Here is a 72,089-nt window from a genome sequence, read left to right as displayed (position 1 = left end):
GAAGGACATGCATCCTGTAAAATAAGTCCACGCTGACTAATAATTGCTTACATATTTCTTTTTTTTTTCTTTTTTTTTTCAGTAGAAAGAAATCATGGAGACATTTGTGATAATACTCATTAGGGTATAAGCAAAGTCCCAGAATTGTCTATACCTACTTTGAAGTTATGCGTTTAGATGCAAGAGAAGGTAGCTCACAGTCTTACCTGAGCATTGTTTAGAACTGCAAACCTGCACTGATTTGTCTTCATTAATCTGCCTAGCAAAGAACAGAGAATTATATTTTGTACTTTGGTTTGAAATTTTTCATGATGACTATGCAATACATTCCAACTCTGTAAGCTATGTTCAAATGCAGTTTGAACAGAATAAGCAGGGTATATGTATCCTATTAAGAATCCACCTTGTTAGAAAAGCAGCGTTTTGGAGTTCATACTACTTACTGTAACTATGGTGGTACGAGCTGCAGCTTCAGCCTTGGCCTGAGGTAACTGCACCTTAATACTTAACAAGATGATTGCACCTGCAGGGCTATGACTTAACTTTCCGTTTCTAAATGTAATACCTTGTTCTGCTACATCTCCATTTGCCATTGTACATTAAATAAGATACTCAATATAAGGAGTGTTAGAACGTCAGGATTTAGAAATTTATGAGTATATCCCTTAAGTAACTGCAAGTTGTGAAGTGCATACATTGGTAAGAAGACTTTGCAGGACTGGAGATAATACTGGTGACAAGGAAAAACCGCTAATCTGTAGGAACAACGGTTTTAAAACCAAGTTTTCACTTTTCAGTAGCATCATACAGTTCTTTTTTTTCAAGTTCAGTTCAGGAATGAAATAACTTCTGCAGTTTGCACCTATTCTTTCTGCTCAGTGTAGGAATTCATGTTGTTGCCTGTGCTGATCATACTGCAAACACAGGTTTACAGTCAACCTTCAGCAATTCCCAAGCGTCCCATTGATCTTCTCATGTCTTCTCAAGCATTTCTGGTGGTTATTCAAAGAAGCAAGAGGCAGGGGCTGGAAACTGTAGTGCTGAAGATGTGCTTGAGAATTTGTCTGATGTGGAAAGAGGAAACGTGCTGAGATCACCTTTTGCTGGCAGTGCTCCTTCTCCATTTCCTTTCACTGCACTTAGGGAGTACTAGCTGAGCAAATGTTTCAGGTTGACCATGTTGATGAGGAGGGGGATACTGAGGGTGGAGTGAGGTCTCTGACATCCATCTTCTCCCTGCCGTTATCTATGGTGTTGGTGAGGATCCCCAGCAAAAATCGCAAGAAGTTTTCTATTGGGTCAGCAGGTTCAGGCAGTTCAGACAGTGGTTTAAACATCATATTAAGGATGAGGGAATGAGGAATGACAACGTAAAGCATGCAGGAGTGTATGCTTTGGATCAGTCCTTTGCAAATGTAAGCAGCAAACCAATGAAATTCTACATAGTAGTTATTCATGCAAACATACTGATTTCCTAAAGTGCAAATTTTACTTGAAAGAAGAAGAAATAGTGCAGCTAGCAGGAGCAGGAAGGTTACTGTCCCTCTGTACTCAGCACTGGTGAGGCTGCATCCCAAATACTGTGTTCAGTTTTGGGACCCTCAGTACAAGAAAGATATCGAGGCTCTGGAGCATGTCCAGAGAAGGGCAACAAAGCTGTGAGGGGTCTGCAGCACAAATCTTATGGGGAACAGCTGACAGAACTGGGGTTGTTCCGTTTGGAGAAGAGGAGGCTCAGGGCAGACCTTACTGCTCTTGCAAGTCCCTGATAGGAGGTTGATTTGTTTTCCCTTACACTGATTGAGTCGCCTTTTGATGTTCTTAGCACTGTATTGGCTCAGGGCATCCAGAAGATTGTTGCCAGCATCTGAAGCTGAAAAACAGTAGATGTTTGCAGTACAAAGCATAGTTCAGGATGCTGTGTCACCTTGTGTACTCATCATATTTTTAATGAGACTCAGCATCTGAAGAAAACCTGACACCGTTATGAGATGCAGGTGTTAGTGTGAGTTTTCATTGTCAGTTTAGATACTCCAGCAGGTACTAGACTGAAAGGGCTCTTGCTGTTTACCAAAGTAATGTAATGTTTGATGCTTCCTTACTGTTTCTGTTACTTTTCATGTAACTGATAGCTGATTACTGTAAGGACATCCACATTAAAGAGATTACAGCTACAGAGAAGAAATACTAGTAATTAAAAATTTGTGCAACTTTTGTGTTCATCTCATCATTCTGGGCTTCACTATTGTAACTTGGATAATGTAAACTTTGACAGTAATTATCTTTTTGTTCCTGTGGACGTCTTTCACAAAACCCTACTCTGTTGACTCGTAAGGATGCTTTTTTATTCTTTTTGATATCTTTTCCCTAGCCCAGGACCCATCTTTCAGGATAACTTGACAAGCTCCCACACATATAGGTGGATTATGCAGAGTGAGTGATTTCCTTTTTCCCATATATTGCCTGTTTTGCATACAATATTTTTTTTTTTTTAAGTAAAACTTCATATTTGTATACTGTCTGGCAAAGGGGAAGAAGATGGTTCTTGTATGCTATTGTTTTTCGTATAACTTTCAGCGTGAAGCTTCACAGTAAATTTAATTTCTCACACAGTTTCAGTTATTATCATGTAGAAGCCTGGCTTCTTGTCCTACAGGTATCTCAACGTAACGAAGCAAATCCAATGAATAAATCACAAAGTTCTCCTCTGTGGTAGAGAGGAAAGCACACAGATCTAGAGCTGGATACAGAAAGAGATTTGCTAAGAAAATTGATGATGGGATATCTTTTTTATTTTCGTTGTCTTTTTTTTTAATTTTCTTCCAATGAATGATGGGTAGAACACATTTAATGTCCAGAATAGAATTGTTTTTGAGAACATTTATAACAGTAACATACAGAAAGTCAATAGTGTTGTTTCATTTGGCTGTTTCTATTGTACTGTTCCTGGAAATTTGTATCTAATGTCCATGAGTGTTGTCTGAAATACATGACCTGAAGTAAAGTAGTTTAGATATGGTTTAGAATCCCATGAACAAAACAATAATGTGTAAGAATGGGTGAGACAGAGAAATTTTGGGGTCAGGACTAAGGAATGTGATCCAGAAAATCAGTTCCCTGCATATAAACACAGTTTCATAGCTGTGTTGTATTTGCAGTAATGTCTCTTTCCTCCTCAGATACAGGTGACTCCTTAAACTCTGTCACACACAGAATCATACAATCATCTAGGTCAGAAATTATCTCCAAGATCATAGAATTGTAGAATGGCTTAGTGCCACGTCAGCATGCCTCTTAAATATCTCCAGGTGTGGAGACTCCATCACTTTCCTGGAAAGCCCATTTCAATGCTTAACCAACCTCTCAGTGGAAAAATTCTTGAACCTAGGGAGGAATAACCACATGCACCAGTGTAGGCTGGGGGGATGACCTGCTGGACAGGAGATCTGTGGAGAAGGATCTGGGGGTCCTGGTTGATAACAGGTTGGCCATGAGCCACTTCTTGGCCTTGGAGGCCAAGAAGTACAATGGCAGCCTGGGGTACATTATAAAGAGCATGGCCAGCAGGACAAGAGGGATGATCCTCCTCCTCTACTCTGCCCTGGTCAGGCCTCACCTGGAGTACTGTGTCCAGTTCTGAGTTCCCCAGTACAAAACAGACAGGGATCTCCTGGAGAGAGATTCCAGCGGAGGCTCCAAAGATGATAAAGGGCCTGGAGCATCTCTCTTATGAGAAAGGGCTGGGTGACCTGGGTCTGTTCAGCCTTGAGATAAGAAGACTGATAACATCTGTAAATATCTAAGGTGTGGGGTGAGGTCAGACTGTTTTCAGTGATGCATGGTGATAGGACAAGGGGAAATGGCCAGAAACTGAAGTACAGGAAGTTCCACGCAAATGTGTTTGAACTTCTTCATAGTGAAGGTGATGGAGCACAGAAACAGGTTGCTGAGAGAGGTTATGGAGTCTCCTCTGGAAATACTGAAGACCCTCCTGGATGCCTACCTCTGCAGCCTGCTGTAGGAGACTGCTTTGCAGGGAGGTTGGACTCGATGATCTCTGGAGGTCCCTTCTAACCCCTACAGTTCTCTGATTCTGCAATTCTGTGATTATTTCTAATAGCCAGTTGAAACTTTTCCTGGCTTGAGATCATCTCTTCATGCTCTATCAGTTGTCACTAAAGAAAAGAGAAACAAGATGAATTGTCATCTTATCCATAACGGGACCTTTATGACAAAATGCTGCATCTCTTAGGTATTTAATTTTTGAGGCAGCCACTTTTGCATCCACTGTATTATTCTAGGAAAGGAAAAAAACAACCCTCCCCAAAAAATGTTTGCATTTCTCACAATTCTTTCATATTTTAGAACTTTCATGCATTACAAGTATTTTATTAGTGAAGATTTGGGCACAAGGTTGTTAATCTGGCTGTTAAGCTTTTACATTTATGTTCTACAGTAACAATTCCACATTTTTCAAATGTTTCCTGGCAATTCCTTAGGAATAGTGTTATCCACTTATTATAACAGAAACAGAAACTGACATCTTAAATATTTCTTAATCGTGTTCTAGATGAGTAAGTATTTCCCTAAAAAAACAAAGTGTAAGTAATGAATATGAGACAAAATAATATGAAATGAAGTTTTGGCATTCACTCATGCAGCGTCCCCCAGTCTCCTCATTACAAAATGGAAACAAAAAACAAAAAAACAAATAAAAAGTTCTCTCAAGTAGAACAAAATAATTTTTATTTTTATTTATTTTTATTATTTTATTTTATTTTATTTTTGAGTTGGATACAGACAAAACCAGAACTGTTTTAAATCCCTTTCCTGAGATTTTAGATAAGGAAAACAACACAGAGTTGCTGTCCTTTCTAAAGGGCAGCAGTTTATGACCTTTCGCTGTAATGATTAGCTTTTCCATTACTTAAGCAGTGACATTTTTAGCTACTTCTTACATGTACAAAGTTGGCTGCAAGAAATCTGCTGGATGTGTCCTGCACCTGGCTGTTTGGAGTTCACCCCAGAGCTCAGTAGTCAGCACCCAGCAGGAACAGCATGTGCCTTCATGGGCTCATCACTGACTACCAGTGAAATCCATAAATCAACAAGAAGTTTGCAGACAGATGATTCCTGCCGAGTGTTGGTGGAGGGAACTGCTAACACTGGAAAACAAAGGTGGAAATTTGTATTTATATTTTGTGGCTATTCCTTACGGCATATTTTACAACACCTGTGCGGCAAGACTGCAGTACTGTGTAATAGTGCTGCTTCTGGACCTGCTTGTGATTTGTCACCAGGTAGATTATCAAGGAGTATAAAATTCTCACTGGTACCTCTGATTTTCATCATCACAATGCTGCATATGGGAAGACTGAGAGTGAGAATCTTAGCCTGCTTTTTTTGTCAGGTTTTTCCAAGTGAAGTAAAGACTACATCTTCAGTCTGTTACCCTTGACCAATACTTACTGTTTCATGTAAAACACCATCTTCTCTTTACCTCAGGAATGACATAATTGTTAGAAAAGCATGAACACCACTAAGTCACTATCAAGGGCTTTCACACACCATCCATCTCGAAGTTTCCTTTCAGACAAGAATATGAAACAATAGAGGGCAATGTGCCAGACAACCAACAAAATTAAGGTGGTTTATTTCAAAGAGGAGGATCTGAGTTTCCCAAACAAGCAGTATTCACCCTTTGCAAGATCTTTTTAAAACCAATGGTATTTTGGAATACACACTTCCCAACTTCAACTGCAGATGCATCCCCTTTGAAGTGTGTCATGTTTCTTACTCAGCTGAGATGAAGTCTTTGCAGAACCCTTGCTGGTACCTGGCACACTCCATGGTCAGAGGAGATGGGTTTCTTTTTATCAGGTTATGAGGAGCGAAGGTACCCGTTTCTTCATATATATGCCTATTATAAACACTTTTTCTGTAAATAGAGCTTTAGCTGGTGTGCTCTAACCCATGTTAAAGGGTAAATAAATATTTGAAGATCATCTCTTCTTTCAGATACTCATCCTTCTAAGAGTTTGAGAATCTGGGTTCAGATACATAAATCTAACCCTTAAAATTTAAGAGTGATATAGCAACCTAAAAGAAGGCATTTTTTATGAGATCATGACTTCTTAATATTTTTTTTATACAGTGCTTTCACTTGGCTGTGAAGAACAATCACAACTGTGATAGTATTCCACTATATTCACACACACAGTTCATTTTCTCCTAGCAGAGTGGAGCAGAGTGTCTCATAACAACTTTTTATCACATGTGAAATCATGGTAGTCTTGAAGTTAGGGGCCAAACTTCTGGAGTGACAAAAGAACTAACATTTTTACAGAGTCCTTATAGTAAATTTAAGAATATGTACAGCTCCCTAGTTAGTGCTCACTGATTCAAAGGTGAGTTTATTAGGTAAATGAGAACTCTGGCACATACGCTATTCTACAGGATTTAAGGCCCAATGTTTCATTTTTTTATTCTTGTGTGTTAAATATTCTCTGACAGTTGTGCTTTATTTTACCTTAACTGCACTGTGTATGTCTCAAACTGTAATAGAGTAATATCCAAGTTTGAACTTAAAAGATTGTCACAATTTTCTAACAAGATTAAATGACAATGGTCAGCATTATACCTTGAAAATGAGGCAAAAATTAACATAAACAGTGTACGTTAACTTTTTTTTTTAATTTCCCATACAGGAACCTGTTTTTTTTTTTTAATGCATAAGAACAGGAAGCTCTTCTATGTGAATCGACACCTTTCTTCAGATAATCACTTTGTATGAAGATAAATCATTACACATTAAGTCAAGAAAATGAGAAATGTGACGTTAGCTATTGTCCATTAAAATTGGTTTGAACTGACTTGTCTAATTTTTTTTAAGAATGCTAGCAAGGATGGAAGTCTTTGAAAGTAATGAGAAACTGTTCACATCTGTAATAGACTTAACACATTCAAGATCTAAGTAACACTTTACTATAAACATTGTAAACAAAAATCTTTTTAATTCTTAGGTCATGGCTTTTTTTGGTGGAGAGACTACCTACTCTGAATGCCAGAACTATTGTCATTGGGCTGAAAACCTGACAGACCTTAATCAAGATGTCTGATAAACAAATAACATGTAGTTACAGATGATAAAATGCACAGCGTCTAAAGAACTTAGAATCAGTCAGCAAAATGTCTTTACTGTGCTCAAGTAACTGCATTTCTAATTGTAAAAACATTGAAAAGGAACACACAAATGTTCATTAGATGTTTATACTAGAACAGAGTAAGGGAGCTAGAAAAGAGAAGGCATAAAGGACAGTTGGAAATGAATAAATTAGAAATAAAAGCACAAACTCCATTTAAAACACAGTATTTTAACATCATTCCACTGGTTTCTCTTGCTTATAATTAACTTCTTCGTTTTCATTTCCCAGTAATAATGTTCATTATTTTAATGCTCATTTTGCCATTATATTTAATAATCAGAAAATTAAAAGTAAAGATTTGCTTTACTTTTTTTTTACTGTCATTGATGTTATCACATAATATGTATTCTCCCTAAAACACCAAACGTATCATTTAAGGTATCTTTGAGCCATCTAAAAAATTTCCATACTTCTAACTAACTGCATTCCATTGTAACTGGGCACTTCATATGGTTTCTGATACTACTGGCCAATCCCATCTAGATCAGCTGTAGGATTTCATAATGTCTTACTATTTGAAATATTATGCTTTATTTTCCATTATGAAAAAATAGGTTAGGCACATGTTCACTTCTGGATGCTGCACGATGTTTCAATGCAAAGAAATGGCAACCAAATCCATTACCTAAGAAATGAAGAATGCAGAACCTGTTTGGAGGTATTGAAATTTGAATTTCATCAATTACAATGAAGAGTCATTCAGGGATTTTTAAACTAGTTAAAAGTGAATGCTGAAACTTGAAATTTTTTTACTCTCTAGTATTTCCTTGCAGTACACAACATTTATAAAATACCTTAATAATTTTGGACATCCTCATTACCTGTAACAGGACAAACCGATGTTTGTAATCTTACATCTTTTAATTGAAGGAGCAGGACTTTTCCACTGACATCAGCAGGATTGGATGTTCTTGTTCAGTTTCAGAATTTTGTTGTTCATGTAGGTGCATAATTTAGATACCCAGTTCTGAGAGTCAAGGCTGTGTATGGGAACATACATTTCTGTAGTACCCTCCCTTGGCATTTTCCTAACATGAAATTCTTTTCTTCCTCTTCATATGAAGTTTACAAATTAAAACTATTTTCCAAGCCAAGTGTTTGAAAATATAAGTATCTTCTATTTTTCTTCCATGTAGTCTTTGGGCTAGGAGATCCAAATAAGACACTATGCACTATATTTCTCTAGAGCTGACTTAGTATCACTTTGCAAAAGAGCAGATTTTTTCAAAGTAGATCTCTATTTTAGTATTACTTTATTTTAGAACAGCATTTATCAGTAAGGCTGCTAAAGAACTGTGGTTGTTTAATAGCCTGTGAATATCTACTTCAGTTAATTTCACATTATGGGTAGTTTATTGCAGAAAGGAGGACAAGAAATGAAACTTCTGCCAGTCGCAGTTAAAAAAAGAACTGTGGTAATCTGCTTATTTATTTTGACACTTACAGCTAGCATTTTAAAGTTATAAAAGTAAACATTAGTTAGTGTGCTCCTGTACCACCCCACCATTAATATCCTAATGTCTTTATGAACTTTATTTAAATTCTTTCTCAATACCTCATGCCAGTTCTTTTAAAATTTTAAGTGGACAGTTTTAAAGTTACCATGCTATCCTTTATTGTACTTCATTTTAGTTGTTGGCTTTTTTTTCTCCTACATTGCTCTTTCTTCTCTGTGACAGCACTTTCTCACATTGTACTTTTATGTATTATTACTTGCAGAAGTAATATTAAAACTGATTCTCATGTAGCATTGTAAAAAGAGACTGTTAAGGGATATCCATACAATACCTGATATATTTGTAGGTTATGTATCTCAAATTGTTGGAAATGAGTCCTGATTCTGCAGGCTTGTGGGAAGAATTTCTATTACTGATAATTAAAATTAAATCTTGCCAACAGACTGCATGTGAAAACAGAAATGAATCAGAAGGCAAAGAATCAAAAACTTGGCAATTAAGAGCAGGAGCAATTCTGCATTAGCCTTTAAAGTCCTCATTGCCTGATAACAATTAAGAATCAATATAGATGGGAAGTCTTTGGATTTATGATTGCTAGTTTCTAATGTTAATGTATACGTTCTATACACACATACCCATAGCAATAATATTTGCTAGGGAATAAGAGTGCTAATTCCCATGCTATTTTTGCAAAATCCTTATTTCAGAAAACACTGCTTCAAAACTTCCCCACAGGTCATAAGGCAGCCAACAGGGAAACTCCAAACTTGGAGTTTTAAACCACCTACAATAATCAGATTAACAGATTATGAGTGAAAGAGTGAAACTTGTTTTGATGAAGCTAGTAACAGATATCATTCTTGCCCTTGCAAAAAGTATTATCTACTGGAAGACAAAAAACAAACAAACAAATGAAAAAAAAAACACTACAATTTTTTCCAAAGTTATCTAGATTATGTGCTTCAAAAAGATTTCTCATGTCTACAGTGGCCAAGTCGGACAGTGCAAATTCAGGTAAAGGATCTGTTTTCTGTACAGCGCAAACTGTACATCACAATTTGAGATGGATCGTAGAATCATAGAGCCATAAAATGGATTGGGTTGGAATGGGCCTTAAAAAACATCCAGTTCCAACCCCATTACTATGGGCAGGGCAGCCACCCACTAGTTGCAGAATTCTATCAACAGAATTCAAAATCCATTCTATGGTTAGAACCATAGAATGAATTCTCCTCATTATGGTGAAGAGAGATGGTCATAAAACCATTTCTCATCATTAGCAAATGTCTTAAGTAGTCATGTGTAAACAGTTCATCTTTGTTTACATTAGAAATTCTGCAGTTTATGAAGAGAAGTTTAAACTGTTAAATATTTATTCAATAGTTAATCATGGTTTGTGCTCCATACTACAACACTGAGGTTGGAGAAAGGTGGATATAAACCTCTTCTCACTCTGTGTAAAGTCTGTAAAGTCTGTAATAGGCTTTAACTACTTTATTTTTTTTTTTTTTTGAGAGTTCATGAATTATGTTGATATTATTACAGGTTTGTTGAGATTATTATAGACTTGTTTCTCTCACTGACTGAATGTTGCAGACCTCTTCAGGGATTAAATTCATTTAAGGACTGCATTTTGAAGCAGCAGGTTTTGTAGCGGAAATATGTATTAAACCATGAATGTAAAAATACAAGATTAAAACTAAATCAATTAATTCACGTCTAGAAATCTCTAGAAATATGTTATATAATATTCTCTAACTCGTTGCATCAGTTCCATTTAAATTACTACAAAGTTCTCACTAATAAGGAGAGGAGGAAACAAAAAACATTAAAGGGTGAAGAACTTTTTAGAAGTTCTACTCATATGTTTTCTTTTAATTTTTCATGTTTTTACTTCTGGACTTCAGTGAGAGTTCTGTCTTGTTGCGACATGATGTTGTATATCATTTTGAATTCATTAAAACTTTTTATGTAGCAGCTGCATACGTCATTGCAAGCAGTTTTTACAGAGCACTGCCTTTCAAAGAGGGAAATTATGAGTAAGACCAGAATATTCCATCCCAGCAGAATGCACTTCTTACAACAGTAAACAAAAGGGAAAGAACAAAACTATTTTGTAAAACAATTGTTGAAAAAACTGATGACTTTAGGATACAAAGAAAAGACTATAAACATAGAATCTTACAGAAACCTACTATTACTATTAAGAAGAAAACGATTGACTTTGTTCCTTATTACTTGTTTTACACTTTCACCTTCCTCCCAAACACTGTGCTCTACTCAGTCTTTTTCAATCATCATGTCATTTATTTTCCTATTTTTGTTATATGGAAAAGCATTGTTAGGCAACCCTGGCAAGATTTCTGTAGATAATAATCTACAGTCAACACAGCAACTTAAATTGCTGCCAAATACGTAATTGAAAATCACGATGTAATTTAAGTCTCTTCAGTGTAGAAAAGCATGTGAAGCTTACTGATGATTCAAAGATAACAAGTGAAACAAAACAAAAATCATCAGCAAGAACCACCAAACCTTTTCCTGTAGAAAAAGCCTGATTTTTTTTTTGTAAACTTCTTTAGAGAAGAAAAAAAAAACTTTAAACATGTACCACAAATGCTACTTTTAAGTAGTATTTACAGTCACCCTTAGATTATAAGATATTAGAACATTTTGATTTGTAACCTTATCCACTGGCAATATGGGAATAATAGATCCTTTGGTGTAGTTTAACTGATACATATGGAGTTGTCATCTACAATTGTAAGTGGAAAGGTGAGACTTACCCCTTGGAAACCGATGTCTGGGAGAGGTCCAGAACACAGTTTTCAGTTAATGGGCTATGAGTATGATTTTTTAAAGCAATACCTTGTTTTTTTTTTTTGTTTTGTGTTTTTGTTTGTCTGGTTTATTTTTTTGTTTTGTTTTGTTTTTTCCTTTTGGGGGTATTCAGTACAGAAAAGTTAATATTAAGAAAGGAGGAGAAACAATTTATGAAGTTCTGAAAAAATAACAGCACTTCAAACTAACAGAACATGTTGTTTTACTATGCTATTTATAAAAGAGCAAATGGAAATTTATATTGTTTGTACCTACATCAGAAAAGTACCACATATGCAATTAATAAAAAAATAGATAGTAAATAATAAACAAGTTTAAACAAATCATTAATTCCAACATTTAGCATCTCTTAGAAGATATCAAGTGGAAAACAGTCTTGATATGCAACTTGTGTGTTCTTTTCATCTAGATCAACCATTTTTGCTATCACTTAACTGTTCCTTTTTCAAACTTTTCATCTTATTTTTTCTGCACTATCCTGAGCAGCAAATTATTACAATATAGGAAAACTCCTCTTATTTCTCTTTTCTGTAAATATTTGTTTTCCTTCATTATGAAAACTTTTGGACTTTAAAGCTAGTCTATTTTGATTGTTTCTTTCATGCTGATCAGTCTGGCATTTGTCTTTTGTTTTTGTTTTTTTTTTTGCAACGGGAATACAATTAATAAAACAATGGACATAACAAAGCTAGTTATGTACTTCAAATAACAGTAATAATAATAATAAAAAAAAACTATTCCAAGAAGCAGTATTCCAAGAAAATATTGTGAAAGGAAGAAGTCTGACACAATGCTGGAAATTACCTCTCCACTACTTCTCAGAGAGAACAATTGCAAGTTTAATTTCCATCAGAAGTAAAGCTCAGAGAGTAACAAGATCCATGTTTGTACAAATGTCAGCCTTTAGTAGTAATCTTCGACTATATCAACTGATAAAGCAAAAGCTCTGAAGATACTACATTCCTATTAGTTTTCTAAAAATAAACCATTCAGCACTGAGAAAACAATTAATGTTCCTATGGAGACATGATTGACTGTCTTCTGCTCATCAAAATGGTTGCAATTATAAGGATATTTTCATTTATGCTCTTTTATGATGTGCCAATTCTCACATCACATGTACAGTTCATCATCCAACAAAGTTCCTGAGCAGACAGTTACTTTCCAAACATGTATTCCAGACTTGTCATCTGGAGAAACCAGAACAAAATTTTTAAGCATGGAATGACCATACAATGACTAACTTAAAGATGTCATGTAATTAACAGTGTGTTGCGTTGTTTAATTCTGAAGAAGTGTTGTTGCATAGTAAGAATTGGAAGTTAACTTTAAAGGGAAAGCTTATTCCTGACGAGATTTTGCTTATGACTCATTATGAATTTTGACACCAGTATGTGCACTAACAACATTGCTGCACACATATTTATCTGTGGATATTTATATAGATGGGTATTATCTTTTTTTCCTTAGTTTTCTTATCTTAAAGAGCAGATTATCTCACATGCTTAACGGATGTTTATCAGACCATCTTCATTTACCCAATGTAATGAATGTTATCTGTATATGTCTTTTTAGCAATGAAATCTAAAAACTTTACACACCGATGAATAAAACTGTATGAGCAAAGGCCTTCTGAATGAGCACCATAAGCAATTTTGAGGCATGTCCCCCTGTGGAATTCACGCGCTGGGCCACTCAGACTTAAGTGCTTTTCTGGGGGATCATAAGGTGGATTATAATAGCCCAGAACTTCCAAAATGTGCCAGGGCATCTCCACCCTACCTCAGCTACAGCTGCATCTTGTGACAGGGCAGTCCTGCGCCTCTCTGGGTGTCCTTGGAAGGGGCATCAATCAGTGGAGTTTGGAAGAAGGGCAGTGAGTATGTGGATAAAGGGGGTTGTGTGAGTACAATAATCCTGCTGCATTTTCAGAAAGCCTTTGAGAAGCTTTTTGTAAAGCTCCTTAAACTTTATAAAGAAAATAAGTTGCCACAAGATAGGTCGAGAGATTTGGTTTTGATTGAAAGCAGTTGTAGAAAGAGGAAGTGAAGGACAGGGCTTAGTGGTCAGCCCTTAGAAGAAAGATCTGCAGAGTAAGACAATAGTTCAGGTCAGAAGTGACCTTCTGGAGGTCATCTAACCTTAATCAGACCTACTCTGAGCAGGTCTGGTTACAATAAATTGTTCAAGGATGTGTCTTATAGGACTTGAATACTTCCAAAGATGGAGATTCCATGATCCGATACATAAGCCTCCATAAGCCTCCAATTTCCCTTGATATCTTCACTTGTGTCTTGTGGAAGGAAGTCAACAGTGGAATCTTCAAGCAAGATCTCTGGTGTAGATAAGTATGACATTGAAGATGTCATACAAGGAGGACGGAGCAGGTGCCTTCACTTGACCTGTAGTTTGGAGAGGTAAACCTGAGAGGGTTATGATAGAGGCTTACAAGGCTTACATGACTGTAAAAATGCAGGAGGAAATGATCACCTTTGAAAAAGCAAAATAAGTTTTTACTGGGCCACAGTGTTGCCATATTTGTGCTAATGGATTTGATGCACTTTTCTGAGGTTTGGGACAGTAGTTTTGTCACCTCTGAAATCAGCTCTGCTGTGCAAGTATTTTGCAAGTCAGATCAGCTTGGCAGAATTTTTTCTGGTGTGGTTCGTAGTCATAGAGTCACAGAATCATAAGATGGCATGGTTTGGAAGGGGTCTTAAAGCCCACACAGTCCCAACACCCTGCAATGGACAGGGCTGGCCAACCTCCCAGCTGAGGCTGTCCAGGTCTCCATCCAACCTGGTCTTGAGTGCCTCCACTCAAGGGGATGGGGCACCACAGCTTCTCTGGGCAATCCTTACCACCCTCTGAGCAAAGAATTTGTTCTTGACATCTAACCTCAGTCTCTCTTCTTATAGTTGAAAACTGTTTTCCTTTGTCCTATTACTGTCAGACCATATAGAAAGTCATAAGCTCCCTTAAAGTACTGGAAAGCCACAATGTAGTCTCCCAGAGCCTTCTCTTCTCCAGACAGAACAAGCCCAGCTCCCTCAGCCTTTCTTCACAGAAGAGATCATCTTCATGGCCTGCTCTGGACCTGCTCCGGACCTGCTCCAAAAGCTCCACATCCTTCTTGTGCTGGAAGCCCCAGGCTTGGGTGCAGTACTACAGGTCAGAGTAAAGGGAAATAGTCCCCTCCCTCTCCCTGCTATCACACTTCTTCTCATGCAGTGCCGGATATATTGTTTCTTGTGCTACAAGCACACACTTCTGCCTCCATCCATCAAGACCCCTAAGTTTGTCTCCGCAGGGTTGCTCTCAATTACTTTTTCTCTCAGTCTGTAGTCATACCTGGGACTGCCCTGGCCCAAGTGTAATAAGTGTAATACCTTTGCACTTGTCCTTTTGATCCTCATCTGGTTCATACAGGCTCACTTCTCAAGTCTGTCCAGGTCCCTCTAAATGTCATCCCTTCCTTCTATTGTGTCAAGCATTCAGCTTGGTGTCATCAGCAAACTTGCAGAATGCACATTAAATCCCACAGTCTATGCCACTGATAAAGATATTGAAGAGCACCAGTTCAAAGATAGACCTATAGGAAACAATACTCATCTCTGCAGTACTTCCCCCAGTAGTCCTTAACACTAACTATTTATTCCTTGCTTTCTCACACACAGTCTGCTTTTTTTGGCTTCAATGTGGTAGATGGTTGCAACAACAGAAAAACTCCTTTTGTCAGTTTATGCTCTGTTTATGCAAGAGGTCTGGTCTGTCTGATCTTGTAACAGCAATCCCTGTAGTCTGTACAGATAACAATACAAATTAAGGCTGTCAAAGTTTTCAGTTTGCAACATTAGGAGAACACACTTCTATTCACACACACACACAAATCTGTTGTTATCTGGAGACTTTCTATACTCTTAAAAAAATTTTTTTAAAGACAAATAAAAAATGTAAACTTACTTCTCTTTGAGAACAACACAGTTTGTCACATAGTAAAACCTATTAACAACTGAGCAAAAGCTCCACGTATTGTGCAGAATGAGCTAAAGGCCAGGATCTTAACAAGGTTGAATCCAAATGCATCAAATCATTTCATTGTCATAAAAATACGGAATAGTCTGTCATACCTGAATCCATGAAAGTAAGACTAAAGCTTTCACAAAGAAAAACTCTTTATCCTTGGATTGGCTGCAGCTATCTATCTCCTTACAATGGAAAATATCATTTCAATTTTGTCAGAAAAGATTCTGCATTTGTTTTCTTTTGTTTTTCTGATACATTCTTGGGAAACCTTTAAAAGAAATAATTTGAAACAAAATAAAAATGCCCTGATCTAAAATTCAAAAGATGAAATATGCTATTGCTTTCTGCATCTGTTCAAACACTCCCTCTCTTGTCTGCGATTCTGTCACTGAATATCATCAGCTACAGTAAATTCTTGTGAGCTAAAGAGTTTGCTGATCATAGGATATTCAGTATCCAGATTGCCAAATAGGGAACAGTCAAGCAATTCTTTACAATCCTTTCTTTTCATTTCTATTGCTTTCACTTGTAGTGCCCACATAGCTTGCAGCGTGCATTTGAGGTGCAGAGGCCAAGAAAATTCTCATAGTATTTGCTACCAGGGGAAAGTTAACTCTTCTTTTTTCTCCTTCCCTTCCCTTCCCTTCCCTTCCCTTCCCTTCCCTTCCTTTCCTCCCTCCCTCTCCCGCCCTTCTTACTGCTGTTAAAATTGTGTGTGTACATGTCTGCATGTCTCCACACATACATATATACATGTAAGTGTGCATACATGTGCATATTTAGCTACAGTAGGTTATGTTCCCAAGTTTAGAAGGGTTTTCTATCACACATGTTCTCATTTTCAAAATCTAGACCACAAGAAGATCAAATTTAAGGATTCTATGGAATATTTGGTGCCGTTTGAAAAGAATATTAATGAGCATGATTCAAAGTGTGGGTTGGCTCTGATGAAGTGAACTTTCAAATATCCAGTGTTTTGACACCATTAAGGATTTGGGTGTGGAAGACAGCACGTCACAGTCTGGCAATCATCTGGGGAAAAAAAATACAGTGGCTTTCTTTGATTGTCTAAGCTTTATTGCTCCTAAGAAAAAGAATCAAACTTTTTTTAAAACAAAAAGAAAACTAGAAACAAACAAACAAAGCCCCAACTGTCATTTGTTTTCTAAACAAAGCTAGCTTGAATAGTGGAAAAAACTGGAATAAAGTAAGATGCAGGATATGAAAATGTTAGTAAATATTGTTTGTTTCCTTCTTTACTCATTTGTTCTTCAGAAGGTCCTGAAGAATTTATAATAAAAACACAAAAATTACTGCCTGTCTTCATTATTATGTGTCAGATACCAGTGCTTGGTCCAGTCCATCAATACAAAATAAAAATGTTGGCAGTGAATAATCACTACCTCCCACTTCTGGCATCAGTGGAATAGTACTTTCTCAGAATGAGCACTGTTGCAAAGTAAAGCTCTCTTAATTATTCTGCTCATAATCCTAACGAGACCTGTTCTGAATGAGTTCTTGGCTGTGGGATTAACAGCAGCATGTGTTCACCCAACAGAGAGAGTTCATTTATCTTGTAAAATGTTCTGTTTTGTTTCTTACAGTAACGTGTGCAGCAGTATTGGGTAGAAAATATGTAATTTCAGGCTGAATTTGTTTTCAGGTGGGATTGCATTAGTATTTATTTTAGGAGGACTGCTCCAAAAATGATGCCTTGTATTTTATGATGTTGGCTCGTGATATCAGAGGTGGTTGTTGGTGGTATGGCAGTAGAGGTTTAACCTCTGCATCATTATCCCTTAGATGTTGTTGCTGTGTGACAGATGGCAGCAGAGGGGAAGTCTGACAGAACGGTGTCTGACATAGAAGTTTATGAAATTGTGTCACTGAATTGCTTCATGAAGAAACAATGGTACCCACTGATATTTGCTGATGCTTGCTGAATGTTGATAGGGACCAAACAGTGGATGGAGCACAGTGAGGGGTGGGTAGTGCATTCCAGCAGCAGCACCTATGATGTGAAAGACAAGCCACATTCAGGATGGCCATGTACAGCTGTCACACCAGAAAATGAAGGGTGTATTAATCAGCACATCCATGTGAATTGCCTAATGGTGGTGACCTTGTTGAAAAATAGTTTTGTAGCAAAGAGCTTTCTCTATCAAGTTGAGTTATTTTACCCTGTGTTGTAGTTTCCATGGAAACATATAGGAGGCATTATATTCGGAGCACCCTAGGCACCAAAAAGAGTGTTTTAAACAGCACGGTAACGCTGGAAAATCTGCAAGGGCATTTAAGAAACCACCAGCTCAATGTTAATTGATTCCAACGAGCAGGGCAAGACCAGTCCTCTGCACTGCTCTGTCCCGCACACCCTCCGGCTCGACACAGGAGGTCAGGACCGGAGAGTGCCCCGCTGCAGCCCAATGCTGTTCTCGGTGCCCGCCGCGGCCGCTCAGCGCTCCACCGGCCCGCACAACGTCAGCTCGCCCTCCCCACTGCGTCTGCCCTGCTCCAGCTGGCTGACGTCAGGATGCATGGCCGTGACCGAGCGGCCGGCGCTCGGCGTACGTGTGGGGTTCTGCTCCAGCCGCGGGTCGGTGCAGCAGGAGCTGCTGCTGCTTGCTCTGCTGCTGCAACTGCTGCAACAGCTGCTCCCACCGTGTGTCGCTGCATTCCGGCGGCTGGAGCGGCAGCACGGAGCCGGGCATCCGCACGCAGCGGGGACATGCTGCGAGATTCCCGGACGTCGCATCCGTAATCCCGGGCATGGAGCAGCGGGCGGCCGAGCGGGCTGGGGGCTGGTAGTGCCAGCAGCAGCGCTCCTCTTCTCCGCTTCGCCCCGCTGTTGGATCCGAGATCATGTACGTACACTGTTGCTGGTTACCGGGGGTGCTAACGCCGAGCTAAGGAAAAGGATTTGGAAGGACTGACGTGTTGGTTTTGATTTCAATGATTTTTTTCGCTCTTTCTCGCCCCTGTCCTTGGTCTTTCATTGTTTTTGTTCCAGGTCAGTTAATATTGTAGCTTTTGGGAATGAGAGGGACGTGCTTTCTGAAGACAGCCGGCAGTCGAGTCTGATGTGGAGCTATCTCAGGAGGAGCGCTCTCATTTCCGAGATCGACAGCAGCCCGTCCGCCGAGCACGCCAGGAGCTCCGTCACCACCGAGTACCAAGCCTGCGTCTTCGGCAATGTCAGGCTGGTGGTGCACGACTGCCCGCTCTGGGTAAGAGATCCGCCGGGATCCGTGCAGCTGCACCCAGCGGGGCAGGCTGCTTCGATCAAATAGAAAAAATTCGGTTTCAGTTACCGTGCGATTTTAATCACGTTTTCATCTAAAATGTAACCAAAGCGTGTTGTAGTCTCTGGGAAGTGTGGCAGAAAGTTTCTCATTGACGAGGCGGGAGATGGTATTTTCAAGCAGGCTGTTTGCTGAAAGCTTCATTGGAAATAATCCACAGATAAACAAGAACACTGTTGGTGACACTGCATCGTAAAAACTCTCTCAACATATTTATTGACAACAGTAAAATAAAACATATGTTATTTTCCTGTAAAATTGGAAAGGCATACAATTTTCCAACTTTGAAAAATGATATATTCTCTTATTTGTCCTCTGCTAAAATACACTGCATCGAGTCATATTAATTCTATTGTAATCATATCTTAACATTATTTCTTACATTGGAAGGTAAATAAAAAGAGTTCTGGCACTGGACCGTGTTATTGGGACTCTTGTTAGTAAGTGACATAACTGCAAATATGAACAGACCAACGATTATGCAAGAAATGACACTGGCAATCTCTAATAAAACATTTAATGACTAGTTTGTTGCCTTAAAAAAATATTAATAGCTTTAACGAATTAAAATTCTACGACAATAATCAGACCTGTAATTATTCAGCCCTGCAAGGGAAATTTGTTTTGGAATCTACAGAAATCCCCAAAGTTGCAGAAATTCACATTTAGGAGGTTTTAATCTGAAAACTGATTTATTTGATTCAACCATCAACCTGCTGTATGATTCTTTTTTTTAATCACTTATAGACACCAAGTGGAATTGAGGACTCTGTTTTTAATCTTTGAAGCTGCATGTCACATGTGTGTCACGTGTTGTTTGTTTGGTTCATTGGAGCACAGCAATGAATGAAAGCTGCTGGATATTATTCATTGCTGTGGGACTTCACAGGAGATGTCAAGGGAGATCAGTAAGGGAAGTTGGAAGCGGACAGCGATAGCTGGAGAAAAGTAGGACAGGAAATACACATAGGCCTAGTTTTAAGATGCAATTTTTATGTTTTTGTATTGGTTTATGTGCATTTGACCTCCTAGAGAACAAGTTTCTTCATTTCTGGAAACGTTATCATTTTGGGCATAAAAAAGCTATCTTGTCAATGGCATAATGTTTTTGAGGACCGACCTCTTGTTTTTCCCTTTTTCAGCTAAAGGAGCTGGATGAGGGGAGCAGTGAGGAACAATAGGCATTCTTCATTTAGCCAAAGACATCTCAGATAGCTGGACTGCACTCCTTGAGAGGTTTTTGGTTTCGAGTGAAGCTGTTTGCTTGTTAGGTTTCAGCAGAACTGGATTGCTGTTCATAGTCTGGATTGTTGAGGTTTGTTAACATCACTGTAGTCCTTGCAGGATTGTTCTCTTAGTAGCTTGAGACATACTGCATTACAGCTGAGAACAATGACTGATGGTCCTACAAGAGTGGTTGTTATAACACTGCATATTCTTTGTGGAAAAGGATTCTTATTTCCTGTGTGTTACTGAAGCTTAAAGGTCGTGGGATGGTGGGCTTTGTATTGTTTCCATGTCTGTCATTTGAAATTAACTTCCATTTTACCTAGATTTGTATCTTACCTAGATTAAATCCACATGGCTAAGGCAAGCTAGCACTAGACATAAACTCAGCAAACAAATACACTGATTTGCTATGAGTCTGCAAATTAAAGGGTGGCAAGAGGCCTTTGCCCTCTGCTCTCCTCAGTTCAACTCGCTGTCTGAAAAAGCATCATGGGTACAATTTACAAAGTTTTCTTATGGTTCTTTTGCTCTTGAGCTTGGAGGGAGTGATCCTTAGGTACAAACCACCTGTCTTGGAAATCTTCTTCCTGTAGGACTTTATCCCCCTGTACCCCAATAAGCAGTTCTCTGAAGAGGCAAAAGCCTGCTCTCCTGAAGTGCAGAGCAGTGAGCTTGCTGTGTGCCTTCCTGACTGCCCTAAGGATCTTGAGCTCCACCATCTCATGGTCACTACAGCCAGGACTGCACAAGCTTCTCACCTTGTTGATGAGAATGAAGTTCTTCACTGCACCTTTCCTCACTGAGCCCTCTATTGCTTGCCCAGCGTGTTGTCATCCAAGACTCCTGTCTGTCTACAGAGGGCTTCATTTGCTCAGTCTTCCTCATCAGGTGGCCTGTAGTAGACCCCCACTGTAATGTGAATTGTTCCTGCTCTCCCCTTAATTCTAATCCATTAACTACCGTCTGCTTTCAGGCAGAGTTCCATACGCTTCAGCTGGTCAGTGACACAGAGAGTGGCAACACATTGTCTCCACTGTCTCTCCTTCCTGAAGATCCTGTATCCTTCCATTATAATGCTCCAGTTGTGGGACACATCCCACCACATCTCTTGTGATGTCTGCAGGCATGTGCATTTCACCAACTCCTTTGGGTGTCAAAAGCCCAGGTGGAGTTGGTTGAACTCTTGGCATCTTGCTGCATTCCATAAATCTCTTTGAATGCGTTGGGTTGTGTCAGGGTCTTTCAATAGCTTCTGAAGTCCTGCTGGGCTGGAGAAACCTGAGAGATCTGGACTGTGCAATGAGCATCATCTCTGTGGTGGCATTGTTACCCTTGTCTGCTGTCAAGCAGCAGCTCAATGGCGAGGCTGTAGTATTAGATGACAGGAGGTGGCTACCAAGTGCCCAGCAAGGAAGTAAAGCTTCTCAGGCATGGTTATCCATAGGTAACTTCTGTCAGGTGTTACAGACGGGCTTTGGGGAGTAATATTCCTAGCCTAATATGAGGCTAGAACTGCTTTTTTTTCACACAGCATTTTTGTTTTGCCCCTGCAGGAACTTTTAGTATGTTCACTGCCTGTCCTAGGTACTGCAATCTTTGATATCACCATTCTTAGAAAATTACAAGGACAAAGTCATATTTACAGATGTGCAAAGCAGCAGCGGTGTGTTGTGAGGAGACGTGTACCTTGCTGGCAGCTGCAGGGTGCAGGAGAGCACTGCGGGCTCTGGGAGGGTGCTCACCATCCCCCCCAGTCATGCAGGAGACGTGGAGCTTTAGAGATAGCAGTGGAACATATTTTTCAAAATCTGGGAGTAAAATGTCACTGCTTCCAAAATGGCACTGATGTCCATCTGTCAGGTGCTGGGTATATCTCTGTGTCCTGCTGTGTCCACTGTTTTTGCAAACATGCTGATACCTTCTATGTGCAAGGGACAGATACACCAGAAGACCATTACTTAGAACTGATATGGCTGGAACACATTTGGACAAAAAGTGTGGACCCGGTATGAGAGGGGAGATAAAGAACTAGAGAAAACATGTGTGTGCTAGCACCCTTGCTGCATATTTTATTTTTAGTGACCAGTCAGTTGCTACTGCATTCTCAAGCTGGGATCTCATAAAACACATTGAACTAGGATGTCACACCTTTTCTAATTTATTTATTTTTTTGTAAACCTCATTATGGGGGTTAGAAACTTGCAAGGAATAACTTGAAAGGTAAATTTTAAGGTTTGCTTTAGAAAAGGTTCCTTTATTTAGGAAGCTGTGGCTGTAGTAGATTTTACAGTCTTTGGAAGTGAGTTGGCTTGTCTGTGATATTAAACTTCTGTCACTTTATATTGAGTTTAGTCATACTGCTGCATGCATACAGGTAAAAACTGCAGGAAAAGCACAAACATCCACAATCTGCAGTATCAAATGGCAAGTAAATCTTTATCAGCTTCAGAGTGAAGTATAGCACAGAAACTATAATTATAATATATATTCATAATAATTCATATAATATATATTCATATTTTGATTTGCTGAATTGGGGCGTTGGAAAATAAATAGCAGAATGAATGACAGTGTGAGTCCACCCCTTCCTGCATTACTTTTTCTTTCCTCCATTGTTTGGAGCAGTACTGGAAAGACTTTGGAGCATTTCAGTTCCAGGTAGGGGTTGTACTCTCTTTTCATGTTTTTTTTCCTCTCTGAGTGACCTATTATTCTTCCTCAGGGAGCAGTACCTCCAGAAACTCGCTTCCTCCAGTTTATAAAAGATGCTTTGTTTCTGGAATCTGAATATCTGGCATCACTATGTTCCCTGTAGCAAGTAGGTTCCTAAAGGAGAGAACAGAGCAGCTGCAGTTTGAGGAGTGCTTTGTACTTGACCATGCACCTGCGATGGGATGTGCTGTGTTTACACCTGCTTCCAAGGACAGCCAGTGCTACCCACAGGACTGCAGACATCCAAGGCACTCCCTGTTGTAAGGATATGCTAACTGCCATTTTAAAAAGCTCTCCTTTGATTTTTTTTTCAGAAAACTGCTTTTCCACTATGTTTTTCCATGAGTTTTACCACATTTTCCTGCTTCTTTCATTTTTTTTTTCTTAATTCTTCCTTTTCTTTTTTCTTTGAATTGTTTGAGGTTTCTTATCTCCATGGTGTTAATCGTGGTGCAGTTATCTGGCTTTTCCTTTGCAGCAATATCCTTTTGCTCAGCCTTCTGGCTAGGCTGGCTGGCGCTCTGTATGTCTGAAGTCAAACAAACCTCATCTGCTTTTTAATTTTATTCATTTTTTTTTTAAATACAGTCATATTACTACTTTGGGACAAAACCATAACTGGCAATTTTTTTTTTTTTGGTATGCTGACTTTTCTCATTTTAAACTTTTCTGTCTGATGTTGGCAGATCACAGTGAATGTTCAAAATATGGTATATTATTTTTCCCTACTTTTACTTTTTACAAATATTCTTACATCATTTTATGAGAGAACAATGCAGAGAAGGCTTAATGTCGAGTGAATCCATGATCCTAGACAGAGGTGAGCTTCCCAACAGCCATGGCACAACCATCTTGGAACCCAGGAAAACTCAAGGGGAATGGGACTCAGCCATGGTCAGGCTCCCATTCCCTGCTGCTGCTGCTGTGGTGGATTATCCAGGGCTAAGTGGACAGTGAGGTACTCATGGACTTGTGGAAAGAGAGTGGGCACTGCAAGTGGGCATAGTGGATTTCACTGCAATTCCATAAAGGCATTCATAAATTATTTATGACAAAGCTACTATTGTCCTCTAGAGGAGCCATGTGATTCTGCAGGAAAATCACGTCTTCATTGCCTCTAAAGGCTTTGTTTTCAGTGTAACTGCTTGAGAAGCATGATTCGCCAGTGGAGAGAATATCTTGTGAGAGAGGTACGTAGTGGAGGCATGTAAGGGAGGAATGCAGCCTCTTTCTAAGTCCCAAAAGGAATAGCAGCAGAACTCTGGTCGTAACTAATAAGGTCATATTATTGGAGCAATAACTTCGACTATGCACTCATTCTTTTTGTGAATGTCTGTCTCGGGAAGTAGATTGTGCCAAGAGCAGGAAGTGTGATGAGAAGTAGCTGCTACATGAATGTCATAGACAGAACCTGGTTATTGTTATTCCTGAACTTATCATCTAAAGAAATTCCTTTGCAATTTTGATATTAAAACTTTCCTAAAACTGATAACTAAGAAGTGCTTGACATGGCTAAAGCTCCAGATGCTCTGTCCTAGTGCTGTATTGAGCAAAAACCCCTTTGTTTTGTCAGAGATATTTTTGAAGCATTTTCCCTACCATGAGAGCAGTAATCTGAAAGAAATACTCTACATTTGTTGCAAAATGCAAATACTTGCAACAAGACCTCTGGAGATGTGTCTTACTCTGCTACGTTTGTACAGGTAACATCTATTGGTAAAGTGGATTCCATCCCCACCAAAACTTTGTCAGTGTTGCTAAAAATGCTTTTTAGGATTAGCAGAGACACGCAGTGGTGACACAGGGTAGTGGATGAAAGTACAGACCTCCACGAACCTGCTGCAGTATGCAGCCACATGCACCTAAGAACTTGCTGCAGCCTGCGCTAAATGTCCATGAAACCTTTTTTCCTAGTAGTTCAACAACAAATTCATGCATCTGCACAGTTACTTCTGTTAAGGATACTGCCACAGAGATGGAGACACAAAAGTACAAAAGTATTCTTAGCCCATTACAAAGTAATGGCCAGGCCTTCTTGTCCTTGCTCTTTTGTCATCCAAATATAATGTTTTTCTTATTAACATTATCTTCAAAAGGAAAAGTGTATGTATTTTTTGCTGTATGTTGAGTTCTTAAGCTACTATAATGTTAATGGCACAATGCAGTCAAACACAAGTCAAGTACAAAATATGCTGTTGAGATTCTCGCGAGCAAGAAGAGGCTTAGAGCTGTCATTAGTAGGATTTAGGGCATGGCCGGTGTTCCATGACAATCTTTTCTTGGACTATGGTCTCTTTGGAGAGCTGGGGTAAGGGCTGAGGCCAGCAGAGTGTATGTATTAGAGAGCTCATGTCATGTCCAGAGTTGACAGGGCTGGTGTCAGGTTGGAGACACAGGGTGCTTTGCTGGAGCAAAGAATGCCCAGTATTCTTATTACAAAGGTACTTAGGTTAATGTGTCAATATTTACTTTGAAGCACGTGTGTTCTGGGTAGCAATCTGGATCTTTTTGGTTTTGATGAGGTGGGGTCTGAAGGTCTTTCTAGACACAGATGTTCCTCTGCTGCAACTCAGATCTAGGCTTAGGCTGAAGCTAAGTCTTATAATCAAAACTGGTTCTTTTTTTGGAAGAATTTCTGAGTTTGTATTCACAAAACCTCATAAATCTTTCTAAAATCTTTCTCTGTGATATGAAATGATATCATAGTGTATCAGAAGTTTAGCTCTGTTGAAAAATGGAGAGACCTACAAACCATATACAGACATGTAACATGTAAAAATTACTTATTACATTTAGCAGTAAGTTTCCATAGATATTATATTATTGATTCTTAAGCTTACTGGGAATTCTTGTGAATTTGTGCACTGGTGCTCGAAGTTGTGGTGATTTACTGGTCATCCCCAATATCACAGGAACAAATATGCGAATGTGCTGGGCTAGAACTCGAACAGAAAGAAGGAAGTTGCTAAGCAACAGGCATGCTTTCTGTCTTTCAAATATAATAGCTAAATATTCTCTATTACTTTTTGGTTTGTGTTTTACTTTTCATTAAACCTTTGATTTCATGTAACCTTACTGAAATGCTTCTCTTGAGACCTTTATCAGCTAAAAAGTGTAAGAGCTGCCCCTTGAATATTCTTGTTCTTATTCCTGGCAATGATCAGGTTCTGTGAATGCTCATCTGGCTGATTTTCTCAAAGGATTGTACCCAGGATTCTTATTTACAGGGGTACTTAAGCTAATGTGTCAATATTTACTTTGAAGCATGGGTGTTCTGAGTAGCAATCTGGATCTTTTTGTTTTGGATGAGATGGGTTCTGAAGGTCTTTCTAGGCAAATATTTGCTGATTTATAGACTTCCATCAAGTTTGTCTCTTCTTATTAAGTGTTGGGACAGTATTAATTATTCAGACAGATGTGGAACAGTGCCTCTTTCGAAGTGATCAAAAATACCTATATTGACTATGAAGAACACTTCACCTATTGATATTAGTAATCTTCTGTAAATGTTTTTGGTTCCTAACTGCAATATTTTTATGCCTCTGACCCATTCTTCAGAACTCATATTCATTTTCCCCCTCACCCAACCCTCAGTCTGAGTCCAGCTGTACTGTCACTTCTTTTGTGCCCATTTACTTCTCTCTTCCATGTCTTACATATTTCATCATTGTTTCCAATCTTTTTCTCAAGTTCATCTTTTCTTCTAAGTTGGCCTCATGCTGTGTAGAACTGTTCGGAAAGATGTTACTATTTTTGGGTTTTGAATTGACTCTCAGTTCTCTGGATAATTTCCAGATTTCTTTCTGTCAAGAGTTTACAGTTGTGCACATGCGAGAACCCAATGGTATTTCTGAAATAGCCCTAGATAAGTCAGAAATTTTGAAATTACAGTTGCCATGCAAATGATAAATGATAAATATATAGTAGTAATTGCATATTACATGTAGATGTAATATATGAAAATTAATTGGAAACAAAATACTTTAAGAGTGTAAATCTTACTCTAATAGCCCAGAATAATGACAAATTGAATGGGAAGTCAAAGAAGGAAAGTTAGTTATGTGACTAAGATCTTTTCAGTGAAGATATGATGCTTGTTTCTACTTGAAAGTTTTTATGGAGTGGGTAATAATTACACTCAGCTGATGAAATTTATATTGAAATGTTCCTATAGTATTGTGCTCTGTACAGAGCTCTGTAAAATATTTTGATAATTAATGATTTTGTATGAAATTTATAGTAACAGATTTCTACCACAGAAAGTTCTTTTATTTCCCTAATACAAATATTTGTAAAAGTTAAGTAACTATAACAGCAGCATTTCTTCTTGCAAAGTGTGTTCTTAGATAAACACAATTAGAATAACTTGTTTTTCCAAACAACGGAATTATGGAGTATCAATTCTGGTCTTATTTGCATGTCTTCAAATAGGAAATTAAAATATTGCTGGAAAGTACTTCACTAAGATCTTGCATTAAAGAATGTTGAATATTTCATCTTTTCATCTGTGGCCAGGAGGATTCTTGATCATTTTTTTTCTGTTTAGGATATATTTGACAGTGACTGGTATACCTCCCGCAGTCTCATTGGAGGAGCTGATATTATTGTGATTAAATACTCTGTCAATGACAAGACTTCATTTCAAGACTTAAAGGACAGTTATGTTCCAATGATAAAAAAGGCATTAAACCACTGTTCAGTTCCAGTAATAATTTCTGCTGTTGGTGCAAGAAAAAACGGTATGTATCTGATCTGCTGAAGTTATAGTTAAAATATCACTTGGAAGTGAGATATGTAGTAATTTCACAAGAAGCTGATTGCTTTTCCAGGTCTCTAACACGCACAATTAGTCCGTCAGAATGACAGTAATATGCTTATGTACTGTGGTTCTGTAGGCTGGCATGTAGGCGGGAACATTATGCTTAATTAACCCTGGTGACAAAAGGCTTCCTATCCTGCCCTGACCTCTACAGCAACTCTTTTTGTGAAGTCATCATACATGGGGATTTAGTCTATCACTTGGGCTTAAGAGGCATGAGTCTGAGCGTATGAGATGAGCTCTATAGCTACTCGCTCTTTCTGTCCACGCTGCAGGTATCAAGTATCTCTAGCACATGACATGAAACTCAGTGCATCAGCTTGCAGTCACCCATGAGAGGTGAATGCCAAATGTCAGCCCAAATTACTTTTACTTAACACGTTTGACTAAAAAAATGTTTCTGAGCATCCCACCTACTAAGAGTGAAGGATGAGATTTATGAGAACATTCATAAACAACATGAGGTTTATATTCCGTGGACATAACATTCAGTTTTGCCAGAACCTACTTGCATATCCATACTCAGTGATGGAGAAAGGATTTTTAAGGAACTCAGTTAAAACTGTATAATTGTTATTGCCTCTAGTAAACCACAAGCAGTAACAAGATGTTTTTATGCTCTGATTTATACCATGGTAATAAATCTGCCATCTGTAAGGTCTTGATGAGGTGGTGCTGGGCTTCCCCAGCTCCTTCTCTTACCTGCTTTTGCTATTTGAAGTACAGGTGCCTGCCAGCCTGGCAGACTGCTGCTGGCATTTTCCCTGTCCAGTTTTTCCATGCCTCTCTCCTTGAACAAGCTCAGTGTGGGAGAGGTCTGGCTGCGACCCACTTGGGCTCACAGAGAGCCCTTTTGTTTCCGAGCAGTATGTGTGAGCGTTGCAGCTTGCTTGCACAATTACTAAGAGCTTAATCCTTTGTCGCAGCAAGTACTGCTGCCAAAAGAAATAAAAAAGGCTGTGTTAATGCATGCTATCCATGGGTCAGAGCAGTGGAAACTAGTTTAGAGCATGTGCATGGTATCTGAACTCACATTTTTACAGGTAGGTTCTTACAGGCGTTTAGCAGAGTTGCGCTTGGATGGCCAGTAGATTTTAATCAGGTTTTTTATAGTCTTCAAGAGCACATATCTTGGCATTAAGATATGCAAAATATATGTGAATGAGCTGTACTCTGCTGCATGTATGTGCTCACAGCAGCTGGGACAGCCAGTGGAAAATTTTCCATAGCTGAGAGCTGCGTGAACAGGTTGCAGTGCAACAGGCTGGAGGGTGACAGTAATGAATGGCGGTGCCTGCAGGCCAGAACAGTGCATGTGGACACAAGGGCACATAGGACCCAACCCAAACCAGATTTCTGAACGCCCTACTTGACTTCTGTGCAGATTTCAGAACTTCCTACTCAAATTCTCTGCCTCGCACTGAATTTAAATTGAATGTAAATGGCATTTAAAACAATGCTAATGTAGAATAAACTGGGCTGTATAGTATTTTGAATACTATTTTGAACCAATTACAAAGAAATTGTTCATTTAGCCGTGATTATAGATTTCTTACTAGAAAATAACTGCTCCCACTTCCTGCTTTGTTACTGTCTGAGCAGAACATCTTTACGACTCTTTGGGAAGTATTCCAATTGCTGGAGCGCAGTGGCTCACCCATGTCCCTGTTTCTTCCCAGCAGTGCCCTGTACATGCCCGCTGTGCAATCTGGACAGGAGGAACTGCGTCTCCACCTCCGAAGGGGCCCAGCTGGCCAAGGAGTTTGGAGCCACCTACCTGGAGCTGCATGCTCTCAATGACTTCTACATACAAAAATACTTCGGAGGCGTGGTGAGTGTGGCACAGTTCAGTCCAACACTGAGCTCAGACCTGGGCTACAGCTGCAGCTGAGTGGGTCACCTCCATACGTCCCTTCCAACCTGATAACTCTGTGATGTTCTGATTATTATTTTTTTAACTTTCATCTCTTGATCCTTCACCGTTGTCCCGCTTGTAAAATGAAAATGATAAGGTTACTAAGGTGACTGATTTTTTAGCATATTATTGTGGTCTCTCAGTTCTCATTCAAGCCTTATGGGGAGTTGGTGAAAGAACTGGGATTGTTCAATTTGGAGAAGAGGAGAGTAAGGGTGGGGGTGTATTGCTCTGTACAATTCGCTGAAATGAGGTTTTAGGGAGGTAGGGGTCAACCTCTTCCCTCAGGTATCAGCAATAAGACAAGCGGTAGTGGCCTCAAGTTGTTCCAGGGGAGGTTCAGTTTGGATGTTAGGGAAAATTTCTTTTCAGAAGAAGTGGCAATGCACTGGCACAAACTGCCCAGGCAGGTGGTGAAGTCATGGTCCATGGAGGTGTTCGATACATGTGTGGCTGTGGCACAGAGAGACAGAGTTAGCGGGCACGATAGAGATAGACTTATGGTTGGACTTAGTGATCTTAGTGGTCTTTTCCAGATTTAATGATTCAGTGATTTTAATCCCAAGCAGAAGCCAGTGTCAGCTGCAGTAAACTCAAATGAGGCAGAAGCTGAAAAGCTTGTTAAATACATTTCACCTATAACCAGCATTTTCATTTTTCATTTTTTTTGGGTGCAAGGAGATCCACTAAGCAGTTTCAAACTTCCAGATTTATTTGTCTTCTCCATAAAATTATTTCAGCTTAATGTTTAACTTCAGTTTTATAAGATGTTTCAAACAGCATTTTAAAAATAAATGTATCTTTTATTCACTTCTCTGGTAGCATTAGGGTTTGGAGAAAAAAAAATCAGTTGTTTGGTACAGTGATTTCACATGATCTTTATGATAGTCCCTGATGTAATAATGCAGTGTTTTTCCATGGGGCTTGATAGTCATTTGAAATATCTGACACATAGATTATTCGATTTTTATTGGATACATTCATTTCTGGTTAAAAACAAGGAATCCTCTCTACGTCTTGTCCAAGCAGGTCTGCTGGTTTTTATAAAGTACTGTGCGCATCTTGGATGCTAGAAGTGTTTAACACCTCCTTTAACTAGAACCAAGTCACCCTTTACACCTCTTTGCTCTTATAAAATGGACCATTTCACCTGAAGTATAATTTTATTGCAGTGATCATGCTTGCTGTGTGCTGTGGTAAAACAAACCGTGCTCACACAGATCATATTGTAATGTGATTTTTCCAGAAGGCACACTACAGCAGGATGTCCAACCTCTTGGCTTCCCTGGGCCACACAGAGTAAAGAGGAATGATCTCAGATTGCATATAATATATACAATGTAGTTAATGTCAATAAGTAACAAAACTCATTTTTTTTAATATATTTTTCATTAAAAGATAGAAAAAGAGGACAAAAAAAACATAAAACTAGTGGATTGGACGTATATGCCTTATGACATTGTGTGGTGCTGGTTAGTTATAAGCTGAAGAGCTCATGTATGGCTTTGTTATCTCCATTACTTGCTCGTTATTGTTACTCACTGAGTCTAATTATTCTCTGTAATTGTATAATTTGCAACCACTGGAAGTTGATAAATTGAATATCTTCATGCCTGTCATTTTTGGGGAGATTGAATACAAGGGGAAAAAAGCACTGCCATTTGAATAAATAATCTTTTAAATTATTCTAATTCCAATTAAGTTTGGTACATTATATTGATAAAGAAGTGCTAGGACTCTGGCAACCTGGATAACCGTTTGTAATGGCAGCCAGTTTTCAGTCCTCCATATAGCATCCACTCATTGTCCTTAGTTTCAAGTCTAGTTTGTTCTTAAATTAATAGGACTTTTTAAAAATATGCTTTATGTTCTAGCTGGAATATTTTATGATCCAAAGTTTGAATCAGAAGTCATCTGAAAAAATGAAGAAGAGAAAAAAGATCCAGAAGTGCCAGCGAGTGCAGCCACCTCAGCTGGAACAGCCAGGTGCTGGCCAATGTTTGGTCTCTGCTGTGTGTCTGGAGTTCTTTAAGCAATTAGCATTTTGTGGTAATTATTCTGAGCTGTGCTACCTGTCATAAGCTATTCTGGTTATGTTGCTCTATTTGGGCAGTCGCTCAGTGCTGGTTTAATTAATGTGAGGAGAACTATGCAGTGTTGCAGTGGACCTTTAATATATTTTAGACAAAAATAGGTGTCATTTTCACATATACTTGACAAAAAAAAAGATGAATGTACATATTAGTACAAGCTTTATGTAAAAGATTTACAGATAAATTAAAAAAGGCGGTCATTAGCTAATGCTTTGTTGTAGGATTTTAGCAAGTAACTTTTTTATGTGCTAAAAATAAAACAAGGAAAAAGTGTGTACAGCTACAATTGAGCTCCTGCATCTAGTTTCCAAGCACACATCTGATGCACACATCCAGTGCAATAATTATTGACAAGTGTTTACCTTTCAGGATGTATTTATCTTTTCTTGTACGTACTAAAAGTCTCTCTGATTATGATGTTTGGGATTCGTGGCCGAGGTTTGTTTTGAACTTGAGTGCCATAAGAGGTTTTGTAAGAGGGTGGATATCTTTCACTGAACATGTTCTACTGGATATTTCCACTGTTTAGCAATTTACTGAAAGTATTGAAATTACATGTAAGATATTTTCTTACCAATTTTTTTTTTGAAAAATTGTCCTTGATTTGATCAGATTTCTGGGGAGAAAATATTCTGTAGGTAATTGCCACAGTTTTACAGACTGCTTCTTAACTCTCACAGAAAAAATGCCCATTTTAAAGGGCGAAGCCTCTCGCTACGACTCCGACCTGCACAACTTGCTATTCTGCTGCCAGTGTGCAGACGTGGCCTTTTACTCAGAAGACTCCAGCAAAGTGGTGAAAGCTCACAAGGTCATCTTGTGCTCGGTGAGCCACGTCTTCATGTTGCTCTTTGATGTGAAGAGTCCCGCGGACATCCACGACCCCTCCATCCTGCGCACAGCACAGAGCCTGTTTGCAGTGGAGGCTGGGGCTGGGCTGCTCACTCCTCATGGTGTGCCACCATGCAGTGTGCCCGTCAGGGTGGTCGTTAAGGACTCTGTCTTCTGTTCCTGTCTGTCGGACATCCTGCACTTCATCTACTCAGGTACCCTGTGAAAATGGGCCCATCTGCTCGGTTCTGCTCCTACAGCAAATGTCCTGCTCATGAGCACGTACATTAACTGAAGAAGCGTGCTTTAGCTGTCATAGGGTCATGTTGTATTGCTGCACCTACTTTATCCCTTGTGATTACTAGCAACTGAATATGAAAGAAGCCCTTTACTTACATGTTATTTCAAAACTAAACTAGCTGTCATTCCTGATCTAATGAACGAAGCTGAATACTTTACTTAACAATTTCCGCAAGCTAACATCAATTATATTCAAAGCTTTACCAATAAAATAGAACTTGTGACAGTTTCACATTTCAGGGTTTTTAAATATTTTTAGAATACATTACTAAGTAGTAATGTATTCTATTCTGTGTCACATACATAGACTGCATACTCTAAACATGTAGAAGAGAATGCAGGGTCACAGAGATAAAACTGCCTTGTTTTCTCTTCCATGTGGTGGTACCCCAGAGAAAACAGTGATAGCTGGTCTGAAAGCAGAGCACTTCTATACATTTCATGTATTTTGCTATCAATTAAATCTAGGCAGTGGTCTCACCTAAATGAGATAAGCCATCCAGAAATTAAAAGATGCCGAAAAACTCCAACTGTCTTTGAAACTACCACAGCAAAGTGTACAAGGATAAAATTTGTGCTTTTGTAATTTTTCCTTTGACCACTGCCACCTGAACTGCAGTTCAGGTTTGGCAATAATATTATTTACTGCAAATAATTTTTTTTGACAGTTTATGTCATCAGAGCCTTCACAGGCCATCAGAAGGCCATTTTAACTCTGACCAATTCTTGAAATTTTTAGCTCAGATTAATTTTTAAAAGAAAGCTATTGAGATACATAATAGAGTACCACCAGTATGACTCTGAAAGTCAGAAAGAAAGAAATCTTTCGAAAACCATGCTTTTTTAAGTTACCAGTATTCAGAACATGACTGTGCATGGAGCTTTTTTGGTTGAGGCACCTACAAAGCAATTCAGATTCTATGGAAGTCTCATAGATAGCGAGGCATTCGGTGTTGAATGCTTTCCTGCAATATGTGATGATTGAGATGGGAGGAATCACAGAAATCCATTCTGAAAGCAAGAGAGATAACAGAATCACAGAATCATAGAGACCTCTGGAGATCATTTAATCCAATCTTCCTGCTAAGCCAGTTTCCCTAGAGTAGGTTACACAGGAAAGAATCCTGATTCCTCAACCACGCTGTCCATACTTGGTAGCATCACTGCATAAGTCATCTCTAAGTTATCATGAAAACTTGACTGGCAGAACTGCATCTTCTATTTCCTAAGTGAAAATATCCAGCTGATCTATATGCAAAAAATGTCATATCTGCAGGATGTTTTTGACATTGATAGCAAATTTTCTCTGCCTGCTGAGTGCTGTGCCTTGTCTATTTATAAGTCAACTTCACCTGGTTTTCTGACAGGTGCTTTCCAGTGGGAGCGATTAGAAGAAGATATAAAAAAGAAGTTGAAAGATTCTGAAAAAACTGAACATGTCCTTGAGAAGGTTAAATGTATCCTGAAAACTCCGGGGAAGGTACATCTAATACACTTAGGGTGACATGTAGAAACAATTACTGAAGTTCTCAGAAAATTCTTCCTTGTCAATCTGCATTTTACACTCAGTTTAGTTTACTTGGTCTTTTACTGTTTGTAAGTAGGTTGTTATATGAATTTACAACACAGAAGCATAGAGATGCTAAGGTAATGTGCTGAATGAATGTAACCACTAAAAAGCACATAAGTACATCTCCCTACAGGATTACTTTATTTATAGCTTCATGCATTGTCTAAGAGTATGATGATGTGTTCCTAATTCTCATGTAGTAAGGGCTGCCCAGGGGATCTTTACTTTCCTGAGTAGGTGCCAGAAATTTTGCTTCTAAAAGAGATGGAAAGACTTGATTTGCCTTATAAATGTGATGCAGAAATCTGCCTATTGCTTAAGGTGTTCAATTCAGCTAGTGACTTTGCAGTAAAATATTGTTTACATTACGTTAATTGTGCCAATAGAAACTTGCAGTATAAAATTAGTTTTAACAGCCATTTATTTATAGCTTTTATATATTCCCCAGTATTTTAGCACTTACACACAGTATTTCTGTCAGTGTAAATGGGAAGTCGTCTTGAAATCAAGATCAACAGTATAAAGATCAAAAGTAACTGAGCCATTCTAAGCTTCTGATCTCTCAGAGGTAGTCTTGTCAGTCTTAAGCATCCAGAGACAGGTTCACAGGTGTGGGGGAAAAAAAAAAAAAGCCCTGAAATCTTGTAAGATAATAAACCCAGTTTTTTTTTTTTTAATTTGCTTGGGGTTTTTTTGGGGGGGAGAGGGAGGATGGGATTGGATTTTGTTTGTTGTTGTTTTCTTTAGGGCTTTTGTTGTTCAGAATACTTCTATTTCATGTTTAAATTTTTTTCTACAAAACTTTGAGGACTAGAAATGAATTGGGCCTGGGGTTGAAATGGTAAGGAGGGCTGCAGAGTAGCAGATGTTGCTTAATTTCCTCACATAAATGATATCTTGTGATCACTTTTTTTTTTTTTTTTCCCCCCTGTGGTCAACTGTACATGATAACTTTTGTTGATAATTTAATTTGCAGGTAAACAGTTTGCGGGACTGCCAATCTCACCAGATAAAGCGGCTGTACAGTACCTCGCTCAGGCTGTTCTTTAACACGCCTGTCCTGGCAGACGTCATCTTCATAATACAAGGTACTTCTGCTCTTCCATGTCATCAGCAATTCTCCTCTCTGAAAGGAACCGGGAAGTGACAGAAACTGAATAAAAACTGAGAAAATGCGTGCACTTTCCTGCCACTGTTTTTTGCTTATCAGTAGCACTTATCTGAATGGAAGCTTTGGGGCAGTGTTCACACTCAGCAGTTTGTTGAGCCTGGTGTTGTCTGCCTGTGTTGGCACGGGTTGTACCACTCAGATTTATGCATATTTCTGGTAGGCCTAGCAAAATGAGGAGATGCTCCTGAACAGCCCTCAGCTCTCCTTTAGTCTGTAAGTAGCATACATCACAGCACTGTCTCATGGGTAACTTTTTCCAGAAATTAAAAATGCCTTCACTCTTAAACGCAAAAAAGATTATAAAAAGATTTTTAAAATGCATGTTTTTGTGAGAACAAGAATTAGATTGTGTTTTAAATGCTAATGGTTTTCTCATGCCCACTCTTCATGCAGAAGTGGTCTTTTAGAGTTTAATGGTTGTTTGATTATTTTAGATTCGAATCTCAGAGCCAAATACGAAACATTAATCTCTCAAAAAATAAGCAGATGGGGACAGGCAGATACCTTCTAAATGTTCTGTTTAATAATGTTGTAAAAGCTAAAAAAAAAATAATCTTTGAAAATGAGAACAAAATCGTAATATTGAATCTAATGACGTGAGCAGTTCAGCTCAGTGACCCATTCCTGAGAGTCTCTGTGGGAATTCGATGAAGCCGTACTACTATTGTATATTTTACAGAACAAAAATTACTGCCAATTGACTCAGCTTGTACCTTTTTAAAAAAGCACACTTGTCCAATAGGAAAATGTAGGCTTATTTTTTTAATATCTGATAAATCCTCCAGGATTTTTCACTAATTCAAAAATCACAGTTATTACATTAAAACTGAGTAGTTACCAAGTGATACTCAATTTAGTATAGTCGGTAGTGCAGCTCAGGAGGATAGGAAAAAGAAGCACAAGTGAATAGAAAGAGAACAAAAATGAGGAAATGGCAGATGTTGTGAAAATGTTGGGTAGGTGGCAAGGTTGTATTTGAGGAGGAAGTTAAAACTGACTTATGTGTAGGTGCATGTGCTATACTTATCTTAGCTGTCAGTTGGCGTGCTTCTTACAATTTGATGAAATTACATACCTCTGACTCAAGTCCTCATTTTTTTGGTGGTTGCTGTCCCGCCAACGTTTGTCTGTCAGGCTGGACTGCTGAGTTCAGCTGAACTCTGAGGAAGTCTGGGTGTTGGCACTGATGTCTGAGACAATAGGCACGTTCAAGAGGAGGCTGCAAGACCCCGCTGGTTACTGTGTCTTGCAGTAGTGGAGTGCATGATTCACTTGTAAATATTATAAAATGGAATGATGTATGACCACTGTTTTCAAGAGATAACAATCAAGAAATGACATCTAGGTGAAAAAGTTGGTCTAGATAAATTTATGTTGATGTAATGAATTAAACAGAATGTCCTCTGTAATATGTTACCTTCCTCTGTTTTGTGTGGTTATGTGCAAGTTGGACTGGAACACACATTTGTTACCAGTTGGGTTGCTGATGAACATGCAATGAACATCAATGTTTCTGGTTGATAAAATGTTGATCTATTTTGAACACTTGTTAGGAGCAAATTTTAATAAGAAATTTGGTATTTCTTTTTAAGATCTTATCTGGTAGTTGATGCTTGCATTTGCTAGTGGCTATTAGATAAATGTAAACATCTTGAATGGCACAAAACGAAAACATTATTATCTATATGATATTGTTAATTAAAAAAAAATTGCTCATAATCATCATAGTTGATGTGTATACAGTCTGAAAAAAATGCAAGACTTAGCATCAAGATCGTACCATGTGCATAAACTTGTCATGGATCTTTCTCTTGCATCCTCCAGGTGCAACTGTACCAGCCCACAGAGCAGTTCTGGTAGCTCGCTGTGAGGTAATGGCAGCTATGTTTAATGGTAATTATCTAGAAGCAAATAGTATTCTGGTTCCAGTGTATGGGGTTTCCAAAGACACTTTCCTCTCCTTTCTAGAATATCTCTATACCGACTCCTGCTGTCCAGGTAAGAAATTTTTAAAATATATACATTATTCCATGTTGAGTTATTAAGAATGAACGGATAGAAAGTGATGCAGCATTTATTGCATTAAGAAATAACAGTAGGTTGCTGGATAATGTCTCAAGAAAAAAAATGTTGATGATAAAAAATAAATCAAACTTATTCAAGTATTATTCAAGTATTCCTTGGAACAGATTGCCCAAGGAGGTTGTGGATGCCCCATCCCTGGAGGCATTCAAGGCCAAGCTGGATGTGGCTCTGGGCAGCCTGGTCTGGTGGTTGGCCACCCTGCACATAGCGGGGGGTGTTGAAACTAAATGATCATTATGGTCCTTTTCAACCCAGGCCACTCTATGATTCTGTGCTTTCAAAACCAATATGCAAAGAGGGCAGTGCTGTAAGCATTTTATGCTTACATAGCAAAATTGAATAAAAAGTGTGAAACTTTGTTTCTTGTCCACTAAAACATTCTGAATTTTCTCTTTACACTGAAGTAGTATTACTTTCTAATCCGAATTCTGGGTTTTATTTCAAAATTTTCATTTTGGTTGGCATATATTTTCTGATGCTTTATATAAATAAAGTTAACTTGTAAGAATAACTTACTGATGTACATTAATATCTTACTTGCATATAAAGCACTTCTAATTTTATTTAAACTGGAATGTTTGTCAAGAATAATGAACTAAACTTCCTTATTTCTTATCTTTTGTCTTCTTCAATGAAAGAAAAGCCTTCTTAAATATGAAATGTGAATTAATTACAGATAAACTTCCTTTGATAAAATGAATGATGGCTCTGTATATAATTTTGTTTCTTTTTTTCCTTCTTAAATAATTCTATTTTGCTGTTAGCTTTTTTCGTGGTTCCCTTTTCAGTCCTCCTAACTATCCGTTGAGTTAAATATGCAATCTCTACAGCATTTTGCTGCCTTTCCTCTTCAATCTCTTTTTTGACTGTATTTTCCCTTATAAGTATTACAGATGTTCTCTTTTGAAAGAGAAGTTACAAACTTTCATCATTCTAATTATCACTAGCTTTAAAGAGGTCAGTGGCATTTGACTTAGCATCTTCAAGACATATGAAATTGACTACAGTTTGTTATACTTGCTTTCTAAACATTTACCAACTACTCTTTTTCCTGCTATTTAAATACCTTACCAGGAAAATAGTGATGAAACAAGCATATAATGATAGTAATGAAAAATAAAAAACACAACAGCATTTTGATTTTGTGTTTGTCATTAAACGTTTAAAAGATCAGTCTTTAAAAAGCAGCCATCTTCTCAGATAAGTAAAGTATGTGTAACTGATGTTCTGTTGTTTTTTTTCAGCCAGTATTCTCCAAGCTATGTCCCTCTTGATCTGTGCAGAGATGTACCAAGTAATGAGGCTCCAGCATATCTGTGAGCTCTACATTATCACACAGCTCCAGAGCATGCCTAGTAGAGAACTTGCATCCACAAGCCTCAGCATTGTTAGCTTGCTCAAAAAAGCTAAGGTATTACTTCCTTATAATAAAGAATTTATATATGTTCACTAGGTGGGAGGGAGGGGGAGGATTTTTTTTTTTTAATGGAACTGTTAAAATATTGATTAACTTAACAATTTCACTTCTGAGGGCAAGTGTTGATTTATAATCTGGTGCATAGGAATTTCTGGTCGCACAAGGGTGGCAAAAAAGGGATCTTCCTCAGCCTTTTATTGCAGAATGTGCAGTCATGCCATATTCTGTGCAATTTTCTTCATCAATGACACATTTGGCAGTGATTAAGCTTAATTTCTGCCAAAAGGGTATGTTAAAGGCAACTGAAGATGCACTACCTCCTCTTTTAGTCAAAAAGGTAAATTGTATTATATCCAACTGCCACAGAGAAGAAATAGCATCATGCCTCATTTGTAAAGTGAGAAAAAAGCAAATTTAAATGATAACATCTGGGAGATACCTATCTATATAAGCAACATGTTTTTTAAACTGTAGTTTCTAAAAAGCAGTCTTTAAAAAATGTTTTCCTTTTGTATCTATGCTTGAGTGAATGTGTAGAGATTCCCAGAAATTAAAATGTCTCATCAACTTTTTAACTGTGTGTGTTATGGTACTGGCCTTTGTTTCTACTCCTAAATTGGTCCAAATAATCTGAGTGCACCCAGGACTTTCACACAGGAGGAAACACCCAGATTCAGTCCTGCTCCTGAGGGATTAAAGCTGCAGGAGCTACCTAGCACACTGAGGCAACATGGAGGTAGAGGATCTTCCTCACCCTCCTTTTTCTGAAGCTCTGCTACTACACAGAAGCCTAACATTTCAAGATTCATCACCAAAAGAAGACCCAGGGGTTAGTTCAGAGAGCTGAAGGAGGGCAATTTTATTGTTTATTCATGGATCTGTGTCCATTTACATATCTCTGTCAATGTCCCTTTCAACTCCTCTTATTAAAACTTTATTTAATAGAATGCTATGTTAATAGTGGTAATCTGAAATATTTTGTCATGGGAAGTGTGGTTTTTTCTCTTTTCTTTTAGACTCGATAGTATTAAATTGTTGTTTGTATTTCCTTCTTGCAGTTTCACAATTCTGATTGCCTTTCCACTTGGCTTCTTCATTTTATTGCCACTAACTACCTCATCTTCAGTCAAAAGCCTGAATTTCAAGATCTTTCAGGTAGCTGTTTCCAGATTACTTTTTAAAAATACATATTTTAAAATTCTGCTAAGGCCAAAAGTGAGATTCTGAATAATAATACTTCTGCATGAAAAGATGACTAGGAACTTTTCTCGATATACTGTGTAGAACAATCCAAAATCTGTTGAAACCAGATGATCCACCACCTCATTGTGAGTCGCACAATGAGACACATAAAGAGCAGCACAGTAAGCACTCATACATTTGTCTTTTTATTCCTGTTGTGATGACCTGCATAGCCAATCCCTTCTGTCTCTGAATCAGCTTAGGCACTTTGATCATCACATGACATCCCTTTCATGCTCTTATACATATAAGCTTGTTTAGCCTGTACCCATTATTGAAACTATTGAGTCACTCCCAGTATGTGCTGTGTAAAGATGTGGAGTTTTTTGTAGGTAGACAGCAAGATTCTTCTAGTACTATCCAGCAGATATTTTGAAATCAACTACATTTAATTAACAAACACTGAAGTAAATAAACCCAGACTCTTCCTGGGAATTGGTACTTATTTTCCAATACAGAGTATATTTGTATCCTGACATGAAGTTTTAGATTTGTCCATTGCCTACTTTTTTTTAATCTTTTTTATCACTCTGATTAAAGTGTTCTTGACAGCTGCAACTCTTTCCATTTCAACAAAAATTGATTAAAAGTCTTCTTTCCTCATTTGCAAGATCTACATATTGCAAGTTTTAAGTATGTAAGACTTACAGACTTACATACATGTGTGATGACCGATGGCTTCTGATTGTTACAAACAGAGAAAGGAGAGCTGGGTCTTCCTTGCTTCTTTTGGACCTGAGTTTCATCCTTCAGTGGGCCATCTGTCCCTCTTCTGAAACATCCATTTTGCACAGTCAGAAATGGATGATGAGTGAGAAAAGAGCAGCTGTGCTGGTGGTTGTAATTCACATGGTGGTTCATGGTTTGATCCTCTGCCTTCTGATTCAAGTGTCAGAGTATGTTTGAACTGCACTTGCTACAGGGCTTCAGTTTCAACTACTCCGAGGTTCTCGTGAATGTGTAGAAATCAGGGTTTTCCCTCAGTTTGGTGGAAGTGGGAGCTGCCTCTGGCTTTCTGTACTTTGTACTGAGGTACAAGAGAACAAAGACCCAGTGGCTTATGGGTCACTGCAGGGATTCATCCAGGCAGAGCTACCTTCCCATTTTATAGTGGGATAACAATTTTATGGGGCTGTTGTTGCTAGAATCATAAAATCACAGAATTATTAAGGTTGGAAAAGACCACTAAGACCATCTAGTCCAACCGTCAGCCTGTCCCTACCATGTCCACTAACCATGCGTTTCTTGAACACCTCTAGGGATGATAATTCTACAACCTCTGTGGACAGCCTGTTAAGCAGCCTGTTACTTCATTTGTTTTCCCCTATTGTATTCTGAATCAGAAAACTGAAAATTCTAACCCTCTTCTCATATTTAGAAAGGTGCTGCTACCTCATTCACAACTGCATCTGATACTCAGACCTACATAGGCAGACCCTAGCATAGTCCACATTCACTGACTTTTGACACTCAAATTACTTCTTAGTACTACCAGAGCACTGTCAGACAGGATACTGATATATGGAAAGTTTTTTCTACAGGTTTTAGGGCTGATGCTGCTTCTAAGTGTCAATAGCAGTAAAATTTTTATTAGAGGATTGTTTTCTGCTGTGGAAAGTTGTAAGGGTGCTTCTGCTTGCATATGCAGTTACCCAGGTGTATATCAGTTTGTACAAACTTGCTATGTCACTGTAGAAGTGATGCTTTTAACGGTCAGGATATGCTCTGACAATGCCCAAATAACTTGGGGATGAGCTGTAGAGTATCACCATGCCATATGTCTGCTGAGCCATTGCTTGGAGTTTCCTCCATGCCTTCACCATGTGTAAAGCACCCAGAGCTGGTGTAGCTGTTGGTTTTTGGAGGTTTCTGAAATTGCTGGTTGTGACTGGTACCCAGTTGGCTCAGCCTCTGGTGGAAAGCAACCATGGATCTACTTGGGGGAAAAGGGCATCCACAGAGTTGGCTGGTAGTCCTTGAAGTTTGCTATCAGCATGTATGGTAGTATTCCCTTTGCTTTTCTCTTTCCTATGAGCCACTTCCATACAACTCATTGAGAGATCAGCATGTCCCACTCCATCAAACTTACACTGAGAAAGATGGAGGCAAGAAATGAGGGTGCAAATGTAAAAACATATGCACCAGGTGAAAACATTCTGATCTGGCTTGCAGGACACCAGTACTCTTACAGGCACAGCCCTGATGGAAACTCACTGGTAGCTGGCAGCAGTTACTGGTAGGTGACCTGTATTATTCAGAACACCATCACATAACATCATCTTTAGTTTCAAGGAGAACAGTGGAGCATGAGGGAGCTGATTACTAGTACCTTTTCTGTGGGTGAAATACTGAAATCTTCAAAGGCACCCCTGCATTCTGCAGAAGATAAACAAAAGATATTGCCTATTGCCTGTTACTAATATACCTTCCTATTGCTTGTTACTGATGTAACTTCCCTGCCTAACTGCTTTTCAAGATCTCTTCTGTACTTTGGTCTCTGTCCCACTTCGTCTGAGACTGATGCTGGATGATTTGGGTATGGCTGGAGGGTAGGGATGAAAATGCATACTTGTGCAAAAGCAAAGAGATTTTACCTAAGTACTGTGACTAATGACTGTTATGTGATGTTATGGTGTCAGTGACAGAAAATGTGGAATGAAAGACAAAAATCTTGCTAACTTGTTAACTAACCTCTTCACCTTGTTTTTTGTAGTCTCAAGACAAACTACTGGCATAGAGATTGAAATACCCTCCTTTATAGTGTTTCAGCATGGAAAAGATCCTGTGGCTGATTCTCATGTTTAGTTATCTTCTGAGGATAAAGAATATCCTTCTTTAGGATGATCTTCCTTCTCTCTTTAGTAACATCTGTTTTATTATGAAACATATTTATTACTGATAGTAGCAAGACAACAACATCTAAAAACTTTTACATTATGTATTCTACAGTAAGATCTAGACAAAAGATACAACAGTAATTTCAACTTTACTATTTTATTTGCACTTCTATCCATGATGTTTTTAAACAAATTTGAGAAACTTTTTGCAGCCTGTGCATTCATGCCTGTTCATGTATTATGGTTAATTCATTTATTGCTTTGTTTAGTGGAGGAGCGCAGTTTCGTAGAGATGCACAGATGGCCATCCAGTATGTACCTGAAGCAACTTGCTGAATACAGGAATTACATCCACTCTCAGAAATGCCACTGCACAGTAATGTAAGGAGACTGAACATACTGGAAGTGCATCTCAGCTGGGAAATGGAAAATGGGGATCATGTGAAGTACAGTAAATGTATCAGCAGCAAAAATGAACACTGATGTGCCCTTGAACACTGTATGCAGTACTGTAGCACACTTACTAATATGCTTCAATTTGGTAATAAATGATTCTGCTTTTTTTTCCTTGAAGCTGTAGGAAATGTATCATGAAGAATTTTTGAGGGATGAGGATTTCACATTTACAGGGTTTAAACTGGGTCATGTCATGACTGACATCCGTTCCACTTTTTAATCGGATGTCATAGTCATTTTCAGCTGTTAAGGTGTTGAAATTGTATTTTTTTTCTAGATCTGTGTGTAATAATAGGAATAAGATCATCACTGCTTGGATGCTGAGAGGCCAACTTGTAATATCTCAGAATACTAAAATTTACTGCAATTTATTGGTTTGCAAAATAAAGAGTGAGATTAATATATGCTTCAGTAAGCTTTAATTTTCTACTCGAAGTTAAATTTGTCCCTTCTTTCAGTAGGAATCTTATAGTCATATAATCAGACATTTTAATCCTGGGAAATGCTTATGCATCAGTATATTCTTTAGTGCCTGCCAAATGTCTAGAAATAAAAATACTTTTTCCTCCCAGTAAGTAAGATAAGACAGTCTGCTTTCATAATCTGTAGAGCACTTTTGTTAATGAGGTCATACCGTATGTCCATACTTTCTGAATGCATGGTTACTTTCTCAGATACAAGAAGTGAATCTTGAATACTGTGCAAAGGATGACTCTTCAACAGCAGACAGCCTTTAAGAGTATGTTCTTTGGATCACGGATCTGAATTATTCATTTCTCTTACCATTAATATTGTAGTATGTACTACTGTTATGAGAAATGAACCCAACATTTACACTGAGAATATCTATCTGAGTGTAGCATTATTATCAGTCTTCTTGTACTTTTTTTTCCAATTCCACTTTGCCATTTACCCTTAGTCTTATTTTGTGTTATCTGAGCCTAGAAAGACAAAAGAAAGACAAAGAAAAAATACGGAGTGTTTCCCCAAATTTCAGAAAAGAGTATCTCAGATGTACCAGGAAAATGTCTGTGAGATGAAGATGGAACTGCAAATTGCTGGAGCTGAATCCTTTCTGCTTATATGATCATTTTTTTCTAACATTTCATTAAATTTTCGTAGGCAAATTTTTCTTTTCAAATTCCACGCTAGAATCAAAGGAATGTTGTTTCTTTCTGGCCATGTTTTGCATAAAGTGGAACAATGTCTTCTATTCTGGGAAAGAGAAAGTAAAATTTTTCTCTTGGCTGACTAGGACAGGCTGGAAATTCTAAGATTAGTTTATATAAGAATGACAAATCACTTTCAGTTTTAGCTTTTCACGAAACCCTGGAGTTCATTAAAAGACAAGATATCACTGCATCTTGCACATACATAGGGCATTACATTGCTTTTTCAAGATCACTGGAAAAAAAATGAAAAAAAAAAAGATTAGGAAAGTAATATGTATTGCACTTGAATTAACAGAAAGGGTTTTTTTCCTAATTATGTCATTTACCTTAAAAGCATAAATTAGCTGGCTAGATAGGAGTAAAACTTGTATTTTATCTGGGCACAAAGTCATGAACAAAAGTGGGCACAGCTGAACTTTAGCTTGCCTAGATGCCTGGCTGCATGCTCAGTCAGTGCGTGCTTCTGTATCAGCAGCCAGCTCAATCGCTGATGATATGGTTTTATGACTCATACTGATTTCTTGTATAAAACTAAGGCAAATTTATGTGAATGTCTGACTGTATTGCATGCGGTCCTAAATTTTTAATGCTTTGAAAGCTTTCCCAGTCTTATTTTGCTAGAAGTTAGTATTTTGCCAGTAATTTAAGTTACGATATGATGAAATACTATTTTTAACTTTATGCAGATGTTTTATAGACATTTAAGTAGGCTTAATGGATATATGAACTTTGTATCCAACCAACATTTTGATATTGTGGTTATCACAGGTTTTATATGGAGAAACCAGGCAGTGTAAAGATATTTATTATTTATTCACAGGTTTACCGCATAATATTATTCAGGCATTAAGACAGCTTTCCACCTTACTGAGTATCCCCATAATGCCACCTGTATCAGGTGGAGATATGTTAACCTTGCAAATATAGAACATGAGAGAAATTTAAATTCTTAGAGTAATTGTAATTGCTAATTCTCACTTTTATTTTGTGTGATGATTTTCTGTAGAAATGTGTTTATCCTAAAACTATTTTTAAAACGGATATCTTGACATTAGCTGAGAGTAGATCACGATGCTTGGTTAGTTGCTGATAGTATTTTTTTAGTATTCTGATAGACAGTACAGTACAGAGATCATGGATCAGAAATTATTGCCCTATTGAATTTGTATTTGTGAATAGCTTTGTATGAATAATATGTTAGGATCTTTGATATGGCATAAAGAAAAATTTAGGAAGCAGCTGAAAAGAGTTATTTAAACAAGTGGATTTGAAAAGGCAGAGGAAAGCTGATATGTTATTACTGTAGGAAATTATTGCTCAAGATGTTTTACAGGTAATCCACAGAGTTATCCTATTAGTAGCATCCTGTTCACTTTAAAATAGACTTGCTAAGTTCTGATAAACAACCTACTATAAAGTGAACTTGTTTTTGATTTTGTAACAGCCCCAGAATTTTTTTTCTCTGTGAGAACTAGGATTTGCATCTAGACAGAACCCACAGAACCAGCAGCTGCCTCAACATGATGGCATTCTAAGCTACATTTCTTACACTGCCCTGGGGACGGCAGGCAGAGACACAAATGTCTTGATGCCAACTCATGAGGGTTGCACAGGTCCCAGCATCTCCTGACTCCAAGAGCACTGGGAATGTTGGGCTCAAGGAAACGCAGGTGGTGAATGTGGGTAACCTTAGGCAGTAGCTGAGCAGATTTCAGAGGGTTTGAGATTACAGTGTTGGACAGACATTTAGATGGAAATTTGACTTCTGAGTCCTTCATTGGAGATAGATCTTGAAATTCTCTTTTAGAAGTGGAATTGTGTAAGTAATAGATTACACCGTATAATTTTCGCCATGTATATGTGTATGCTTGTCCCAACTCAGCACTAAGACCTATACAGACTGATAAAAAACATTTCTGCACTAATAATGTTTTCCATAGTATAATTAAAGAATTTCTGCTGTAGTCCATTAGGTGTTAGTGTATTTGATTTTGGAAAACAGACTTAGAAGAAAAAAACATTATTTCATTATGCATATGCTTGTTCTTTCAATATGCCATGACTAAATGTACATGCTATTAGATTTAATATTTAAAATTTTGCTACAAAATAAAAAGATTTTCTCTAGTCATTCTCATGATTATTGTCTCATTTGTGTTACATTTGTGATTACTGTTGGAAATATTTTGATAGCTTATAAAATTACCATTTATGCCTGATGTGATAAGTGAGGGAAAAAATAAGTAACTTTTTACTGCAGTATTTCCCAGACCCTAAATTAAGGCCCTCTCCATTCAGTGACGTTTTCTCCCTCTTCATGTCAATCTGAGATGAATTCTTTAAGTTTAGGTGAATAGTTCTGTGTTAGACCAAAAGGATTTAGCTACTTATTCATTTCTGAAGTTACAGTCACATTGCCATTTAGATTATAAGCCATTCTCTAACAAGCCCAGACACTGTCTTCACTGATTCATATAAAGAGAACAAGAAATGTGTAAAGTATTTTGCATAGCTTTTCTTGCTAGTGATGCAGCAAAGAGCAAGTGATCTGTCTCATCAGCTCCCAACAATCTTATTATTTGCAGAAAATGAGATGAGACAGAGCTGAGCAATTACAAAAAGCAGCTCCACTATTCCTCTGAGTAAGAGGCAGGAAGGTCTCAGTATTGCAGCTCTATCTGAAAAGCCAAACAATTTATTGCTTGCTAATTGAGGGACGCACGTAACACACTAGAAATAACTCAAAATGAATTCCAAGTACTTCTCCCCAGAGAGGGCAACTGCCCAAGCACCTCTCTGCAACAAATGTAGCCTCTCCAATGGTTTCTTTACCATGGAAAACAAGAGCTGCTGCTCTGTGTTTTGCTGCAGCTCAGGAGGGCCACGCAGGTCTTTTACAGAACCACAGAATTACAGAATGGTTGAGGATGGAATGGACATCTGCAGATCATCTGGTCCAAACTCCCTGCTCAAGTAGGAACCCCCAGAGCACATTACCCAGGATTATGTCCATATGGTTTTTTGTCTCCACGGAAGGAGACACAACAACATCTCTGGGCAGCTTGTCCCATTGGTCAGTCACTATTACAATAAAGAAGTACTTTCTGGTGTTCAGAAAAACAGGGTAGCTCTAGCTCACATCTGTGCAGCAGGGCCACGGCATTACTGGTTGGGACTCGACAGGTGCAGTGGATGTGGAGGAGACGGGCAAAGACATGAAAGTTAGACAGAATGTGAGTTAGATGTATTTATTGAATTTCAGTCTCATCCGTTTGAAGAAGGGTTAGAAAGAAAACAGGAAATTTCTTTGGCTCACCAGAAGCAAGAAGCAACATGACAGAGAAACAGAAAAGCAAAAACTGGGTAAGCAAAAACGGGATGAGTACAATACCCTGTGAGCTACATGGCAGTGAGAAAGGAGGAGCACAGTGGCTGTGACATAGTAGGAGCCATGCTCTCTCCAGTGTAGGAGCTCACCCTGCATAAGTCCCCACCACAGGCTGCATTTGTGCCTGAAGCTCAGAATAACTCCAGGGGATGAAAGCAGGATGCAGCCTTCAGTGCCTGCAGGGTGGGCAGAACTGTGGGATACCTGGGGAGAGCAGGCCTCTTGCAGTTCTCCGCAAACTGAGGTCGAGAACAACCCCACAGATGAGTTTACACTGATACTCAATCTTGCCCTTGTATTCAGTTTTAAAATGTGAGATGGGGAAGCCACTGCTTATGAGGAAAAGAATCGCATGGGGAGGCCTCTGGCCACTGAATGCTCTGAGCAGCGAGGCCTGACGGGAGCAGAGGGGAAAAAAGTCCTGTGATCTTTGTATAGCTTACAGAAAGACTTAACTGACTGGAATATTTCATGCTGTTTTGCTCAGCTTGTAAGTCAGGCATTGTCAGTGCACTGTATTCTCTCCCCATGAAGTATAGCAAGACACTGCAAAGAAATATCACTGGAGTGTTGCACTGCTGGTAAGGTTGTGCTGCATCCAGTGTTGGCTCTTCAGTTGTGTTCTGGACATTTTACTGATGGGGTACAGGCTGCTCATCAGCACTCATGGGAAGCAGTCAAGTCCGCTGCTGCACTACATGCAATGTGCTAGCAAACTGCAGTACATCTCAAAGAGCAGTTCTGCTCCAGCTGCTTCAGAGACATTGCTTTTTTGTTTGTTTGTTTTTATTTTGATCCTTAAAATGCCCATCTAATTGATTTGTTTTGAAGTGGAATTTGTTTTGAAGTGGAAGTAGTTCAGCCAAGAAAATGGGAGAGACTGAACAGCTGCAGTTCTGAATACACCTGCTCAATAGGGTTGGCATGTTTCTGCAGTTCATGTCATGACAGTCTTCTTTCATGGCCAACGTTCCTTACATATATTTATCATTTAAAGTGTTATGTGAACTTCATGTGTGAACTTCTGAGAATTTTAACATTTCTTTAAAAATCAACATTCCCCTTTCCACATCAACCTTATTTGTCATGTTATGAGTTTTGCCTATACCTATAGCAACATATTCCTGTTCCTAAACCCATGTTCACCACTGTGAATATGTGAAAAAACACTGAGGTATTTTTGTTGTTTTTTTTTATTCTTGGTTATGAGGAATTCTGGTTTTTCCATCTATGGTACATCTGTAGAAACTAATTGATCTGTAGAAATTAACTGAACATCCAGGAAAGGCAACCAGATTTTCTGGTACTTACAGCTTACCACCGCTCTGTGTTTTTCACACACCTGAATAATTCCATCTCCTGTTAGAAAACCCAGCTGCTGACGTAAATTCTATCAGTGTTATTTTATTTCATACCTGTGGAAATAGGGAAAACCGGAACCATGTCCAAGTTGAACTCCATGGTCCTCAGACTGTGGATGATGTCTCAGCCAGAAAATGTTAATATCCAGCTGATTTTTGAAGTGGTTTATGCTATTGCCTTCACGCTGTTTCACTATGTTCACTGTGTGAACATAATTTTCTTGAAAAGAAGGGATAGGTGGTGCATAGGGTGATGTGCAGAGACAGTGCTGTGGGTGCTTCACATTGCAGCATAGATTCTGAGGTGCTGCTGGCCCACTGCTGGGGAGCAAAACTACTGAGGCAGATTGTACCAGCATGGTCATTGCTCTAAATTTAAACTGCATTTCACAAACAAACAGCACTGTAATAGTGCTTTATAGGTGGTAAAATTGCTCATGAATTGCTGAAATTAGCTATTTTTGCTTTCTTCTTATATTTCAGCTTGCAAAAAGTGATACAGTTACACAGGTAAGCTCTCTATAGGCCAAATATTTCAGCTCTTTGCTGAGACTTATGTGGCAGTACTTGATTTATGACAGATGTGCCCCAAAATAGCTTTTCTCAGAAGTGTTAAGCTGAAAAGGGAGTCAGTGTGACTTTTAGAAGCACTAAAAATAGAGAATTGTAGCTGTGGATTTAACACTTATGAACAGGTGCTCTCATCATTGTCAGCAGCCATCAGTACTGCCCACCATCTGAAATCCTGTACAATCATGCCTGCACACCTGCGTGAACACAGGAAGAAAATTTCCACAGCAGATTACACTTAATCTTGTTTCTGACTCAGTGGATGGTAATACATTTGGACTTTGTTACTAGGTGTTAAGCTTTTCACCCAGTGAAAATTCTAGCTGTGTAAAAGGACTGGAAACAGTAAATTTTGCCTGAGCACTGTTTTAAAAGACCCTACCATGCCATATAGGAAAGGTTCACACTGACCTTCCCGTGTTTACAGACTGCTCTTTTCCAGGAATAGTGTTAAGATATGCTGAACAAATGTAAATACACACAAATTCTCATAAATAGTCTTAAACTAAGACTGATTGAAATGTGATAATTGCTGTTCTGCCGGGAGGTAAAGGACTTTAAACTTGTTAATAATTAAGTTTTTGTATTTGTCATTGCTTTCCAGGCATGTCCACAGCATCTTTACCTTCTAAGGAGTTTAACAAAGACAAGCAACCAGAGTTGACTCACCTGTGGGATTTAAAGTGAGAATGGGTTTCATGGCTTCTCACTGAGCTGATGGCTCATGCTGTCTCATGTGACTTTACCACGGAGAGGAAGGCTGTGCTCAGGGGCCATGTCAAGGCCATGTTGATGTGGTGGCCCCAAAATTGGTTTTGTATTCTTCCACTTAGACCTCAGAAGAAGAGAAGGAAGGAAGGAAGGAAGGAAGGAAGGAAGGAAGGAAGGAAGGAAGGGAGGGAGGACTTTTTTTTTAAGGAGGAGGGAAATAATAATAGTAAAAAGAATTGAGAAGGGTTTTATGTTGTTTTTGATTGTTTTTGCTTGTTTGTTTTTTCCTCATAATCAACTAAAAAATTCCTTAAACTTTCAGTTTTAGACACTGAATGCTAAGCTTTTACAGCAGCTCTTCACCCAGTTTGATCTGGTAGTAGTTGTGCTCCCCATATCCCATAAACGCTTTCTTGCACAACACTATTGACTTAGGTTTGCCTTTGGCCAGTCTGTGGAGTACTCTTCAACCAGCAGCTTTCTGAATCAGCTGCCCAGCCCCAGGCATATTCTGTCTCGGGTAACTCTTAGATTGCAGTCAGAAATACGGAAGCTCATGCTACTTCCTGCAGCAGCTGTGTTGTAACAAAATATTTACCAAAAAAGGGCTGCACTGACCTTCACGACTACATCATGAGATCTTAGTCAGAAGATATTAAGGATTGGGGTAAACTTAGCAGGCTGCAGCATTTGTTTCAAGTTGTGTTACAGCATGAGAGCAGTGTGTGCTTCAGCTATTTTAAGATATTTTTTAAAGGACATGGAAAACACTGAGAGTTTCCAGAAAGCCTTTTGGGAAAGATATGTAGAAGAAAGACTGTAGAAAGAAAATAGACATTTAGAATGAGAGTGCAAGAGTGCAAGTTGGCCTGCACAATAGGAGAAACACAGTGGTGAGCTCAGCCACTTTGTTCAAGTATATTTTATTGAGCTAAATTGTTTAACAGTCTGAACTTCTTTCCAGAACCACAGAAAGTATGAAGAGATGTGACATATTGGGTGGTACATATGAATGAAATGAGAAGTTGCATTCCCCAAAAAGATGTGTATGATCCCACAGAAAGCAGCTGGGAGGAATCTGTTCCAAGATGCATGCATGTCGAAAGGGTGAGGTCACAGTTTGTGGTCATCTCTCCTGAAAGCAGAAGCATTGGAAGGAAGAGTAGAGATCACTGCTGTAACTTCATTGATACAATAGTATGACAGAACAGAATTTGGAGACCTTTTAAACACTGCTTCTCTATGTGCGTGCATATGTATATATGTAACACATATATAGACAAAGAAGTGCATGTCTGAATATGCACTGTTTTGAGTCCAATATACACATTATATGTATTTTGTATAACTGTACATAAGCTGAGTCTTCTTTACTAAAAATCATCATACCAAAGCAGTTCATTAAGGAAAATGAGTACCTCTGACTTTGTAAAGCAAGAAATTCAACAAGATGACTGCTTTCATGCTTAATTCAAGGAGCAGCAATTATAGTGAGCTCCTTACTGTATAGAGCTCACAATTTTATAATTCTGCTCATCCATTCCCACAAATACATCCTTGTCTCTTTCTACAATTAGTTGCATCTTAACTTGTGGATAAGCAGAATATATGTTGAAAAAGCCTCTCTGAGTGTATGCTACAACAGGTTGTTGATGGCATACTTGATGATCATGAGCAACAGACCAAGCCAGCAACCATCTCATCAGCATGCTCTAATGCTAGATACAGATAGCTCCTTTTACACTGTTTACCATGCAACGTTTGCTGAGCAAGGCTGTCTCACCCTGATGACACTGTCCCTTGCAGTGCGACACCAGCAAGCTGACCTGCTAGCACAAGTCACAAGCACCAGAGTGTCCCTTCAGTGCTTCTTTCTGTGTACAACTAAGGAGTAAGGACAGCCCATTGCAGTGTCTGCTTTCTGTTTCTCACTTTTTATTACTGCTTAGTAAGACTGAGACTTTCTGTCTACCACCACAGACACATATTTTTGGCTGCTTTGCCCTACCCTGAGTGCAAAAAGAGTCTATCCAAAACCCAGAACTCCAGAAAGGAAGCAGATGCATCAGGAGGCCTGTTTGGCTAAACAAAGATCTCACAGCATGTCTCTGATGTGAAGGGATAGCACACAGAAGCTGGAAGCAGAGACAAGCTAGACAGGAGGAATTTGGAAGCATTGCCCAGACCTATGGTGCCAGGGAAGCCAGTGCTAGCTTCAAGTGACTTGCAAGGGATGTCAGTGGACAATAAAGACATCCTCTAATGCTGCATTATTAGGAAATGGGTAAACAAAGACATGCAGGATCATTGCTGAGGCCAAAAGAGACAGAAAATCCCTCCCTTCTCTCCCTAAGAATATTACAGGGCTACTCTTCCCTGGATGCATTTCTGGCCATATGAAGGAGGAGGGGATGATTTGAAATGGTCAGCATGGGTACACTGAGGGCAAACCATGCCTGACCAACACGATTGTCTCCTTTTGTAATAGAGGCAAATTTTGTTATAAAGTTCTTGGCTCTGTGTGTGAGGAGGAGGCAGAGTGATAGAGACTGATACGCTCAAGGGCAGCAGCACCCTTTGCAAGGACCTAAGCAGGTTGGAGAAGTGAGTGATCTCCCACAGGCTCCACAGTATCTCAGAATTTTCTGATCCACAGTAAAACATGACAACTTACAGCACCAAGTGTTTTTTTGCAGAATTTTCATAGTGTTAAAATTGTCTGCAAAGACCACCATGGTAGTCACAGCTTACCTAGTATGCTGTCTTTGTTCCTTATTGCTAAGAACAGCAAAATCTACCTTAAAATTCCAGACTGTGTGGGTGAAATCTGTTGTGACTGTACTGTGAAGCTTGCAGAGCCAAGTTGATGTTATGCAGTTTGGAAAGGCCAACATGTTATCTCCTGTGCTGTAGAAGTGATATCTACTGTGGTAGTCCCAAAACATGCCATGGGCTGCCACTATTTCCTCTTCTGTGTTGGGACCAGGAATCCAGTGCCTGTGGCTTTATGTCACAAGAAGAGCAAGAATCCTGTGTTACGCTCCTGAAGGTTGCCACGTTAAGAGATTTTCATCAAATGTGAACGCAGCATGCCTGTAGTTAGAAACTAACACTTTCAGGTATTGTACAGACAGGATAGTCACAGGATTGTGAAAGGTCTTCTTCCTTCTCAGGAATTAGTGCACTCTGTGTCATGTATATTCACGTGTAAATACAGTATTAGTCAGTAGTCAGAATTGTTTCATAAGGCCAGGAATTATCCAGCTATATTCCTGGCCTTGTGAAATGAATCAGACCACTGACTAATACTGTATGGTATCCCAGACTGGATCCAGCTATATGCCTGGCCTCACAATGAATTTGCAGATGCCTCTTTTTGAGCCTCCTGATTGCATGGGTTTTGCTAAAGGTAACAATTAGGAAAACATGATCCCTTCAGGTGATTTCTTGGCTGAGGTATTTCTGATGTCTGGTTCTCTTCTAGTCTACCAGCAGCATCCCATTGAGATGCATTTGCAAACCCAGAGACATAAACCACCCATTTTACACATTGAACAGCTCTTCTTCATGTTGCTCATCCTCTACATGGCATTTCACAGAATCATAGAATCACAGAATGGTTTAAGTTGGAAAAGACCTTAAAGTTCCAACTCTCTGCTGTGGGGAAGGTTGCCCCCCTTCCCAGCTCAGGCTGCCCAGGGCTGCCCACTCAACCTGACCTTGAGTGCCTCCAGGAATGGGGCACCACAGCTTCTCTGGGCAGCTGTGCCAGGGCACTCTGGCCACCCTTCATTAAAACACTACAAACACATACAGCTCCTGCACAGAATTAATCAGAGTGCATTTTTTCTGTTTTGGTGATTCCCTGCTACAGCATATCTCCAGGCTAGCAGCACATCAAGCCCTGCTCCTTGCAAGCACAAGTATAAACCTGTTTCTCTGGGGACCCACTTTGGGATCTTTCTACATTGCTGGGCAGGTTTAAACTCAGTCTGCTAGGAGTTAGCTGAGGGATTTATAATGAAATGTTCTGTGTCTTGTGGACAGATCTTTCTCTTCTGACTAGAAAGTTTCCATTCACAATTTGCACTACTCCATACATATGTCTCAGCACAGCCCTTATGCTCACTAAAACAGAAATCATTGTGCTTCATGACTGCAACAGGCATGTTATATAGCTGTCTCACAGAAGTGCATTAGCTTGGTAGCAGAAAAGGACAGTACATCTACCACAGAGTGTCCAATTGTTTTTTAAAGCCAGTTACAATATAATAAGAGGCCATCTTCTTTAGAGCAGTGAGGGAGTTCTTTTTAAAGCAGCAGGCTCTGTTTTCTAATAATAAAAAAGAGAAATACAAAAGGAAAGTTGAACTATTCAGGCTACATCCTAGGCAAAGGCTAGATACTGAAATGTGTGCTGTCAAATGTTTCGTAATGCAAATGCTGCCCCTGGGGACCTCAGAGGTGAATTTGGACTCCTGTGTCACATAAAGGCACACAACAGTGCTCCGTCTAGTTAAGCTTTAGTATTACAAGTGGAAAGGAAAACAACAGCAATGACAAATCAGTTTCAGTAATTTCACAGTTTCCAACTGAAAGAAGATAAACTAGCAGATATTTGATTACAGATTTCAGATGAGGAACTATCCAACATCTTTAGTGCCGTAGACAGAGCTGGCCTGCTGACCACCTGTAAGCCTTTCACAGGGGAAGCAAAAGGGTATAAGCTCTGTGCTGTGTACTGAAATTAGCTGCACCTTGTCCCCTATCACGTTGCAATGTGTACATTACACAGGTGTGCCGTCAAATGTTGTTCTTGCCATGTGTTGCTTCAGATTCTATCTGTAGTCCCAAGAAAAGTATTGCTGTTGGCCTGTGAGCACTTCCTACTACCTACCCTTCAGCTACACCAGAGCGCCAATCTGACGTAGCATTGTGGGAAGCTGTTGTTCCATCTTCTGCAGATCTGAAAATCCTCCAATGCATGTTCTCCCAATAAACACACGAGGGACCTGGACACAGGGGGGGAGATACAGCTTAATCAATTATCAGTGACAAGAAAAAGTGTGGAGAGGATTTATCTAGAATGTGCTATCTTTGTGCTAAAGCGGCCAAGAGGTCACACCATCCCCCAGGTTCTTGCCATGCCACAAGAAGTTGCCAGGCAGGATGCACAGCTCCCAGTCCCCTGGCTGCCTAACAAGGTCAATTTGAATGGCAGACTTCCATTGCTGTCACAGTCTTTTCTCCATGTGTCCTTTTTATGGCCTATAGTCCTCTTCCTACTTTATAACTGTGGCCATCTACTATTTCCTTACCTATTCTTGTCCCCTTTCATCACATCTGTCCTTTTCATTCATTCCTCATTTTGTGTTGAATGAATTCATCTCACTGTGATGGCACGCACAGAATGTGCAGTAGCAGCCAGCCATCTCCTCAAGTCTGTGGCAGCAGATGGACAACTTTAGTGCCTGCCAGGAGGCCACTTGTCTGATGACTGAGTACAGAGGACAGGCAATTGATGCAGAGTCAAGATAATAATAAAAAGCTTTCCTAAAGATTAGGAACAATTACTGAACTTTAGCATCTGAGACCTCTTCAAGGCATGTGTGTGCCCCAAAGGTCAGGTTGGATGGGGCCCCAGGCAGCCTGGTATTGTGGGAAGTATCCTTGCCCATGGCAGGGGCTTGGAGCTGGATGGGCTTGAAGCTCCCTTCCAAACCAAGCAGTTCTGTGGTTATAACTGCAATATCAGGGAAGACAAGCCTTGTGAGACCTGACTTGGGCAGAATTCAGCATCTGCTTGTCCTCACTGAGTGAAACACAGTGCAAGCAAAACCCTCTCCCCCATGCCTCTGTTGCTGGGAATTTGTTTTCTGCTTTCAGTAATGACTTTTCTCACTGGCCATTAAGACATATCTTAGCCAGAGAATTCACTTCCTCTTTCTGTGGGTGGCTTCTCTTGTTACTAATGCTATCAATCCCTCTCCTGCTGTGAAATCACCTGCTACTTTCAGTACATGGTTCCGTTAGCTAAGCTATCCATCCTCTCCTTCCTAAATTCCCGTGCTGCTGGGAATGTACTTCTGCTTTCATGGTCCTACTGCCATTGCCACCACAGCTCAACTCCACAGCTGTGACTGAGCTCACAGTATGAATTTTGGTGAGGCCTGCAGGGACAGGCATCAACATTGTAGCAGTATACCTACTGCGGTAGGTAGGGAAAGACATATTTAATACACTTGCCCAAAAGATGCAGCAAGTCTAGTGCTATGACAGGCTGGGGATGTGGGAAGAATCATTAGAGATATTTAATGGAAGTCAGTGTGAAATAAGGGTACTGGGGCTCTCCAGCAGCCCTAGGATAAGGTGTAGGATGCTTGGCTGTTGCTTGCTCTTCCCAGTAAGCTGAGCAAGATTGCCTGTGTGACATGCAAGGAGTAGCTTAGCTGCTAATATGTTGTCATAACAACGTCAGAGGCAGGATATGCAGAAGAACTGATTACCCCAGGATGTACTGTAGGGTAATCACATGCAAGCAACCTGCCTCAGGAGGGTTTGGAGTCTGATGGTACCAGTGTTAGCAATTCCATTTGGCCCCAGGTTCATGAGATCAGAATGGGGGCAGTGAGAAAGAAGGTATCCTCTTGTTGCCTCTAAGTGGCTGAAAATAGGAAAGCCAAATGGAAAATAAGCCAAGAAGATGCTGAGAGTAGGGACTTCATGGGAGGCAGCAGGTAGCACTGATGAACAGAGACCAGGACAGCCTCTGCAGGGCCATTCAGCAGTCCCAGAATCAGTGCAGTTCTGGATTTTTCCTGGGCTTTCTCTAGGCACACGGTGAGAACACAGCCCATGGCACCCCAGTAGCATGGAAAAAGCCCCAGAAGTCCAGATATCACCTCATCACAAGAAGTGTTGCTCTTCAGTATGGTAGAATGGGAGGAAAAAGGCGTGTTTGTTTCACAAGGGCACAACTCACTCTGACGCATAAACTGCCCCATCAGCATGTCAGCGTTTCTGTGGAAATTAATTCCTGAAACTCCAGAACATAGCATTTCTCCGTAATACAAACATAATTGTTTAATTAAGCTTCAGAATAAGCGGCTGATATGTTTTGCAAGCACAGTGTCTTACTCTGCTGCCAGATTAAATGAAGCAATTCGGAATGCTTTTCCACTTAACACTGGAGGATGAAACAAGAGTCCAAATTCAGAGAAACTCACAGCTCTACACTCTCTCTCCTTTCCAAACACACCTGTGCTGACTTATGCAGCTTCAAAGCGCAACTGCAGATTGAACTTCTTGTCACAGTGTGAATATGAAGGTGCCCTCTGCATCCACCAGATCCAGCCTTTTCTGTGCCTCTGCTCATTGCAACAACAGACAGATTTGGAAGATGTATGAAATGTTACTGGAGTGCCACAGCCTTAGGCACAAAGACACAGACGCACAGATCTGTACAATGGCTGCACAGTAACAGCACTGCTGGAGAGCACTAGCACTTCAGAGCAGAGAGCAATTACAAAAATAGGGAGGGGTGGAGCTTCTCCCGGAAACCTGAACCGTTTCACTGAAAATAAACTGCTTAGGAAAGAGACCTTGCTTCACCTTCTGTGATAGCTTCCCGGGCTGTCCTCTCTCATGAAATTCCGAAACAAGTACCAGAACTTACGGTTCGCTGCCCTGTTGTTTCCTGGAAGTAATCCTGGACGTCATCCATCCCAGTGATATCAACCACTTCCAGGCATCCTGGCAGAAAGTTGAATTCTTTGAGCAATGCTATGGCATTCTTGCAGAAAGGGCAGGATCCCTTTATGAAAAGGGTAACTTTATTATCTTTGAGTTTGCTCTTCACAAAAGAATCAACCATGCTGCTGGCTATGGATGAACAGGAACACTGCTCTTCACCAGTGAGCACAAAGCAGATGGGTCAGCAACGCTCTGTCCCAGATATTTATGAGCTGTACACTGCCTTCCTCTCCAAAAACTCCTCCCTGGGAGGATGTAATCTCTTACACACCAGATCACCTGCTTTAAAGCAGCAACACTTCCACTTTCTGTTTTGTTTTTCTCAGTTGGTGAACAAGCTAGCAATGTAAAAGCAGGAAGGCGCTTAACTGTCACGGGTTATTTTATGGCATGTGCTTCGGTACATGGTTTGCACTAGTTTTTCATTAACTATTACTCTGCCAATGGCTGAGCTGTTGCTGTTGCCACTCTCTTCTTACAGGGGCGTGGCTATGCCTTTTTTCTACCTCCTGTCACCAGCTTCAGGATACTGTCACCACAAGGGTACGATACAGAAGTCAGGAAACCTGCAGCTAAGGTATTTGAGAGTTGCCATTCCCAGAAACTAAAGCAAAATTTAAGTATTTTGTGCGTACGTGTTTGTACATGTGAAAATTCATTAATGGGTGGGATTCCCTGTTTTCAGTTTCCAAAAGTGCTTTGGTGGACTGTCAGACTTGTTTCAATTTTCAAAGAGTCTGTGTCTAACTTGTGTATTCAGCATAAGGCTGCATGCGTGCTTCAGGCACGGCAAATAATGATGTATCACACTGCAACTGGGCAGATTCAGATTAATGCTGAAAGTGCCATTTCACCCTGCTGAGGAAGTCCACAGGCTGTGTCATGGTGGAGGAGACTTCTGCATCCTTGGCACAAAGTAAGGACACTGGATAGTATTCCAGTATCCATCAGCTTGACTACAACTGAGTTTCTAAGGCCAGATCTTGGCTAGAATTTTATCCAGAACAGCATTCATTAGCCAAACTCTTCTACTAGGGGTCAGCAGAATTCCTCTTGACAACTTATCCAGACCTCCACTAGCACATAGAAGAGATCCAACCTAAGATACAAAGAATGAAGTGACTGGAACAGAATAAGAGCTACATCCATGGGATGGAATTCCATGCCCAGATAAACAAGCTTTATCCTTACAGGATCCTTTATCCTTCTATCTCCTCTGGAGATCCTCTGAGTGATATATCCTATCTTCCTAAGTTAGAAAACATATGATGCAACAAATAAGGCTCTTTAAGTCAATTATTGAGATCGGATGTAATACTGCTCAGCCTAATGCTTTGCTTTTTCTTGAATTAGATCTGTTTGCTTTCTGTAAGTCCTTAACATTTTCCACACATTTAATTTGCACATATAGGCAGTATGGCTGCCTTCAGGGGAAGAGAACCCTGAAGAGCACTCAGCCCAAGCCCTTGCTCAGAGCATGTTCACCTTGAGCAGGTTGTTCAGGATCATGTCCATAGGATTTTGAATGTCTTCAAAAATGGAGACCCCAGAGACAGAACAACCAAATGTTTTCCTTATGTTTAGGTGCAGTCTCCTGCATTTCCATTTGTCCTCATTGCCTCTGGGTATGGCACTGGGCAGCACAGGGAAGAAACATCAGGACCCATCCCTTCTTTTTTAACTTGTCATCAACCTTATAGATTATAGGCAGACACGGGATCTTTTCCCCTGCCCAAAACAGGGCTTCCCAGTTAGCTGCATCATGGTAGAAGGAAAAGCACACAGTTATGTATCGAAATATAGGCATTCTGAGCACTGCCCGTTCCTTTGCAGAAATCAAAAAGAAAACATTAGACAGCTGGGTTCTCTTTGCACACCATACTGCAGTTCCTTGCCAGGCATTAACTGTGTGCTTAGTACACCAAAGAAAATTCCAGGCCAGGCATTTCCTGGTTTCAACTTCTAGCTCACTATCTGTTCTAAGAAAAAAGAGGACTTCTGAGAGCAGCTGCTCTGCCCAGATTATTTTATCTGCTAGGTGTGTTTCAGCCTTTCTGATAGTTGTTGCCTGGTTTTTAGTAACCAATTTCCCATCTTGAAAATACAGCAAAGTTTAAGCACCACTTTTGTGTTTTTCTGAAGACTGCATATACCAAATTCATAGATTTGAAAGCTGACAGGTTTTAGGAAACTGTGACAGGTGCTTTGGGCATTTCTGAAGCCTGTTAACCTAAAGATAGTTACTTGGTCACTTTGGGGAGCTTTCACAGTGAGAATATGCTGCTCAGAGTAATCATAGAATCACAGAATGGTTTGGGTTGGAAGGGACCTTAAAGCCCACCCATCACCAACCCGTGCCGTGGGCAGGGCTGTTCCCCCCCAGCTCAGCTGCCCAGGGCACCATCCAACCTGGCCTTGAGCACCACAGTTTCTCTGGGCAGCTGTTCCAGGGCCTCACCACCCTCTGAGGAAAGAATTTCTTCCTAATATCTGACATAAACTTCCCTCTTTTAGCTTAAATCCATTTCCCCTTATCACTTTTCGAAAGGGAAAAAAGTGGGTACCCTACCTGCTTATAAGCTCCCCTCAGGACTGGAAGGCCACAATGAGGTCTCTGCACAGCCTTCTCTTCTTTGGACTGAACAAGCCCAGGTCCCTCAGCCTTTCTTCTGAGCTGGAGAGGTGTTTCGGTCCTCTGATCATCTTTGTGGCCTCCTCTGGACCCACTCTAGCAGCTCCATATCCTTTTTATGCTAGGGGTCCTAGGCCTGGATGCAGTACTGCAGATGGGGCTTCACAAGGACAGAATAGAAGGAGACAATCCCCTCCTTCTCTCTACTGCCACTCCTCTTCTGATACAGCCCAGGATATCGTTGATGGGTTCAGTGTGGGGGTCCAAACAGAAGGTGCAAAAAAAAAAAAAAAAAAGAAATGTGACAAAGAAAGTGCTGAACGTGGCCAAGTTAGTATGCTTATCTTTGGTCTAGATGTGGGCAAAGAGCACAGAGAAGGTAGGGAACCTTTGAAGTCACATAAGAGCCCAAATAATCCCTGGAATGTGGGAAACAATAAAGCATGGCTGAGAGATATCTCCTCTTCAAGAAGCACCCCAAGGCCTACTGTCCTGGCTGGTTCTGCTTATGTGACATCTTCCAGAACTGCTTGCATCCCATGCCTGTGTCAATGTCAAAAAGAAGAAATATGAATATGCCTTTGTGTGATAAAAAGCTCCTAAGATCCTGTTTTTCTGAGCCTTGGGCTGAAGACTCCCAGGGAAAATAAGGCTGCAAGAGAGGACTCACACTGTCATATTCTTTCCAGTGTAATGAAAAACAGCCAACAAAGAATGTGCAACCAGTAGTTCTTTAGAAGTTCAAAGTTTGCTCTTTCGGAACATTTAATATGGTTATGTTTCTTAGTTAATTAAGTAATCCTACCCACAGTTATAAAAACACAGAAGTAAGATTTCCTTCAATTTGTTCAGTTCTGTGTATGAGAAGAAAAGTCTTAAAAGTCAGGCCTTGCTTTTATCAAATATTTCTAAGGGAACTCAGAAAAAGCCCAGCCAGGTTAACTGGGGGTTTTGCAACTTGCATTGCTCCCTTTGAGCATAGTCACCTGGGTGACTCAGAGACCAGCTCCAGATACTGCTTTGGGATATCCAGCTCCACCTGGCTTGAGATTCTTCCCCCTGAGAGGTTTCCTTACCTAATGGACAAGGCAGACATTATTGTCATTGCTATACTTTTTGTTTAGTTTACAAAATTGCTGTATGTCTGGTGCATGATACACAAACAAGGAAAGAAATGCTACAGAAGCTGAAGAAGCAAAAAGTCATGGTGAGTGGATACTTGTGGGTGTGGAGTTAACCTGAACTTTAATCCTCTGGATTTATATTTAAATTCTGCAGTGTGGGGTCTTGTGATGAGAAAATAATGATTACAATTAGCATTAAAACATTTGTTCTTCCTTGTACGTAGTGCCAAATATACTTAAGTAATGGTCTGCATTTCCAAATGACAGGTCAGCAGCTCATTCTTTGTAGAGAACCTTGGGAAGGCTTTCCTCATCATTGTTCATACAAGAGATGCACAGGCACTACTAGAGTTACAAAACTCCCTTGAAAAACTGTTCTGCAGATGTCTGCCTGCTGTGATGACTGATGGGTAACAGCAGCTAGATGTGGAGGTACAGAAATGCAACAGGCTACTAGTCTGCAAAGGGGAGACCTGAAATATGGAATAGAGAGAGACTTGGAGTGCCCTTCACTTGGTATTTATGTTAATATTTATAGTCTGTGATCAGAGTTCAAGGCAGCTTCTGCTGTAAGACACTGCGGTTGTGGTGCTAACTGTGTGTTTGGGGGGCTGCAAGGGAGAGCCTTTCTGTATCCACCACAGGGTGGCTGCACAAAGTAATAGATGCAAAACAGTGGCTTTTGGGTTTACATATTTCAGTCATTGCTCACTGAGCTATTTGATTATTTGCTGCGTGGTGTACCAGAACTACTCATACTGTGACTAGGACAGACTTTATTTCCATGTATTCGTGGTCTACAATTGATAGGTTTGTACAAGGTTTATCTCTCACCTATCCAGTGCCTCACAGATTCCACAGTACTTGCTTTTTCTAGAACTTATTGTAATGAAAGTGTGAAAAATCCTAGAAAGGTTCACTCTTTTGGATATTCACCTGAGAATATCTTAAAAGGGGAAGGTATACTTCCTCTTGGGGAAAACTGCTATGAAAATGTGTAAAAATGCATCATTAAGGTAAGGAAAAATGGAAAGAGAAGTATAGTGCTAATGCAAAAATGTCTACAAAACTGTCAAATGTATTTAGCTATTATTTTATGGTAAATACCAGATGATAAATTTGGTGGGAGATGCAGAACGGATGACAGTAAGGAACTGATTCATTTTCTTCCCAGAAGAAAGGGAGTTGCAGTCTTGATCTGGGCAAGAATGGTGGGGAAATAGCCCAGCTGGAATTCCAGCAGATTCCAGCAAATGCCAGCAAAGTCAGCAGATTCCAATGATGCAGCCGCATGTATGGCTGGAAGCTATTTTCAGCAGCCAGCCGGGAGTTAACAAGTATCCAGACCAAAACCAGCAGTTCTGCCACAGTTTCAAAATCATTTCCCTTAATATTGGATTTATTCCAAAGTGGAGAGAATATTTGGGATTTCAGCTGAGCACAGGGCTTACTTACCTTTACTGGCAAACTGCTCGTCTATGGGAATTCTTTAAGCACAGAGCACTGTGATCAGAATGCGTTTATAACATTAGGAGAAGATTCAACTGATGTCAGGCTGCATTGTTTTGTTTGCAGGATAAAGTGTTATGCCTCTGAAGACTGAGTGGTGTTAAGGGAGTATTATGCATTTGCAGACATCTCATCTAGTTAAAGGTCAAGCATTAGAAGATCTTTTATGAACAGCTGGAAGAAAATTCCCATTATCTAGATATTCGAGTGATGTGGCAGGAGGAAATAGTTTTGTGTATCAATGAAAGAATTCCTTTTAGCTGGAAATGTGGTATTTCTGGCACTTTACATGCTGACAGCACAGACGCAGCCATGTTCTCAGCCTCTTGCAACGAACGACTGTCTGCACTTGGGAAACTCAATAAACTCCGCATTATTACAAGGACAGCAGTTTTTGCTCTGGTTTTTCACGCAGATATGCATACGAGTATGGCTGCAATCTGCTGCGTGCGATGAAGAACAGAATGAGATGCAGTTACAGTGGTGAACAGATACCAAATAAACATCGCCTGGAGTGAAGCTGCACTCCTGGGAGCGTGTGGCTGGTTCAGGCGCTTTGAACCCCAGCGTATTTTTGCGTAAGACTCGAGCAACAACGCAGTGTAACTCTGCTCCTGAAGCCCGGCGGCGCTGCGCTGATCCTGAGCTGCCCTGCGGGGTGCGCAACCTCCGCCGGGAGGCAGCAGCGCCCCGCGAGTTAACGCTCTCCGTCCGGTACTTGAGTCAAGTTGTGGCACCGGGTGACTCGAACCCGTGTTGCGCAGGCACAAGGGGCACAGCCCAAAAGATGAGCTGTGGTAATTACAGATGGCACGTGAGTAAAATGTGTTTTGCTGGAACTCTGGCATTATGTTGTTCCCATTTTTAATTAACTTTGGAGTAATTAAAACGTGTCTGAGGGACAGAGGGAGTAGAAGAAAGGAAAAGGAGAAGAAGGAGAAGGAAAAGGAAAGGGAAGAAGAAGAGGAAGAAATAAGGAAAGAAAAGGAAGAGAGGAAGGGAGAAAGAATGGAAAGGAGAGAGGGAGAGAGAAAGAGAGAAGGGAGGAAAAAAGGGAAAAAGAAAAAGGAAAAGGAAAGGGAAAGAAGGAAGGGAGGGAGGAAAGAAGGGAGGAAGAGAGAAAAAAGGAGAAAGAAAGAACGAAAGAAAAAGAACGAAGGAAGATAAAGAAAGGAAGGAAGATAGAAAAAGAAAACAAGGAAGAAAGGAAACAAGAAAGCAAGAAAGCAAAGAAGGAAGAAGACTGAGCCTGTGCCCAAGCTTTTCCTATTCTACTGTGCAGCTACTATTAAGTGTTGGGTAAATAGTAGGTATGTGAGACAAAAGGCTTGCTGGTTTGGTCCTGCTCTTTTGAAGAATTGTTGCCTGAAGGCATTTAACATATCCTGGTATAGGCTAGTTAAAAGTGTGATAGGTATTTTTAAATAAACATTTTCTATCAATAATGTTAGACGTTCTCATTACTCTAAAATGTGCTAGACATCATCACAAAAATATGGAAAATTGTTCACTGTTGTCATTTAGGTGATTAAATTTATATAGATACATTTAATGGCGCTTGCAGTGGTTTGGACAGCTTTTTTTTGTTTTTTTTTTCGGTTTGTTTGTTTTTGTTTGTTTGTTTGTTTTTTTAATAAAGCTGCAGACAGGTGCAGCAAAGTCAAGGAAGGAATCCTGTTGAGTTCCCCAAACTCTTCCCTCCTTGCACTGTATAAACACCAGACCTCAGGACCCCGTTCCAATTAATTCAAAGTTTTTTGGTTTTTTTTTTTTTTTTGGTGCAGATTACATTCATAATTTGCTTTGAGTAATCCTCATAGATATATATGAGGATTGTTCACATTTACTTAAACTCAAAACTCAATGTTTATATTTGGCTACATTGTTCAAGAGGGGACACAAAATTCATCTTTTGTGGATCTGCATGAATTTCAGTGTAGGGACACTGCAAACTGTTTTGGACATGCATCTCCCACTTCACTTCACTTTGGTTAGTAATTTCCTGTCTTCTGTTTGCAGTCCATGTTTGTCTCGCACAGAACGTATCCTGTCTTTGTGTTTCTCTACGTGTAATAATGTTCCCCAGGTGATGGAGCACTTGTTTAATTGAATAATATTGCAGCTGAGAAGTGCTCGGAGTCATTTATGATGCTGGACTTCTGCAGGGATGGAATTCAGTATATTTCCTCTTGCCTTTGTAATTCTATTAGAAAATTCAAAGCAATTTCCTAATGACAATGCTACTACTCAGCAGAATGTTGGGAGGGTGTGTGAGCCTCTGTCTTGCAGACATTTTGCATCCACAGCTTTTCCTTGTGCTGTTGATACACATCAGCATGAAGTCAGCTAGGCTAATTCAGTGTAGAGAAATCAGGGCCATAAATTCTGTAATGGAAAAATTGAATTGAGCAGAGTTGGAAGATGAAAAATGCTCTGAGAAAGAAAGAAGAAATACATATATCAGATTACAATTTATTTTTACCTCTGTGCCAGAAATTCTCAATAAGTCATTGTACTTGTGTATGTATCTGAGGGTGCCATGTTAATGTATAATTGCATTATGCAACACATGTTGGACTTTTTTTCTTATTATGAGGAGCTGCATTGCTTACCCTGCAAAGCCGTCTGTCTTTCATCATTTATAGCTGGAGCCAAGAACTAAAAATGACTCCTACTCTTGAGTGTGCTAGCCAAGTAAAGAAGTTTGGATAACTATCAGAAAACAGATTTTAAGTGTTTGTAAAAGAACCCTAATTGTTAGCTGGTCCGATGCCAGGACATTGTACTGATGTATTCCAAGCAGGCATTCAGGTAATGTTGCTGTCACAGATGCTGGATGAGGAGGAGGATACAGAGGGAATTCAATAACATGAAAGCAGTGTATGTTCTTCCTATGCTAAGATTTGAGGCAAGATTCACTGCTGGTGGATACATCCAAGGATCCCAGCTGGTGTCCGGGGTGTGCCATGAAACCCTTCAGCCTCAGGCATCTGTGGTGGTGCCACCATTATTTTGCTGCCAGTCTGACAGAGCTCCTGAAAAATGGCAGAAGAAATCACAAACAGCCAATAACTAAATATGAAATATCTTTTTCTTTCCTGGAGGCTTCTGTTTTTGTTGGTGGTAAGTTATTTTTGATGTTTTTTAAATTTTTATATTCCCATGATCTTAATAATTGGAAGACCTGAAGATTGATTTAAGAGGAGTGTTTGGGGCTTGCTCCCTGAATTCTGAAGCATGTGAACAGAAGGCAGTGATGTGGTGGGACACGTGAGTGTTCCTGGTGCCTCTTTGGGAAGGAGAGCACAATGTTTGACAGCAAGGTGACCAGATTCCCTCTTTTCAAATAGAAATGGGGAGGTCGGATAGCTCTCTTGAAAACTCAGTGAATGTCAATGCCAATTCATTTGACTGTGCCCTCGGGTATTTTTAATTCTGTTAAAACAGAGTTTTGCAGAATGTGGAAGTGTTTTCCTACCTGTGGGAGAGAAATCTGCGTTGGCACCACTCAGCGTGGCAGTGGCAGTGCTCCTGAAGCTCTGCTTGTATACCCCAACTTTTACTCCTTCCCTCTTCTCTGCTGTTGCACACCTTGAGAGCAGTGCTTCGTATGGCACCAGGAAGATAGCCAAAACTAGCAAAATCTGCCAGATATGTCAGAGAAATCATTGCTTTGTGGTTCAAAACAGGCTTTCTGGATAAAGGCTATGACGTGTTTTTTCTTTGTTTTGTTTTGTGGTTTTGTTAATTTTTTACTTTAATCTCACATTCAGGAATGAGATCTGTCTGAGGCATTATCAGAGGGGAGAAGAAGGACGTAGGTCATGTTTAGAATAACTCCTTGAGGAGACAACTGTCGTGTAGCAAGGTGTCCTAGCCTCTCTTGATAAGCAGACATTGTTAGTCAGAGCTTGGCCCTCACTGCAGCACCTTTATGTCTGCCTCTAACAACAAAAATACCCCAAATAGGCTTTGCAGGTGGGGTGTGCTAAACAACAGCAAGATTACTAGGCTCTCCTATCTCAAGTGCAAGTAGCTATCAACACCATGTGCCTGAACTGAGACTTTAAAAATCAAAAACAAACATTGAGTGTGTCAGCGTTGAGAGTGAGAGAACAGAGATCATAGAATTATAGAATTGTTTTAGGTTGGAATGAATCTCAAAGCCCACCCAGCCCCAACCAGTGCTGTGGGCAGGGCTGCGCCCCCCCAGCTCAGCTGCCCAGAGCCCCACGCAACCTGGCCTTGAGCGCCTCCAGGGATGGGGCACCACAGCTTCTCTGGGCAGCTGTGCCAGGGCCTCACCGCCCTCCGAGTAAAGAATTTAATCCTAAGGTCTAACATAAATCTCCCATTTATTTGGTTTAAAACCATTCCCCCTTATCCTATTACTATCAAGCCGTGTAAAAAATCAGTCTCCTTCCTGCTTATAAGCTCCTTTCAAGGACTGAACGGCCACAGTGAGCCTCCGCACAGCTTTCTTTTCTCCAGGCTGAACAAGCCCAGCTCCCACATCATTTTTTCATAGAAGAGGTGCTCAGGCCATCTGAACATCTTCATGGCCTCCTCTCGATCTGCTCAAATAGCTCCATATATTCCTTGTGCTGGGGGCCCTAGGACCCCCCAGATGGGGCCTCATGAGGGCACAGCAGAGGGGGACAATCCCCTCCCTCTCCTTCTCCTTGCTGCCTCTTTCAGTGCAGTCCAGGATTCTGCTGGCCTTCTGTCTTCTTATCCACCAGAACCCCTGAGTCCTTCTCCACAGGGCTGCTCCCAATTAGTTCTTCTCCCTGTATGTACGTGTATAAGGAATTGCTCCAACCCAAGTGCAGTGCCATTGACCATGACCCTCTGGCTTCAACCACCCAACCAGTTCTTTACCCAGCCTTCAAATCCATATCTTTCCATTTAGAGATAAGAATGTGATGTGAGACCGCGTGAAAGGCCTTGCAGATGTCCAAGTAGACAACATCTGTTGTTCTGTCTTTGTTCACTGATGCCATTATCCATTGTAGAACATCACTGATTAGTCATAATTTGCCCTCGGTGAAGCTGTGCTGGCTGTCTCAGATCACCTCTTCAGCTTACATGTGCCTTAACATATCTTCCAGGAGTCTCTGTTTCACAGTCATCCCAGGCATGGAGGTGAGGCCCATCAGCCTGTAGTTTCCCTGGTATTCCTTTCTATCCTTCTTAAAAATTTGAGTTATGTTTCCTTTTTTTCCCATCACTGGGGACTTTACTTGATAGAGATGACTTTTTAAATATGATGGACAGTGTCTTGACAACCACATCACCCTTTAGGACCCTGGGATGCATGTCATCGGACCTCATAGACTTGTGCACATTCAGACTGATCAGGTGGTCCTGAACTTGTGCTTTGCTTACAATGGGAGGGATGTTGTTCTGCCTAGAGGTTCAGGGATGTGAGATACATGGAAAGCCCATCTGCTAGTGATGACAGGAGTAGGAGGCAAGTACTCTGGATTTCCTAATAGCAGAAGAGAGTTACAGTGAAGTGGGGGCATGCTAAGGACATTATGTCCCAGGCTGCACCAGGGAAGGTTTCAACTGGCTTTAAGAAGAATTTTTTCATGAGGAGGTTGGTCAAGCATTGGAATGGGCTGCCCATAGTAGTGACGGAGTCCTCTAGGGGAATTTCAGAGATGTGTGGACATGGCAGTGAGGGACATGATTTAGTGACAGGACTTGGTAGGCCAGGTTGGTCTTGAAGGTCTTTTCCAGCTTAGAGGACTCCATGATTTAATGACTTCAGGCAGATTTTGTTCTCCTGTTGAAGCAGGGTATGGGGATGTTACAAGGGACTCCAGCAACACAATACACCCACCCTGCTCCTCACTGCAACAGAAAGCTGCAGTGGCATTTACATTTCTGTGCTGGGGCAGTTATACACCTGTGTGCCATGCCCCAGACCACCTGCTGTTCCCACAGAGAAGAAACTCTCAGCTGGGAGTCACACCCAGGAAATGATTTCTGCTGAAGCCAGGTGTGGTGCCTTCTGACGTTTGTGTGGGACAAAGGCTGTGCCTTTGCTTTTTGTTTCCAAGTGCAATAATCCTTTGCAGAGCCAAGGCACAGGACGTCCTTACAGGCAATTTAAAAATGATTTAACATCCTCAAAAGCAGAGAAGAAAACATGCTGTATCCACTAGAGATTGGCAATATGCAGACCGACGACTTGTATTTATTTATTTATTTATTATTTTTTGTATTATAGAGGGATTTTTTTTAGTCTAGAGATTTATTATTACAGAGAAAATGACTTCTTGTTAAATTTACTGGATAGAAAATGTTGTGCCTTTCTAAAGTAACAAGCATTTTGTACATTCAGAAAGCAGAAGCATGTCAGAGTGTACTTTGTGTAAAGCCTGGAGCTGCAGTAAAGAGGTAATGTGTCACTCAGCATCACAGTGACAAATGCCTTTAACAGAGAGAAATCAGAGGGTACAGTCAGTATCTGTATCTCCTTTTACTCCTAACTGGAATTGGGAGAAAGAAAAGTATTTTGCATGATAAATTAATAATGAAAGATGAATTGCCATAATTGCTTTACTGTTTGCCCCAGTTAGTGGGCATCTCCATGACCTAACCTAACAATACCCCTGTGGAGAACATCAGTCCTGCCTCAATTTGTTTGTGCAGAAGATATTTATGTAAATTAGTTACCGAGATCTGGAACTCAATCTGTAATTACCCTTGAACACAAAAGATACCACATGCAAAAATCCAGAGGCCAGTTACAAATGGGCTCTGCAGTCTTCCATGCACTCTCACATGAAAATTCCTGGTTTGTGGTGGCTAGGATTAACAATTGCCATAACTTGTCTCTATGTTACTCCCGTGCTTCCTATTGGGATTCCCAGAAAGTAAGAAGTAAAGATTCTGTTTTTCCCAGCAGTCTGCGCCCTAGTAGAGCCTCCCTGGAGCCATGCCCTGCTGGTGGTGCCAGATGTGTGCAGCTGGGAGCTGCAGGGAATTGCTGCCCATGCAGCTGCTAAATGGGAGCACAGCCCCCTCCAAGTGAGTCCAGAAACCATGGCTTAGCTCCCAGGGACTTGGAATCTGGAAAAATGAGACAGAGATTGGAGACCCTGTTTTGCTCTTTGTGAAATGTAAGAGCAGCAAATTCCTGTCTTGGTTTATTTCTCTTTGATTTTTGCCTGAATTACCATGGAACTTCTATAAGAACCTTTAAAATTACTTTTCCTATGAACTTTGACTCTGTTTCACCAGGTCAAGAGAGTTGATCCTGCCCCTTTGCTCTCCACTGTGAGGTCTCAGCTGGAGTACTGCGTACAGCTGTGGAGTCCTCAGAATAGGAGAGACATGGACCTGTTAGAGCACATCTGAAGGAGAGCCACAAAAAATGATCCAATGGATGGAATATCTTTCCTATGAGGACAGGCTGAGAGAGCTGGGGTTGTTCAGCCTGGAGAGAAGGCTGCGAAGTGACCTGAGAGCAGACTTTCAGTATATAAAGGAGGATTATAAGAAGGGGACAGACTCTTTAGCAGGGTCAGCAGTGGCAGAGTAAGGAGATGTTTCAAACTAAAAGAGGGGAGATTTAGAGTGGGTATAAGGAAAACGATTTTTACAATCAGGATGTTGAAGCACTGGCACAAGTTGCCCAGATTGGTGGAGGATGCCCCCTTCCTGAGATAGTAAAGGTCAGCCTGGATGAGGCTCTGAGCAACCTGATGGAGCTGTAGGTGTCCCTATTCACTGTGGGGGAGTTGGACGAGATGCCTTTTAATGGTTCCTTTCAGCTCAAATGATTGTACGATTCTGTGATTCATATACTCAATACAAATCTGATTTTTTTCTTGGAGATGAGGTGTGAGGAATGGGAGAAGGCAACTGAAAAGGGCTGTGTTTTGTAAAGGCAACTTCAGGTTGCAGTGAAAGTGCAGAAAAACAAACTATCAAGTTAATTTTATGTATGCTGCAGCAGGTGGCTTAGAAAGAAGAAATAAAAGAATCCTGCACCTTCAAAATTTTACGCTTATACTGCAACTCTGTGGCCTGCCAAAGGCTGTGTCTAGAAAACATGAGAGGCAATGTGCTCTTTACTTCATCAAAGTTTGCTTTGTGTTTGAAGCTGCTGGGAATTTGCAGTGTTGTTGAGCTTCTAGATTTCTCTTTTCCAGCAGTGCACAAACTGCAGGTATACAGGTGGAAAACAGAAAGGCAAAGATGATTGTGTGGAACCCATCATCGGCTGCACCACTGCGGCAAGAGCACCTTCATAAAGCTGGCTTGTCATGCTGAAACAATCTGAACTGTTAGTGCTACTAGTGGTGCAGCTGTCTGATTTGTCTATGCATAAACAGGAAGAGTTTT

The 72,089-nt window shown here is 40.0% G+C and overlaps 1 protein-coding gene across 4 annotated transcripts; it reads left to right on the top strand.

The window, feature by feature from the left end:
• Nucleotides 1-18,102: 18,102 nt before the first annotated feature.
• RHOBTB3 (Rho related BTB domain containing 3) lies at nucleotides 18,103-46,808 on the top strand. 4 transcript variants are annotated; one of them, XM_031557359.1, is made up of 12 exons: nucleotides 18,108-18,393; nucleotides 18,540-18,756; nucleotides 27,320-27,512; nucleotides 29,275-29,423; nucleotides 31,382-31,556; nucleotides 32,281-32,646; nucleotides 34,099-34,211; nucleotides 35,278-35,389; nucleotides 37,297-37,470; nucleotides 38,802-38,968; nucleotides 40,033-40,129; nucleotides 43,323-46,808. In XM_031557359.1, coding segments are annotated over exons 1-12 (1,881 nt in total). In that variant the 5' UTR covers nucleotides 18,108-18,391; the 3' UTR covers nucleotides 43,439-46,808. The 4 variants fall into 4 exon arrangements, with proteins under 4 accessions (XP_031413220.1, XP_031413219.1, XP_031413218.1 ...); XM_031557358.1 differs by having other exon boundaries at nucleotides 29,272-29,423; XM_010726036.3 differs by having other exon boundaries at nucleotides 18,111-18,393; nucleotides 29,272-29,423; nucleotides 31,382-31,493.
• Nucleotides 46,809-72,089: the final 25,281 nt, after the last annotated feature.

This window comes from Meleagris gallopavo, chromosome Z (assembly GCF_000146605.3).
Source record: "Meleagris gallopavo isolate NT-WF06-2002-E0010 breed Aviagen turkey brand Nicholas breeding stock chromosome Z, Turkey_5.1, whole genome shotgun sequence".
Classification (NCBI taxonomy): domain Eukaryota; kingdom Metazoa; phylum Chordata; class Aves; order Galliformes; family Phasianidae; genus Meleagris; species Meleagris gallopavo.
Note: the sequence above shows the minus strand (reverse complement) of the source record. Positions and strands in the feature narration are given on the sequence as shown.

Excerpts from the sequence above, each read along its gene's own strand:
- RHOBTB3 (XM_031557358.1), top strand. Across the intron at positions 38,969-40,032 it reads GCTTGCTCAAAAAAGCTAAG|TTTCACAATTCTGATTGCCT; the intron begins GTATTACTTCCT and ends TCCTTCTTGCAG. Across the intron at positions 40,130-43,322 it reads TGAATTTCAAGATCTTTCAG|TGGAGGAGCGCAGTTTCGTA; the intron begins GTAGCTGTTTCC and ends TGCTTTGTTTAG.